The 72,089-nt window shown below is 43.4% G+C and overlaps 1 protein-coding gene across 1 annotated transcript; it reads left to right on the top strand.

Moving 5' to 3' along the window:
* Positions 1-19,318: 19,318 nt before the first annotated feature.
* On the top strand, positions 19,319-29,531 carry NKX3-2 (NK3 homeobox 2). Its single transcript, XM_069745813.1, has 2 exons — positions 19,319-20,706; positions 28,423-29,531. Exons 1-2 carry the CDS (start codon positions 20,271-20,273, stop codon positions 28,881-28,883), a joined length of 897 nt encoding a protein of 298 aa, XP_069601914.1. The 5' UTR covers positions 19,319-20,270; the 3' UTR covers positions 28,884-29,531.
* Positions 29,532-72,089: the final 42,558 nt, after the last annotated feature.

The following is a 72,089-nucleotide window of genomic DNA, read 5'->3' as shown; positions in this document are numbered from 1 at the left end:
TAACCTAGAGTCACCAACTCATATACAATCAAATAAATAAGGCAACACTCTGTAGCGCCAAAACTTGCAAACATGAAATATGAAAATTGAATTTCATTATTGCACTAGAAATATGAAAAATTGAGAAAGTTTAGCACGTAAATAGGCCAATTCATGTGTACCTGGTAGCCACGATAAGGCATTTCTCGTTGACCAGGACCTAAAAATGCTAATCCTCGCTTAAAATGGGCTAGTGACAGTTTCTCTGCCACTGTGACATCCTCAACCTTGGCTTCAGGATGGGCCCCTAGACACGGTGCTTCTACAGGATCCCTGTCTTGTCACAGTTTCAGCAAGTTAATGTGGTACACTTGGTACGGCTTCCTTCTTCCTTGTTGGTGGACCTTATAGTTGACATCAGTCAACTTCTCGACCACCTCGAATGGCCCTTGCCACTTGGCCAGGAATTTGTTTTCCATTGTGGGGATCAACACTTTGATTATGGGTAATGGACCTAGGGGACTGTGGAAGTGGGCTACAGGGGCAGATAGCTGACAGGTAGGGCAGGAGTGACAGAAATTAACAATGTCCTTGTGACACCCAGGCCAGTAAAACCTCTGAAGGACTCATTCTTGGGTCTTATGTATACGTAGATGCCACCTACATTTATAGTGTCCCGGTACTAATAGCTGCTCTAATACTTCCCCATCTCATTTACTAACCTGATATAGCAACCCCCCATTGACCGCAAAGAACGGGAACTTGGTGTCGTCCCCCGGCTCTTGGGCAACCCCATTTATCACAGTCATATTTTCAAGTACATTTTTCAAAGTCAAGTACTACATTTGGGCAGTCCAAAAATTACCACCAGAAACTTCCAGATCAGGAATTTCAGTCTCACTGGTAACCATCTTGCCCTCGTCATCAGCCAGGACACACAAGTGGATCTCATCCATCTCCGACTGTGATGGGGTTTCAACAGAGTTGGGCTGGCAACTGTCTGTGTCCTTTTATATCTCCGCCTCTCCCCACAAGTCCCAGAAAAGGCTGAAGTCCCCCCCAATTATCACAGGGTGCAGCAAACCTTCGAACACCCCAACCTCAAGGGGCTCCATACCCCGGCTTGTTTTAACCGGCAGTCTGGCAACAGTTTAGTTTTTGGCTTCCCCGTGGATAATAATAATACTCATTATTTTTATATAGCGCTAACATATTCCGTAGCGCTTTACAGTTTGCACACATTATCATCGCTGTCCCCGATGGGGCTCACAATCTAAATTCTCTATCAGTATGTCTTTGGAATGTGGGAGGGAACCCACACAAACACAGGGAGAACATACAAACTCCTTGCAGATGTTTTCCTTGGTGGGATTTGAACCCAGGACTCCAGCGCTGCAAGGCCACAGTGCCAACCACTGAGCCACCGTGCTGCTCCTCAGCGTACACTCATGTGTTTCCCCGGGATTAACTGATAGGGTAGTGTGGCTCTTACCAGAGTCACCAATCTCCATGAGTCTAAGAGTCCTGTCACCAGCACCCCATTTATTGACACGGGACATGCCTGTGGCCCCTTACCAGGCTGATAGTCCACACTGCAGGCAGTGGGTAGGCATAGTAGGAGCAGTGCCTCCTTATTATTATTATTTTTATTATTATTATTTATTAATATAGCACCATTAATTCCATGGTGCTGTGCATGAGTAGGGGTTACATCAAAATGCAAATATCACTTATAGTAAACAAAACTAACAATGACAGACTGATACAGAGGGAATAGAACCCTGCCCTTGAGGGCTTACATTCTACAGGATTATGGGGAAGGAGACAGTAGGTTGAGGGTTGCAGTAGCTCCGATGGTGTTGAGGTGGCCGGATCTTTTGCAGGATCCAAATGTGGAGGATAACCTGACGTGTTGAGGCACAGAAGTCCAGAGGATGGGGAATATTCGGGAGAAGTCTTGGAGGCGATTGGGTGAGGAGCGAATAAGCGTGGAGGAGAGAAGGAGGTCTTGGGAGGACCGGAGATTATGTGAGGGAAGATATTGAGAGATTAGTTTGGAAATATACAGAGGAGAAAGGTTATGGATGGCTTTATAGGTCAGTGTTAGTAGTTTAAACTGGATACGCTGGGAAATTGGGAGCCAGTGAAGGGATTTGCAAAGAGGTGAAGCAGGAGTGTAGCGAGGAGAGAGATTAATTAGTCGGGCAGCAGAGTTAAGGATGGTCTGGAAGGGTAGGAGAGTGTTAGAAGGTAGGCCACAGAGGAGTGTGTTGCAGTAGTCGAGGCGGGAGATGATTAGGGCATGCACAAGCATTTTGGTAGAGTGTGGGTTGAGGAAAGGATGGATTCTGAAAATATTTTTGAGCTGGAGGCGACAGGAGGTGGCGAGAGCTTGGATGTGCGGTTTGAAGGACAGGGCAGGGTTAATCCGAGGCAGCGGATTTTGGGGACAGGGGAAAGTGTGATTTCATTTATTTTGATAGATAGATCAGGTAGGGAAGATATGCGAGATGGAGGAAAGATAATTAGTTCAGATTTGTCCACATTGAGCTTGAGGAAGCGAGAGGAGAAGAAGGAGGATATGGCTGAAAGACACTCCGGGATTCTGGAAAGCAGAGAGGTGACATCTGGGCCAGAGAGGTAGATCTGAGTGTCATCAGCATATAGATGGTACTGGAAGCCATAGGACCTTATGAGTTGTCCCAGGCCGAGTGTATAGATTGAGAAGAGTAAGGGCCCAAGGACAGAGTCTTGAGGGACACCAACAGAGAATGGGCAAGATGAAGAGGTAGTATGGGAGTAGGAAACGCTAAATGTGCGATTGGTAAGGTATGAGGAGATCCAAGATAGGGCAAGGTCTTTGACCCCAAAGGAAGAGATGATTAGGAAACTCAGAGGGGCAGTGGTGGGCAGAGGAGGGAGTTAAAAGTGTTGAACGACCTAGGCTACAGTCCATCTCTTCGGAGGTCAAGGGACAACGGGCGGCTATATGTCCAGGACTGCAATATTTCCAGCAAAGCAAGTCTTTACTTGTAGCCTTTGACAACCCCTCAGTGACCCCTTTGGGATCTAGAACTCGAACCCATTGGTGGCTTTACTACCCCTCTTTTGGGGCTCAGGATCTCGCTGGGTACCCTAATATGAGGATGCACCACCCCCTGGATTTCTTAGAGACCTCTCAAACACCTGGAACCGTTCCACTAGGCCCACCAGTTTGTCTGCATTTTGGGGATCTCACTGGACAGCCCAGGTCTGAACCTGCCTAGGAAGGGAGTGTACGAACCTGTCCATGAAAACGCGCTCAACCATCAGGGCTGGAGTGGAGGATTCGGGCTGCAGCCATTTTTGCACCAGATGCAGTAGGTCAAACATTTGGCACCGAGGCGGATTATCCCCATAATACAGCCAGTGGTGAACCCTTTGGGGTTCTTTGGAGGCTACACACATCATAAATCAGCCCCATTATATTCTATGGGGGCTACACACATGATAAATCAGCCCCATTATACTCTATGGGGGCTACACACATGATAAATCAGACACATATTATTCTATGGGGGCTACACTCATGATAAATCAGCCCATTATATTCTATGGGGGGCTACACACATGATAAATCAGCCCCATTATATTCTATGGGGGCTACACACATCATAAATCAGCCCCATTATACTCTATGGGGGCTACACACATGATAAATCAGCCCCATTATACTCTATGGGGGCTACACACATGATAAATCAGCCCCATTATACTCTATGGGGGCTACACACATGATAAATCAGACACATATTATTCTATGGGGGCTACACTCATGGTACATCAGCCCATTATATTCTACGGGGGCTACACACATGATAAATCAGCCCAATATATTCTATGGAGGCTACACACATGATAAATCAGCCCATTATATTCTACGGGGGCTACACGCATGATAAATCAGCCCATTATATTCTATGGGGGCTACACACATGATAAATCAGCCCATTATATTCTACGGGGGCTACACACATGATAAATCAGCCCAATATATTCTATGGGGGGCTACACACATGATAAATCAGCCCCGTTATATTCTATGGGGGCTACACACATGATAAATCAGCCCATTATATTCTATGGGGGCTACACACATGATAAATCAGCCCCATATTATTCTATGGAGGCTACACACATGATAAATCAGCCCATTATATAATATGGGGGCTACACACATGATACATCAGCCCCATTATATTCTATGGGGGCTACACACATGATAAATCAGCCCCATTATATTCTATGGGGGCTACACACATGATAAATCAGCCCATTATATAATATGGGGGCTACACACATGATACATCAGGCCCATTATATTCTATGGGGGCTACACACATGATAAATCAGCCCCATTATATTCTATGGGGGCTACACACATGATAAATCAGCCCCATTATATTCTATGGGGGCTACACACATGATAAATCAGCCCTATTATATTCTATGGGGGCTACACACATGATAAATCAGCCCCATTATATTCTATGGGGGGCTACACACATGATAAATCAGCCCCATTATACTCTATGGGGGCTACACACATGATAAATCAGCCCATTATATTATATGGGGGGCTACACACACGATATATCAGCCCCATTATATTCTATGGGGGCTACACACATGATAAATCAGCCCCATTATATTCTATGGGGGGCTACACACACGATAAATTAGCCCACTATATTCTATGGGGGCTACACACATGATAAATCAGCCCCATTATATTCTATGGGGGCTACACACATGATAAATCAGCCCATTATATTCTATGGGGGGCTACACACACGATAAATTAGCCCATTATATTCTATGGGGGCTACACACACGATATATCAGCCCCATTATATTCTATGGGGGCTACACACATGATAAATCAGCCCCATTATATTCTATGGGGGGCTACACACACGATAAATTAGCCCACTATATTCTATGGGGGCTACACACATGATAAATCAGCTCCATTATATTCTATGGGGGGCTACACACATGATAAATCAGCCCCATTATATTCTATGGGGGGCTACACACATGATAAATCAGCCCATTATATTCTATGGGGGCTACACACATGATAAATCAGCCCCATTATACTCTATGGGGGCTACACACATGATAAATCAGCCCATTATATTATATGGGGGGCTACACACACGATATATCAGCCCCATTATATTCTATGGGGGGCTACACACACGATAAATTAGCCCATTATATTCTATGGGGGCTACACACATGATAAATCAGCCCCATTATATTCTATGGGGGGCTACACACATGATAAATCAGCCCATTATATTCTATGGGGGCTACACACATGATAAACCAGCTCATTATATTCTATGGGGGCTACACACATGATAAATCAGCCCCATTATATTCTATGGGGGCTACACACATGATAAATCAGCCCCATTATATTCTATGGGGGGCTACACACATGATAAATCAGCCCATTATATTCTGTGGGGGCTACACACATGATAAATCAGCCCATTATATTCTATGGGGGCTCACACATGATAAATCAGCCCATTATATTCTATGGGGGCTACACACATGATAAATCAGCCCCATTATATTCTATGGGGGCTACACACATGATAAATCAGCCCATTATATTCTATGGGGGCTACACACATGATAAATCAGCCCCATTATATTCTATGGGGGGCTACACACATGATAAATCAGCCCATTATATTCTGTGGGGGCTACACACATGATAAATCAGCCCATTATATTCTATGGGGGCTACACACATGATAAATCAGCCCATTATATTCTATGGGGGCTACACACATGATAAATCAGCCCCATTATATTCTATGGGGGCTACACACATGATAAATCAGCTCATTATATTCTATGGGGGCTACACACATGATAAATCAGCCCTATTATATTCTATGGGGGCTACACACACGATAAATCAGCCCCATTATATTCTATGGGGGCTACACACATGATAAATCAGCTCATTATATTCTATGGGGGCTACACACATGATAAATCAGCCCTATTATATTCTATGGGGGCTACACACATGATAAATCAGCCCCATTATATTCTATGGGGGCTACACACATGATAAATCAGCTCATTATATTCTATGGGGGCTACACACATGATAAATCAGCCCCATTATATTCTGTGGGGGGCTACACACATGATAAATCAGCCCCATTATATTCTATGGGGGCTACACACATGATAAATCAGCCCCATTATATTCTATGGGGGCTACACACATGATAAATCAGCCCATTATATTCTATGGGGGCTACACACATGATAAATCAGCCCCATTACATTCTATGGGGGCTACACACATGATAAATCAGATCCATTATATTCTATGGGGGCTACACACATGGTAAATCAGCCCCATTATATTCTGTGGGGGGCTACACACATGATAAATCAGCCCCATTATATTCTATGGGGGCTACACACATGATAAATCAGATCCATTATATTCTATGGGGGCTACACACATGATAAATCAGCCCCATTATATTCTATGGGGGCTACACACATGATAAATCAGCCCCATTATATTCTGTGGGGGGCTACACACATGATAAATCAGCCCCATTATATTCTGTGGGGGGCTACACACATGATAAATCAGCCCCATTATATTCTATGGGGGCTACACACATGATAAATCAGATCCATTATATTCTATGGGGGCTACACACATGATAAATCAGCCCCATTATATTCTGTGGGGGGCTACACACATGATAAATCAGCCCCATTATATTCTATGGGGGCTACACACATGATAAATCAGCCCATTATATTCTATGGGGGCTACACACATGATAAATCAGCCCATTATATTCTATGGGGGGCTACACACATGATAAATCAGCCCCATTATATTCTATGGGGGCTACACACATGATAAATCAGATCCATTATATTCTATTGGGGCTACACACATGATAAATCAGCCCATTATATTCTATGGGGGCTACACACATGATAAATCAGCCCCATTATATTCTATGGGGGCTACACACATGATAAATCAGTCCCATTATATTCTATGGGGGCTACACACATGATAAATCAGCCCCATTATATTCTATGGGGGCTACACACATGATAAATCAGTCCCATTATATTCTATGGGGGCTACACACATGATAAATCAGCCCATTATATTCTACTATCTGAAGAGCCCGGCGCTGCCTGGGCATAGTAAATATCTGTGGTTAGTTATAGCACCTCAATTCTCTTATTTTCCCCTCACATCTCTCATTTTCCCAATCACATCTTTCATTTTCCCCCTCACTCCTCTCATTCCCCCCTAACACTTGTCATTTCAACCTCACATCTGTCATTTTCTGATCACTCCACTATTTTTCCTCACTCCTCTCATTTTGCACTCACACCTTTTCATTTTCACCTCACACCTCTCATTTTCACCTCATCACCTCAGTATATACATGTTTATCATCTCCCTTATATATAGTATACATCTGTATGTCATCTCCTGTATATAGTATATATCTGTATGTCATCTCCCCTGTATATATTATATACCTGCTGTGTGTCATCTCCCCTATATATAGTATATACCTGAATGTCATCTCCTTCTATATATAGTATATTCCTGTATGTCATCTCCTCCTGTATATAGTATATACCTGTGTGTCATCTCCCCTGTATATAGTATATATCTGTGTGTCATCTCCTCCTGTATATAGTATATACCTGCATGTCATCTTCTATATATAGCATATACCTGTATGTCATCTCCTCCTGTATATAGTATATACCTGTAGGTCATCTGCTCCTGTATATAGTATATACCTGTGTGTCATCTCCTCCTGTATATAGTATATACCTGTATGTCATCTCCTCCTGTATATATATGTACCTGTATGTCATCTCCTCCTCTATATAGTATATACCTGTGTGTCATCTCTCCTGTATATAGTATATATCTGTGTGTCATCTCCCCTGTATATAGTATATACCTGTGTGTCATCTCCTCCTGTATTAGACCTCGTTCACACGTTATTTGCTCAGTATTTTTACCTCAGTATTTGTAAGCTAAATTGGCAGCCTGATAAATCCCCAGCCAACAGGAAGCCCTCACCCTGGCAGTATATATTAGCTCACACATACACATAATAGACAGGTCATGTGACTGACAGCTGGCGTATTTCCTATATGGTACATTTGTTGTAGATTTTCTCTCATTTTCCCAATCACATCTTTCATTTTCCCCCTCACATCTCTCATTTTCTCCCTCACACCTCTCATTTTCTCCCTCACTCCTCTCCTTCCCCCCTAACACTTGTCATTTCGACCTCACATCTGTCATTTTCCGATCACTCCACTATTTTCCCTCGCTCCTCTCATTTTGCACTCACACCTTTTCATTTTCACCTCACGCCCCTCATTTTCACCTCAGTATATACATGTTTGCATCTCCCTTATATATAGTATACACCTGTATGTCATCTCCTGTATATAGTATATACCTGTATGTCATCTCCCCTGTATATAGTATATACCTGCTGTGTCATCTCCCCTGTATATAGTATATACCTGTATGTCATCTTCTATATATAGTATATACCTGTATGTCATCTCCTTCTATATATAGTATATACCTGTATGTCATCTCCTCCTGTATATAGTATATATCTGTGTCATCTCCTCCTGTATATAGTATATACCTGTATGTCATCTTCTATATATGGCATATACCTGTATGTCATCTCCTCCTGTATATAGTACATACTTGTAGGTCATCTGCTCCTGTATATAGTATATACCTGTGTGTCATCTCCTCCTGTATATAGTTTATACCTGTATGTCATCTCCTCCTGTATATAGTATGTACCTGTATGTCATCTCCTCCTCTATATAATATATACCTGTGTGTCATCTCTCCTGTATATAGTATATATCTGTGTGTCATCTCCTCCTGTATATAGTATATACCTGTGTGTCATCTCCTCCTGTATTAGACCTCGTTCACACGTTATTTGCTCAGTATTTTTACCTCAGTATTTGTAAGCTAAATTGGCAGCCTGATAAATCCCCAGCCAACAGGAAGCCCTCCCCCTGGCAGTATATATTAGCTCACACATACACATAATAGACAGGTCATGTGACTGACAGCTGCCATATTTCCTATATGGTACATTTGTTGATCTTGTAGTTTGTCTGCTTATTAATCAGATTTTTATTTTTGAAGGATAATACCAGACTTGTGTGTGTTTTAGGGCGAGTTTCATGTGTCAAGTTGTGTGTGTTGAGTTGCGTATGGCGACATGCATGTAGCGACTTTTGTGAGATGAGTTTTGTGTGGCAACATGCGTGTAGCAACTTTTTGTGTGTTGAGTTGCATGTGACAGGTTAGTGTAGCAAGTTGTGTGCAGCAAGTTTTGTACATGGCGAGTTTTGCGCATGGCGAGTTTTATGTGTGGTGCCTTTTGAGTATATGCAAGTTTTGTGTGAGGCAACTTTTGCATGTGTTGCAACTTTTGTGCATGTGGCAATTTTTCCGCGTGTGCAAGTTTTGCGTGTGGCGAGTTTTCCATGAGGTGAGTTTTGCACTTGTGGCGAGTTTTGCGTGAGCCTAGTTTTTGCATGTGGCAAGTTTTGCGCGTGGCTAGTTTTGAGTGGCGACTTTTGTGTTTCGACTTTTATGTGGCGAGGTTGGTGTATGTGTGGTGAAATGTGTGCTGAGGGTGGTATATGTGTTCAAGCACGTGGAAGTGTATGGCCCATTTTGTGTGTGTGTTCATATCCCCGTGTGTGGTGAGTATCCCATGTTGGGGCCCCACCTTAGCAACTATACGGTATATACTCTTTGGCGCCATCGCTCTTGTTCACATCTGGCAGCTGTCAATTTGCCACCAACACTTTTCCTTTCACTTTTCCCCATTATGTAGATAGGGGCAAAATTGTTTGGTGAATTGGAAAGCGCGGGGTTAAAATTTCACCTCACAACATAGCCTATGACGCTCTCAGGGTCCAGACGTGTGACTGTGCAAAATTTTGTGGCTGTAGCTGCGACGCCTCCAACACTTTTCCTTTCACTTTTTCCCCATTATGTAGATAGGGGCAAAATTGTTTGGTGAATTGGGGGGCTACACACATGATAAATCAGCCCCATTATATTCTATGGGGGCTACACACATGATAAATCAGCCCCATTATATTCTATGGGGGCTACACACATGATAAATCAGCCCCATTATATTCTATGGGGGGCTACACACATGATAAATCAGCCCCATTATATTCTGTGGGGGGCTACACACATGATAAATCAGCCCCATTATATTCTATGGGGGGCTACACACATGATAAATCAGCCCCATTATATTCTATGGGGGCTACACACATGATAAATCAGCCCATTATATTCTATTGGGGCTACACACATGATAAATCAGCCCCATTATATTCTATGGGGGCTACACACATGATAAATCAGCCCCATTATATTCTATGGGGGCTACACACATGATAAATCAGCCCCATTATATTCTATGGGGGCTACACACATGATAAATCAGCCCCATTATATTCTATGGGGGGCTACACACATGATAAATCAGCCCATTATATTCTATGGGGGGCTACACACATGATAAATCAGCCCATTATATTCTATGGGGGGCTACACACATGATAAATCAGCCCCATTATATTCTATGGGGGCTACACACATGATAAATCAGCCCCATTATATTCTGTGGGGGGCTACACACATGATAAATCAGCCCCATTATATTCTATGGGGGGCTACACACATGATAAATCAGCCCATTATATTCTATGGGGGCTACACACATGATAAATCAGCCCCATTATATTCTATGGGGGCTACACTCATGATAAATCAGCCCATTATATTCTATGGGGGCTACACACATGATAAATCAGCCCATTATATTCTATGGGGGCTACACACATGATAAATCAGCCCCATTATATTCTATGGGGGGCTACACACATGATAAATCAGCCCCATTATATTCTATGGGGGCTACACACATGATAAATCAGATCCATTATATTCTATGGGGGCTACACACATGATAAATCAGCCCCATTATATTCTATGGGGGCTACACACATGATAAATCAGCCCCATTATATTCTATGGGGGCTACACACATGATAAATCAGCCCCATTATATTCTATGGGGGCTACACACATGATAAATCAGCCCCATTATATTCTATGGGGGCTACACACATGATAAATGAGCCCCATTATATTCTATGGGGGCTACACACATGATAAATGAGCCCCATTATATTCTATGGGGGCTACACACATGATAAATCAGCCCCATTACATTCTATGGGGGCTACACACATGATAAATGAGCCCCATTATATTCTATGGGGGCTACACACACGATAAATCAGCCCCATTATATTCTATGGGGGCTACACACACGATTAATCAGCCCCATTATATTCTATGGGGGGCTACACACATGATAAATCAGCCCATTATATTCTATGGGGGCTACACACACGATAAATCAGCCCCATTATATTCTATGGGGGCTACACACATGATAAATCAGCCCCATTATATTCTATGGGGGCTACACACATGATAAATCAGCCCCATTATATTCTATGGGGGCTACACACATGATAAATCAGCCCCATTATATTCTATGGGGGCTACACACATGATAAATCAGCCCCATTATATTCTATGGGGGCTACACACATGATAAATCAGCCCCATTATATTCTATGGGGGCTACACACATGATAAATCAGCCCCATTATATTCTATGGGGGCTACACACATGATAAATCAGCCCCATTATATTCTATGGGGGCTACACACATGATAAATCAGCCTCATTACATTCTATGGGGGGCTACACACATGATAAATGAGCCTCATTATATTCTATGAGGGCTACACACATGATAAATCAGCCCCATTATATTCTATGGGGGGCTACACACATGATAAATCAGCCCATTATATTCTATGGGGGCTACACACATGATAAATCAGCCCATTATATTCTATGGGGGCTACACACATGATAAATCAGCCCCATTATATTCTATGGGGGCTACACACATGATAAATCAGCCCCATTATATTCTATGGGGGCTACACACATGATAAATCAGCCCATTATATTCTATGGGGGCTACACACATGATAAATCAGCCCCATTATATTCTATGGGGGCTACACACATGATAAATCAGCCCCATTATATTCTATGGGGGCTACACACATGATAAATCAGCCCCATTATATTCTATGGGGGCTACACACATTATAAATTAGCCCATTATATTCTACGGGGGGCTACACACATGATAAATCAGCCCCATTATATTCTATGGGGGTCTACACACATGATAAATCAGCCCATTATATTCTATGCGCCGATTCTTTGGAATTCACTACCTAGGATAATACGATTAATCCCCAATCCCCACAGTTTTAAGCGTGCCCTAAAAACTCATTTGTTCAGACTGGCCTACCGTCTCAATGCATTAACCTAACGATCCCTGTGTGGCCTATATTAAAAAAAAAAAAAAAAAATTAATTAACTGGTTCATGCAGCTTTACATGAACACCCGAGCCTTACACTATAGCTGGTCCGAATAACTATAGCAATTGTTACCATCCACCTCTCGTGTCTCCCCTTTTCCCCATAGTTTGTAAGCTTGCGAGCAGGGCCCTCACTCCTCCTGGTATCTGTTTTGAACTGTATTTTTGTTATGCTGTAATGTCTATTGTATGTACAAGTCCCCTCTATAATTTGTAAAGCGCTGCGGAATATGTTGGCGCTATATAAATAAAAATTATTATTATTAATTATTATTATTATGGGGGGCTACACACATGATAAATCAGCTCATTATATTCTATGGGGGCTACACACATGATAAATCAGCCCCATTATATTCTATGGGGGGCTACACACATGATAAATCTGCCCATTATATTCTATGGGGCTACACACATGATAAATCAGCCCATTATATTCTATGGGGGCTACACACATGATAAATCAGCCCATTATATTCTATGGGGGGCTACACACATGATAAATCAGACCCATTATATTCTATGGGGGGCTACACACATGATAAATCAGCCCATTATATTCTATGGGGGGCTACACTCATGATAAATCAGCCCATTATATTCTATGGGGGCTACACACATGTTCTTCTTTTGCAGACTAATTGTCCACATCAGAACAAGTTGCAATCTTCTAAATCTTGGTGATCTGACTTTCTGCTTCTATTTTTTCCTGTTGTCTGAATGTCTCCTGGTGTCACACCTATCAACCAAAAAGTTTGAAGGGGGTTCTCCAGCCATATCACAGTGATTACCTTTCTCTAAAGGGGTTCTCCAGCCATATCACAGTGATTACCTTTCTCTAAAGGGGTTGTCCAGGCTTCAGGGTTCAAGTCTGCTTTCTATGTGTTTACAGATTTGTGAATCGTCTCAGCGCGCACTGTGCGAGCTGTCAGGATTCTACGGTACCAGCATTATGAGCTGTTGGGTTTTTCTTACATGCGGTCACATGCCGACTAGGCGTGCATAGTCTCCTCGATACAAATGAAGTCGGGTACTTCTAGTTGGAATGTGGCCAGAAATATGAACATTGCATACTTGTAGTCATGCGCCCACCAGCTGCAGGAATGCTGTGAGGATGCTGAAGTCTGCAGTCACATTGAGGCCCAAGCCTGGACAAGGCCTTTTAGGAGGGTTTGGACAGCTTTAGTCTAATGGGTAAGGAGGCTCAATATCAGATCGGTGGGGGTCCGACCTCTAGTACCCCAAATGATCAGGATGTAAACATCTAATGGAGCTTCACTACACAGCAGAAACTCACACTCATAATGGCTGATCAGTGGGGCCTCTGTGTGTCGGACCCTTACCTGCCCTAAGGATAGGTCATCAATTTGCCCCTTTAAGGCTTTGTGCACATACTCTAGAAATTGTCCAACTATCTCGTTTTTCTGAAGGAAATTTCCAAAAATCCATGCGCACGCATCAGAAAAAGAGAGTGTTTCAGGGGTAAAACCTTCACATATGAACATGCTCCAATAGACCAGTTGGGCCAGCTGGAGCTTGAAAGCCTTGCGTCCATCGATGGACCCAAATCATGGCCGCTAGGTTGGGTTTCGATATTTTCCGTGGTTTTTTTTCCCCCCCTCCGGTGTGGCACTGAAATGCCAATAGGAAACTGGTGAGAGGACAGATTCCATAGTTTGGTATGGCATCGTTCACACTCATTCTTCAGACCAGTTGTTGCGTTGGACCCTTCAAAGACCAGAAGACGCGCCATATTGTGTTCTCTGATCCGGTTCGTCACTTTTGCAGTAAAACTGATGAAGAATCTGGATGACAGATGATGTTATTTGACATCAGTCATCGTCAGCTGAGGAACATGAAACCTGAGACTGATGGCTCGGATACATGGACCCTTGACCTTAGTGTCAGTAGACATGTTGAGGGTCTTCCGGATTAGGTCCGCCGCAGTTTCTACATTGATTAATCCCCTATTCTGCATATAAATCCTAGGAGGAAGAACCATGGAGTATAAGGATTCTGTGGGGCTTCTTCCTTGGCGGGGAGGCTGGAAAACTACCTGGCTGCTCCTTGTTCACAAATTCAGAGCAGTATTGATCTTGGCCTATACATTAACTTCTTGGTGGGGTGAAAAATAAACACGGCTCCCTGACTATGTGGAGATTTCCTTCTCCTGGGGGATGAGAGGGAGCTGTGAGAAGAGGATCTCAGCAGGACAGGCTGCTCTCCGCACTTGCACAGGGAGGTGAGGAAGGGGTCCAGTGAAGGCTGTTGAAATAAACATAGACCACCCAACTTGTGTGCCAGATCTCAGGAAGCCTCGGAGCCCCCTCATGTGTCATTCTCTGCTCTTATTCATGGACAGCTCGCTTCTGCTGGTGTTAACACAATGCCACTTGGTGGGACTGTGCCCCCATTATAGGAGAGTTTATCTTATTGTCAGACTGTATTTTTACAGAGCGATTATGGATGGGGCTGTTAAACCAGGCATATCCTCATAACCCTGCAGCCTGGACAAGAGGGCTGGTGTCCACACAGAAGCCGCCATTGTCCCGCTACCTGCACCTGGGGCCATTATCCCACCCTACATATACTGGGCCCAGTGTCTGCGCCAGATACAGGAGGATGTAGAGATATGTCACTATATCACCAGGGGCATGGACATATTACATTATACAGAGATTAGAGATGCTGTACATGAATGGGTAGAAAGATTATAGATAATAGATAGGAAATAGATAGTCTGTAAATAAATGGGATGATAGATAGATAGATAGATAGATAGATAGATAGATAGATAGATAGATAGATAGATAGATAGATAGATAGATAGATGATAGATAGATAGATAGATAATAGATAGATAATAGATAGATGGATAGATGATAGATAAAAGATAGATTATAGATAGATAGATAGATAGATAGATAGATAGATAATAGCTAGATAATAGATAGATAGGTAATTAATAATAATAATCTTTATTTTTATATAGCGCTAACATATTCCGCAGCGCTTTACAGTTTTGCACACATTATCATCACTGTCCCCGATGGGGCTCACAATCTAGATTCCCTATCAGTATGTCTTTCCAAAGTCATAGATAGATGAGAGATAAATAATAGATAGATACATACTGTAGATAGCTAATAGATACATAGATAGATACAGAGAGAGAGAGATAGACAATAGATGGATACATAGATGATACATAAATAATAGATAGATAATAGATTATAGATAGATAGATAATATATAGATGATAAATAGATAATAGATACAGTATAGATACATAGATAGATAGATAGATACATAGATAATAGATAGATAGATAATAGATACATAGATAGATAGATAGATAGATAGATAATAGATAGATACATAATAGATAGATAGATAGATAAATAGAGAGATGATAGGATGATAGATAGATAGATGATAGATAGATAGATAGATAGATAGATAGATAGATAGATAGATAGATAGATAGATAGATAGATAGATAGATAATAGATAGATACATAATAGATAGATAGATAGATAGATAGATAATAGAGAGATGATAAGATGATAGATAGATAATAGATAACAGATAATAGATAGATAGATAGATAGATAGATAGATAGATAGATAGATAGATAGATAGATAGACAATAGAGAGATGATGGGATGATAGATAGATAGATAGATAGATAGATAGATAGATAGATAGATAGATAGATAGATAGATGATAATAGATAGATAGATAGATAGATAGATAGATAGATAGATAGATAATAGATAGATAGATAGATAAGAGGCTTCAAATTAGAAGCTGAGACATCACATGTATCTGGCAGAATGAACCTTTTTCCCATATTTTACTGGAGTGCTGCTTCCATTTTATTTTTTCTAGACATATTGATAGTTACTGCAGATACAGAACTGCTGCATATTCTGTCTGTGCCCTGAATAAGGTTTCTAGGTCCTACACATGGTATAGGATGACAATTACAGGGATCAGTAATAGTACTTTGCATGGTGATGTATTTTGGAAATAGTTATATCTTTTTAGCTATCCACATTTCCGTTCTCTGTCTCTTTCTCTCTTTCTCTCTCTCTCTCTCTATCTATCTATCTTGCTGTCTATCCTCTTATCTATTTATCCTCTTTGGTCATCTCTTTATCGCATTTTTGTAAATCATAATACATGGTGTGTGTGTGTTATTAGATAGATACAGATATAAGATATATATATATATGTATGCATGTGTACATATACATGTCAGCATATTTTTAACGAGATACACGGATATACAAATTTAGATGATCATACATTATACATAAATTGTATTCATTCTGTATATACAAATGCCTCATATCTTTGCTGTAGTAACAATAATAATATAATACATGTATATAAATATGTGTGTATATATTATATATAAATATATATAGAATTTGTATTATTATAGCAATGATAAGAGGCATATATATATATATATATATATATATATATATATATATATATATATATCTGTGTGTCAGTGTTAGATTACATTATGTTGGTAGTTTTCACACTTGTATGACGCAGATCCATAGGATTCCGTGTATTTCGGCGACATGATGCAGTGATTCCCTGATATAACTGGAGCCGGAGGACAAAATGCAATGGCTAATCAGAGTAACTGTGCGATGTACTGGAGGCAGAGAGCAGGTCCCGGGTCCCTCTCCGGCCGTATATATATATATATATATGTACTGTATATCCAGTTCCCCGCAGTGTGCAGACAGGAATGCTCGGGATTACAGCCATTGCTCGGGTATATCTGTGTATATGTGGAGCTCAGCTCCAGGATCTGCCCCGCAATTATGTTACTGTGTATAAATGCAATGCACTTTATATAGAAGTTAATGTTGAAAATGGGAAATAAAATATTGTAAATTACAGATACTACTTTTTAATCTAGTTGGCAATTTTGCATATAGGAAAAAGATAATAGTAACTTGGATAATACATATATGCTGATATAGCATTGATAGTGGTGAGTGGATAGATAGATAGATAGATAGATAGATAGATAGATAGATAGATAGATAGATAGATAGATAGATAGATAAAAAAAAAAAGAGGCAGCACTCCAGTATTTTCAAAAATACAAAAGTCCCTTATACTGGAGTGCTGCCTCTTTTTTGTGAATTTATATCTTTTTGCACTGAGGGGACACCTTGCTGAGAGGCCCTGCACCCATAGTACTTTGATATGTGTGCTGCTCCAATTTTTTTGCGATAGATAATAGATAGATGATAGAAGGATAAATAAATGGAATAATAAATAGATATGTAGATAGAAGAATTGATAGATAATAGATAAATAAATAGATAATAGATGGGTAGATAGATAGATAGATAGATAGATAGATAGATAGATAGAAGGATAAATAAATAAATAGAATAATAGATAGATATGTAGATAGAAGAATAATCTGCTTGAGAAAGGCAGATAAATCTGCCAAAACGTTGCTGCTAATGGATCAGTAAAGCTAAGGTGTTTCATTTTTATTTTTGGAGTGCTGCCAGTTTGTTTTTTTTTTTCTAGATAGATAACAGACAAATGATAGATAATAATTAGATAGATAATGGATAAATAAAAGATAGATATATACTAGATAGAGAGAGATAGATAATAGATGATAGAGAATAGATAGATAATAAATAGACAGATAATGGATAAATAATAGCTGTCTATTATTATACCCATCTATCTATATAGATATAATAGATAGATGATAAATAGATGGATAATGGATAATTAATAGATAGATAATAGATGATAGATAAATAATAGATGATAGATAGATAGATAGATAGATAATAGATAGATAGATAGATAATAGATAGATAGATAATAGATAGATAGATAGATAGATAGATAATAGATAGATAATAGATGATAGATAAATAATAGATGATAGATAGATAGATAATAGATAATAGATGATAGATAATAGATAAATAATAGATAGATAGATAATAGATATTATTACTTATCACTCACAGAGGGGATGGGGTTTTATTTCTCAGTTCTTGGTGCATATTCAGATACAACTAGACACACTCCGTGAGTTCTGCTCACACCACAGGGCTGATGCCTTTTCTGTCCTCTTCTTCTTCTCTGTCCTCTCCATCCATCTCCCCCGTCGCAGGTTATCCCGGGAGGTCTAAGGGTTAACACTGATTCCCAGCACAAGGTCAACATTCCCAGCACTGTTCTCAGCCAATCAGATCGGCTGCTGTCGCCCGAGCCATCCTATCAGATCGTCCTATTTCCAGCTGTCACTCACAGGTGAGGAATGGGAGAGAAAGAAAGAGAGAAGGAGAGAGGAAGAGTAAAGGGAGAAGGACAGAGCAGCACCACACAGCCGGAGAGGAGCAGAGAGCCGGCAGCAGCACACAGCCGGGAGAGGAGCAGAGAGCCGGCAGCAGCACACAGCCGGGAGAGGAGCAGAGAGCCGGCAGCAGCACACAGCCGGGAGAGGAGCAGCGAGCCGGCAGCAGCACACAGCCGGGAGAGGAGCAGAGAGCCGGCAGCAGCACACAGCCGGGAGAGGAGCAGCGAGCCGGCAGCAGCACACAGCCGGGAGAAGAGCAGAGAGCCGGCAGCAGCACACAGCCGGAGAGGAGCAGAGAGCCGGCAGCAGCACACAGCCGGGAGAGGAGCAGAGAGCCGGCAGCAGCACACAGCCGGGAGAGGAGCAGAGAGCCGGCAGCAGCACACAGCCGGAGAGGAGCAGAGAGCCGGCAGCAGCACACAGCCGGGAGAGAAGCAGCGAGCCGGCAGCACCACACAGCCGGGAGAGGAGCAGAGAGCCGGCAGCAGCACACAGCCGGGAGAGGAGCAGAGAGCCGGCAGCAGCACACAGCCGGGAGAGGAGCAGAGAGCCGGCAGCAGCACACAGCCGGGAGAGGAGCAGAGAGCCGGCAGCACCACACAGCCGGGAGAGAAGCAGCGAGCCGGCAGCACCACACAGCCGGGAGAGGAGCAGAGAGCCGGCAGCAGCACACAGCCGGGAGAGGAGCAGAGAGCCGGCAGCACCACACAGCCGGGAGAGGAGCAGAGAGCCGGCAGCAGCACACAGCCGGGAGAGGAGCAGAGAGCCGGCAGCAGCACACAGCCGGGAGAGGAGCAGAGAGCCGGCAGCAGCACACAGCCGGGAGAGGAGCAGAGAGCCGGCAGCAGCACACAGCCGGGAGAGGAGCAGAGAGCCGGCAGCAGCACACAGCCGGGAGAGGAGCAGAGAGCCGGCAGCAGCACACAGCCGGGAGAGGAGCAGAGAGGAGACCCCACAACAGCTGACCCTCCAACAGCTGGCAGAATGGGGAGCACATAGAGCAGGGGCTGCAGAGAGAAGACCTGCAGACGCCCTCAGCCCTCCCAGGACAGGGGTCCATCAGAGCCATCATCCTGCCTGGAGACACAAGGTCCAGCCTGGGGTCTCCTCACCTCTCGGAGCAGGGGCTGCCGGAGCAGGAGACTTGAGGTGATGCCATCCTGTAGACCGGAGGAGGCCGCCACCTGAGGAGACACCTGGTGATGATCCGAGGGCGCAGGGAGCAGTGATCCCCAGTGATCCGGTGATCCCCTCTGCTCTCCGGGAGATCCAGCGTCGCCCCCTATGGCTGTGCGCAGCTCCAGCTCCCTGACCCCATTCTCCATCCAGGCCATCCTGAACAAGAAGGAGGACCGCGGGGGGTCGCTCCCCGGGCTGGGCCGCCTGCTCCCCGCCACCAGCCGCCCCTCCGCCGCCCCCCACCCCTCCTGCTGCTGGAGGCTGTTTGGGGAGGTGGGTGCAGAAGGACTGACGTCCCCGGGGGCTCGGGGGGTCCTCACCGGACGGGAGCCGGCGGGCTGGGACTCCGACTCGGCTCTCAGCGACGAGGGCGACGTGGGGAGGACGGGAGACATGATGGAGGGGGACATGATGGAGGGGGACATGATGGAGGGGTCCGGGAGGAGGAAGAGCCAGAGACCGCTGCAGGGCCGACCGAAGGAGGAGGACGAGGAAGGGACCCCGGGCTGCAGCGACTGCGAGATGGCGGCCAGCGGATCAGGTATGGGGGGCACAGGAGGAGCGAGGGGTCGTGTGGGGACACAGCTCCACTACTGGGGGCTGCTCAGCAGGTCAACCCACTGATTAATACACTCAGAGCAGCTCCCTGGTAGAGAAACAGTCCACACAACAGATAGAGACAACATAGATCCTATATATATATACAAATATAAAAATAAAGATTATTATTACACAATACACAACAGATATAGACAATGTATTATATATATATATATATATATATATATATATATTCACAATACACAATATATACAGACAATATATTATACACACTATATATATACACACAACAGATATAGACAATGTATTATACATTTATATATACACAATACACATAATATACAAACAATGTATATTACATATACATATATATACACACATAATACAACAATACACAACAGATATAGAACAAGTAGTGTAATATTCCATGTGCGTATACAGTCAGTGTGTGCATTGTGTACCTATAGAACACAGCACCATGTAAATATATACAGACTCGATAGTACAACACAATATTGTTCTATGTGTAAATATATATACACAACAATGCAACAAAATGTAATTATATATATATACATATATAATAATACAACATGATGTAATTATATATATATATATATATATATATATATATATATATATATATATGCACAATGGTGCAACACAATGTAATTGTGTGCATGTGTGTGTATATATATATTTATATATACATACATGCATATATCTATATGTATAACGCTCTCTGTATATGATATATACTGTATGTATATGGGATAATACAACACAATGTATGTATACATGGCATTTATTACAAACATGCATTTTATATATTTATTATTAGATGAAATTATCATCTTATTATGATTTGACATGTATATTTATATACACATGGTCATGTGCCTTGTGTTATTCATACTATACAGTAATCGTAGATAGCTTTGTAATAAAATGTTGTGGGATTTACATGTTGCATTTATATTTACATTTTGATGGACATATAAATATATTGTGGGGTCGTTTTGTATAATGATTGACAGATATATCAAATAGATTATAGATGGACAGTAAGAGGAATTGTAATCAGCAACAGCAAATGGTGCAATTAATCTCCATGTGTTATTGATTATACAGCTTAAAATGAAGGTTGTACTGTGGAGGAAGAGTTGGAAAATAATGGCATCAATAGTAATATACGTGTGTCCATATATACAGTGATTCGTGTCTGTGTGTTATATAGCTATATAGATTGTGTGTGTAATATATATAGACATATAATTATATATATATACACACACATTTTAGGTAACACACAGGAGCGCACCTGCAGCAGTTGACACGATCTAATTGTAGTAAATGACTATATAACAATACGATCAGTGTCATTTCCTTTATTTTAATTAGATATTATTTTCTTAATGATGTTTTGCTTTGTCTGCGGTACAACCAATCTCCATGTGACAGGCGTGTGCTGTGGTGAGGGTCCTCCCGGGACCCCCGTGTCCTGTCACTGTGCAGTGTGGGGGGGAGCCGGGGGGAAACACATCGTGCACAATCACATCGCACGACGCAGATCGCCACCGACATCTGCTCCATGCGACCCGCGAGATGGGATAATAACACGTGATTAACCCTTCTATGTCTGCAGTAACATCCCCCCATCACTGCTGTCCGGCACCAGCACAATGCAGCTGCATTATACACGGACTGCGGCCATCCATCCGCCTGCCTGTAATATAGGAATAACTGAAGATAAATATCAATTATTCCACTCTGTGATTATGTTTATCACGACAGTAAGGATTCTATGCATATAGGATATGTAAAGTGTGCTAAATAGTGTGTGTCTATGTATGTGTGTGTATATATATCTACACACACTGTTAAGCATACTTTATATGTGCATATGATAATTATTATTTAATATACATATATATAATATATAATATACCACCCGGCATCACACAAATTTATAGCTCATTTGGAGAAAATTTCTACATGAATTGGCAAAGCAGAGTCCATGTATTCCAAGGCCCAATTTTTTCACAAATTACCGCTTTACAATCATATTTCCGTCTGTGATATGGAGGAAGAGACAGATATATAGATAGATACATAATAGATAGATAATAGATAGATAGATAATAGATAGATAATAGATAGATAGATAGATAGATAGATAATAGATAGATAGATAATAGATAGATACATAATAGATAGATAATAGATAGATAGATAATAGATAGATAGATAATAAATAGATGGATAATAAATATATATAGATAATAGATAAATAGATTGATAGATAGATAATAGATAGATGATAGATAAATAGATAGATAGATGATAGATAGGATAATATATAATGGATAGATATATGTTTTCTACATTTTACATTACAAAATATAAGATTGGTAGATGATTGCATTTACTTATACTAAAGCTCTTATGTATCTGTTTGGGGGAGTGTAGCTGTGTGTGATTTGTTTGGACTGATTTTAGCTACATACATCAACATTAAATAGATACTAGATAAATAGATATAAATCAGATAAATATGAGTTAGCAAAATAGATAATAGATCGTTATCTATCTATCTATCTGTCTATCTATCTATCTATCTATCTATCTATCTATCTATCTATCTATCTATCTATCTATCTATCTATCTATCATCTCTATATTATTTATCTATCTATCTATCTCTATTATTTATCTGTCTATCTATCTCTATTATTTATCTATCTATCATCTATCTATTATCTATCTATCTATCTATCTATCTATGATCTCTCTATTATCTATCTATCTATTAGCTATCTATTATCTATCTATCTATCTATCTATCTATCTATCTATCTATCTATCTATCTATCTATCTATGATCTCTCTATTATCTATCTATCTATCTATTATCTATCTATCTATCTATGATCTCTCTATTATCTATCTATCTATCTATCTATCTATCTATCTATCTATGATCTCTCTATTATCTATCTATCTATCTATCATTTATCTATCTATCTATCTATTGATCTATCTACCTATTATCTATCTATCTATCTATCTATCTATCTATCTATCTATCTATCTATCTCTCTAATTATCTCTCTCTCTCTCTCTCTCTGTCTCTCTCTCTCTCTACAGTCATCTGGAGATATTTGGTGACTGATCACCTCTCGCTTCTTCTCCCTTCTGAAAAAAATGAACTTCTGAGACCAGAATTAACTTGTGACCTCTCTGCTGGGGGAGACGCGGTAATGATCCTACAGGGGTCTCCCCCCCCCCCCCCCCACTGCCTCCCAGGATTAGGGGGCATTTGCTCACACTCTCCTTTATCACACTCTCCTTCATGCAGATACAGTGGCATTATTTATAACGTTCTATCCCAGCATGATAACGTTCTATCCCAGCATTATAACGTTCTATCCCAGCATGATAACGTTCTATCCCAGCATTATAACGTTCTATCCCAGCATGATAACGTTCTATCCCAGCATTATAACGTTCTATCCCAGCATTATAACGTTCTATCCCAGCATTATAACGTTCTATCCCAGCATTATAACGTTCTATCACAGCATCATAACGTTCTATCCCAGCATCATAACGTTCTATCCCAGCATTATAACGTTCTATCCCAGCATCATAACGTTCTATCCCAGCATCATAACGTTCTATCCCAGCATTATAACGTTCTATCACAGCATTATAACGTTCTATCCCAGCATCATAACGTTCTATCCCAGCATTATAACGTTCTATCCCAGCATTATAACGTTCTATCACAGCATTATAACGTTCTATCCCAGCATTATAACGTTCTATCCCAGCATTATAACGTTCTATCCCAGCATTATAACGTTCTATCCCAGCATCATAACGTTCTATCCCAGCATTATAACGTTCTATCACAGCATTATAACGTTCTATCCCAGCATTATAACGTTCTATCCCAGCATTATAACGTTCTATCCCAGCATTATAACGTTCTATCCCAGCATTATAACGTTCTATCCCAGCATTATAACGTTCTATCCCAGCATTATAACGTTCTTTCACACCGTTTTGCTTTATTTCCGTCCAGTCCTCTATGACATCGATACATACATTCTACACTTCATTACACACATTCTGGCACATACACATCATATACATTTAATATAGAACATATTACATCCTATCATTATTACTATGAATCCCATTACATACATTACATAATAGTATTATTATTACCAGCACAGAATAATTGCCCCAATATGACTGTATTATCATGGCTGGCATGTGAAAGGCATTCCTCACAGTGGTATTATGTCCATCATGCTGTAATTATTGATGGCATCACTTTTATTACGGCCAGTGTATAATTTAGCACGATATAATGCCATTTTGCTACCATTATAAAGTGATATTTCTTTTTTTTTAATAGCTAATTATTTCTGGCTTATGTAGCATAGAGTAAGCAGCATTTTCATAGTTAACAATAACATATAATGTGCTTGTATTGTTATAAGCAACTTATAATATGTAGGGCTTATAGTGGAGGTGTAGTCCTGATAATAAATGTATTATTAGAGCCAACATGGAATAATGGTAACACACAGGGGTATAAATTCAGCCCTAAATAATATTGTATTTACCATATTATTCTAGCACATAATGGCAAGAAGAAATGGTATTATTAGAGTCCTCATGTAATAATACTAGTATATAGTGCTATGATTAGAGATAGTTTAATATCAATTGTTATAATTAAGTAATAATTATTAATTATAACATTAATTTAAATAATAAATAAGTACATTGCGTCATTATTATAAATAGCATTTACTAAGCACAGCATATAGTGGAGTTATAGCATATAATAATAATAATAATAATATGAAGTGATTTTATTGTAGCCTTATGCAATGATGGTGTGTCCAGACATTATTAGGCTATGATCCCACATTGTTATTTTTTTGCAGCATTTTCTTACACAAATTTTGCGCAGTGTTTCACAGCCCCAGAAAAAGTCTATGAGATTTCAAAAATCTGATGCACACACCTTTTTTTTTTTTTTACTGACTGTTTTGTCCAAGAGCTTGGTTTTTGCAAAATGCAGCCTGTCACTTCTTTCAGTGTTTTTTTTGCAGGGTTTTTCACTCAGCAAAAGCAATGGGTAGTTCAAAATACGCTATAAAAAAAACGCAGGTATCAGGATTTGTTGCGTTTTTTTTTTTTTTTGCCAAAACCTGATGAAGTTGATTCAGATTTTTTTTTATGCGCTAAACTTTATCAGCATGCACGAGATACAGAAAAAAACCTAAGTAAAACCTGCTTTTTGTAAGCAGCTTAACCTTGGCAATAAAAAAAGCTGCAAAAACGCAACGTGTGAACATAGCCTAAGAGCTGCTGTTTACAAATATTACCAAATATTATATTAAGCCATTGTATGCAGAAGTGGTAAATAGCGGTGGTATTTTTTTTACTAAGATATGGTAATAATAGTAAAATATTAAAATCAAAGAATAATAGTATTTATTGCTCTGATCTGGCTAAGAAAGAGCTCTAGTAATATGTATTATTATTGCTAACTTATGGGAATGGTGATTTATTGTTTGCTTGCAGAAATATTAGTATAACGACTAGCATCAATTAATAATTCAAGTATGTATTAATACCAGAACATATTAGTAGAATTTAGGTTAGAATAAAATTCAGAAAATATGCAGCAGTATTATTAAAATATTTATTATTTATTTTACTCACCATTAATTCCACAACGCTCTATAGACATCGTCATCACTATCCCCAATCCCTATCGTTATGTATTTGGTATAATAACAGTTAAAGTATGTGAAGATAATATGTTTGGGGATATCTATAACACAATAGGGTTTTTTAAAAAAATAGAAATAAAAAAATAAAATAAGTATATTATATAATAGAGACAAACGAAAAAGCTCTGGCTATATAGAGTGAAAGAAAGAATCCCGAAATATATATATATATATATATATATATATATATATATATATATATATATTTTAGCAATAATTAAAAATCAAGTAAAAGAAGCCAAAAACATATATATATATATATATATATATATATATATATAAATATATATTTTTAATTAACAAAAATTATATATACTGTATATATATATATATATATATATATATATATATATACACACACATATATTTATAAAACCCATAATAAATAATAAAAGTAAATTAAGAAGAAAGAGAGATGGATGACAATAAAGAAAAAAGTAGTCCAATAGCATATCTATATTTAACAGCCTATAAGTAATGGGTAATGCAGAAATAGAGTAGCTATAAAGATTATTATTATTATTTATTATGCTAATTTAGTGCCCTAAATTCCGCAGCGCTTTACAGACATGATAATCTCTGCCCCCATTGGGGCTCACTATCTAGATTCCCTATCAGAAAGTCTTTGGAGTTTGGGAGGAAAGCAGCACAAACACAGGAAAACATACAAACTCCTTGCAGATGTTGTCCTTGGCAGGATTTGAACCCAGGACCCCAGAGCTACAAAGAAACAGTGCTAACCACCGAGCCACCATACAGTGCTTACCACTGAGCCATCATACCGCATAAGCACATGTACGCATCATTCTAAAGGTATATAGTACAGCATGGTAATATGCAGCGTTGAAGAGACATATACGTCCAAACATATAATATATACCAAATAAAATAAGTATGCATGCGATATATTATTTGATATGATAGCCAAGGCTAAATAGATACATGTATAGAGAAAGAGGCATGTGCACGTATAGGTGAAACCATATATAGAAAGGTGCCCAAAGATGAGGAAAAAATACCTCCTAAAAACTATAACGCCAAAAACATCCACTAGTGATATCAAGTGATGGAGTCATCACCCCCATGCCTAAATGTGCGTTTCGCCCTGCTTCCTCAGGGGGTGAAATCATACAATAGAAGGAGATGAGTGCATTTCACTAAATGCTTGACAATTCACCATTTGAATTTTGTTTTTTGGCAGGTTTAGGAAAATAATTGGAGAATTTTTTTTTTTTTAATCATTTGAGTTGAATGGTGTGTGATTTGTGAATCGATTTTACTTGGCGAATAAATCTCTCATCTTTATTAATGGCTAAAGAGGCATATCACGACATATATTTGTGATAATATTTCTACCATCTGTACATCAACATCTGCTTATGTTTTCCTTGCGTTTGTGTGGGTTTTCAGTGGATTTTTCACTTTCCTCAAATACCCCAAAACATATTCATAGTTTAATTAATTCCTCTAAAATGAGCCCCAGTGTGGGTTTCTGAGATGGGAACATTTGATTTTTGATGTCCAGACCAGTGAGAACTTTGTGCAAGGCTTTGTAGTAACTAGTTGGTGTCACTTGAAGCTTGAGGACCACAATGCAAAATTCCCAACAGGGCCCCAAAATATCACCGGTCTTTAATAGTAATAGTTTTTTCCTATGGGACAAAAGGACCTTCGGGGCCTCTCTAGTTCCCAGGGCCTGGGCCCGATCATAGTTACACCCCTGCTACTAATATATGGAAAGATATGTAATAGCATAATCACAGAACATGGAGGTATTATTATAAGTAGGCTATCATAGTTGTAGGATGGTGGACTTGTGTTCGTGCTCTTCATTGTTTAATGATCTATTCCTTCTTTTATTTGTCTGTCACTAGATCCCAGTCCTCCAGATGAAGACCCCAAATGTGATCAGCTCCTCCTAGAGGCTCCAAAACAGAGGAAAAAGCGTTCTAGAGCGGCCTTCTCCCACGCCCAGGTCTTTGAGCTGGAGAGACGTTTTAACCACCAACGTTACCTGTCTGGCCCAGAACGTGCTGACTTGGCCGCCTCTCTGAAGCTCACAGAGACCCAAGTCAAGATCTGGTTCCAGAACCGGCGCTATAAGACCAAACGAAGACAGATGGCAGCAGATTTATTGGCTGCAGCTCCAGCTGCCAAGAAGGTGGCAGTAAAAGTTCTGGTCAGGGACGATCAGAGGCAGTACCAGCCTGGAGAAGTACTGAGACCCTCCTTACTGCCTCTACAACCTCCTTACTACTACCCCTACTACTGTGCCCTGCCAGGCTGGACCATTTCCGCAGCCGCAGTTGCCGCCTGCACCGGGGGGACCCCCTAACGAGGTTCCTGCAAATATTTATTTCTCCTTACCGTCCCCCACAAAAGGACAAGGGAGCCAAATATTACCCCCTGTCACCCTGCTGACCTCATAACAAGTCTTTAAGGGAGGGACATGACTTTCCGAGGATCAGCATGTGCAGGCCTTCTCCATGGTATCCATGCTGTCCATACTATGTATAGGTTTTATATATAGATATAAATTTTTAGATACAAATATTTTTTATGGACTGGTGTTACGCTGGTTGGAAACCAGTAAAAAGGGTGCTGGTGGAAAAAAAGTATGGACAACCAGTCCTTAAATGATCGCCTGGGGCAACCTCTTGGACCCCACTGGGTTTATACGATACTTTGAGTATTTTCCACTAATTCTTCTACTCGCCTCATCATGGAGGAATCATTGACTTTCCTGGCACTTTTCTAGTATAAATATGCATATTTTCATATCTAATGTGAAGGTGTTTTTACATGGACATTGTATTTTTTTTTTGTTTTTAAACCATGGGTCGTTATCTTTTAAGAAAATCTGAACTGTTTCTTCCATGAGAAGGGTGTATTCTTCAGCGCCCAGGCCTGATAGGCAGCTTACAGACATTGTGCACTCAGCCAGATCATTTACCCAAAATGCTTTGTGAATATTTTTTTTTTAAGATGCTATACTTTTTTTTTTCTAATTTATAAACTACAATTTAAAACAAAACGGTCTTGTGTTTTCTTCTTCCCTGGTGTGTAGCAGTGCGAAAGTCTGCTTTATTGATGGTAGCAGCGTGGTTTTGAGTTCGCGCTAGTTGGGTCATTTATTTTTTACCATTTTGATTTATGCTCAAAATTAATTTTTGGATTTGATTGTGTTTTCAATACGTGAGAATATTTTTTATTTCATTTTAAACTGATGCAATATAATGTGATGAGCGAACATGCTAAAGTATTATCCGAGAATGCTCTGGTGATATCCGAGTGTCCACGGCGTGATTGAAAAATATGTTCGAGTCCCCGCGGCTTCATGTCTCACGGCTGTTGGACAGACGCAACACATGGAGGGATTGCCTAACAAACAGCCGCGAGACATGCAGCGGCGGGGACTCGGACTTATTTTTCAAGCACCCCGGAGGCACTCGGTTAGCACCCTGGAGGCACTCGGTTAGCACCCCGGAGGCAATCGGTTAGCGTCCTGGAGGCACTCCGTTAGCACCCTGGAGGCACTCGGTTAGCATCCTGGAGGCACTCGGTTAGCATCCTGGAGGCACTCGGTTAGCATCCTGGAGGCACTCGGTTAGCACCCTGGAGGCACTCGGTTAGCATCCTGGAGGCACTCGGTTAGCACCCTGGAGGCACTCAGTTAGCATCCTGGAGGCACTTGGTTAGCACCCTGGAGGCACTCGGTTAGCATCCTGGAGGCACTCGGTTAGCACCCTGGAGGCACTCAGTTAGCATCCTGGAGGCACTCGGTTAGCATCCTGGAGGCACTCGGTTAGCATCCTGGAGGCACTCGGTTAGCATCCTGGAGGCACTCGGTTAGCACCCTGGAGGCACTCGGTTAGCATCCTGGAGGCACTCGGTTAGCACCCTGGAGGCACTCAGTTAGCATCCTGGAGGCACTCGGTTAGCATCCTGGAGGCACTCGGTTAGCATCCTGGAGGCACTCGGTTAGCATCCTGGAGGCACTCGGTTAGCACCCTGGAGGCACTCGGTTAGCACCCTGGAGGCACTCGGTTAGCACCCTGGAGGCACTCGGTTAGCATCCTGGAGGCACTCGGTTAGCATCCTGGAGGCACTCGGTTAGCATCCTGGAGGCACTCGGTTAGCATCCTGGAGGCACTCGGTTAGCACCCAAGCTTGGCGGATAACACCCAATCCGAGCATGCTCGCTCTTCACTAAGTGATAATTTTTGTGCAGTCCTATAGGGAGAGTTGGTATTTTGAATATTTTTTGTGTAGGGACCTTTGACGTCATTCAGATGTTGTTTTTCCCCATGTGTGTTCCATTCAAATTTTTTTTCACACATAGAACAGCTAACAATTACATTCTATTGGACTGCCCACAAATTTGTGTATTTTTGCCGACTGAGTGTCCATAAAGGAAAAGAAAATAACACAAGTCCATTTTCAGTCCTACGAGAAAAAAAAATGGATGGTAGAAACGGTTACAAGGGCCAAAGATGGATTAAAATAGGATGATAAAAAATGGTAATTTTTTTTTCTCATACGCAAAGAAAAAAAAAAAGAACGTCTGTGGCCTTCCAAAGAGTCACTACCTATTACTTGATTCATTATAGATTGACATATCAATGATGAGGATAATTTATCAATTAGTGTAAATTGGAAGGAGAAAAATCGGCACGCTGTCCTATTAAGGCTAAAGTCACATTAGGAGTTTATACAGTTTTTTTTAATGCTTTTTTAAGCTAATTTTCAGCTGCGTTTTACACTACCAGCAAAGCCTATGAGATTTCAGAAATCTCATGCACACACGTAGATTTTTTTCATCAGGATTTTGTGCTTTGCATTATTTTTTGGACATAGAGCATGTCACTTCTTTCAGTGATTTTTCAGCTTTTTTTTAACGCTGCCGTCACACTAGCAGTATTTGGTCAGTATTTTACATCAGTATTTGTAAGCCAAAACCAGGAGTGGAACAATTAGAGGAAAAGTATAATAGAAACATATGCCCCACTTCTGCATTTATCACCCACTCCTGGTTTTGGCGGTCTTTGTCAAGGACATCTGGGTGAAGTAGGACCTGCGGCTTATACCCTGCACATCTGCTTTTTGGGCGCATAGACCATGGACATGTGATTTATTTAGTATTAGTATAGGCAAAGAATAAAAAACACATGTGGTCCAACGTTTCAACCGAGAGCGGTCTTTGTCAAGGACATCTGGGTGGAGTAGGACCTGCGGCTTATACCCTGCACATCTGCCCTTTGGGTGCATAGACCATGGACATGTGATTTATTTAGTATTAGTATAGGCAAAGAATAAAAAACACATGTGGTCCAACGTTTCAACCGAGAGTGGTCTTTGTCAAGGACATCTGGGTGGAGTAGGACCTGCGGCTTATACCCTGCACATCTGCCCTTTGGGTGCATAGACCATGGACATGTGATTTATTTAGTATTAGTATAGGCAAAGAATAAAAAACACATGTGGTCCAACGTTTCGACCGGGAGCGGTCTTTGTCAAGGACATCTGGGTGGAGTAGGACCTGTGGCTTATACCCTGCACATCTGCCCTTTGGGCGCATAGACCATCGGCATGTGATTTATTTAGTATTAGTATCGGTAAAGAATAAAAAACACATGTGGTCCAACGTTTCGATCGGGAGCGGTCTTTGTCAAGGACATCTGGGTGGAGTAGGACCTGCGGCTTATACCCTGCACATCTGCCCTTTTGACGCATAGACCATGGGCATGTGATTTATTTAGTATTAGTAGCTAAAATATTACAGAAATCATAAAATACTACAAATCAGCACCACCGATAATACAAATAATAGGAATTATTTAGTGCCCTGTAGCGCTAGAATGGCGAAATACGGCAGTGTATACATGTCGCACCTCTCTATGTGTGATACGTAATCTTGTGTGCCGGTTTGGCTCTGCTGAGGGGGATACATTTCGGTGCAGCACACAATAATTGGGCAGTCAGTCTGTTCTGTTCATATGTTTATACAACCCTAAACTGAAAGTCACACTTTTTATTTGGAAAGTGCAAAGACTAATACTTGAGATTTCTTCTGAGGCATAAAAATAATAATGTAATAGGAAACAAGACTCACTCTTAAGTGCGGAGGAATGTGCGTGGGCTGCGCTAGTGCCGGCGCTCCACATAGCGTGGAGTATAAATAGCTTGTATGTAACACCCCTGTATGCCCCAGATCCCCACCACACCAACACTTTTTTTCTTCCCCTATTTATCGTTTCACACCTTATGCCTCTTTCATGCACATTTTGTTTCTAAACGCATGTAAAATATATTTTAAAAATTTTAATTTTCGGTAACTATTTTTTTTTTCTCGACATTTTTGAAGATCTTTCAATAAGTCTATGAAGAATATGGCAAAAACAAAATTCAAATGCTAGTGCATGCTGCATCTCGATAAAAAAAAAAAAAAAACAGACAGGCCCCCAACTCCTAAAAAGTTGAAAAATGCCACATAGAAATTTTCGGCATCATCCGGAAGTAGTCAATCTTATACAAATAATGCGGAGAACTGAGGGGTTAATCCCCTGGTGATGAGGTCTACCTTCAGTGCATGGGCTAGTCCCGACAAATAAGAGGGGGGAGGCTCCTGCTGCAGCCAGCTGTCTCAGATTACCTTCCAACGATGAGTTTTTTGGCAAATTTTTCATGTTGTACATTTTCTGCACCTATTAGGGAAATTAGGTCCCTTGTGTTTTTTTTCTGATTGTGTTTATGCGTTCGTTTTTTTTTGTGTGGGTTTGATGCTGCATTTTTTATTTCTTTTGTTTTAAACAAAACTGCTTTGTTTCTGATACTTCCTTATATTTGGGTTTGATGAAAACTTTATTTATATAGTCATGTGCAGGTCGTATGCATTTTTTTACTGCAAATTTTCCGCCTCTAATGTAAGACTATGGGGAAAATCTGCACAGAAAACTCAGCGGACCTGCAAGAGGGATTGACGTGTTGCGGATTTGAAACACGCACCGCTGGTCGGTTTACACAGCGGAAAAAGTAAAAACAGTGGACAGGAGATTACTACAAATCCCATCCACTTTGCTGGAACTGTAAGACACTGCGTTTTTTGAGTAGTGAAAATATTCCCCATCAAAAACTCATGGTGGGAGCTTAGCCTTAGGTCGGGATCACACATGCGAGAAATACGGCCGAGTTTCGCGTGGTAATCCCCGGCCCTGCCGCCTGCACACCGGAGCGGAGCGTGCGGCCGCATAGCAATACATGGAGCCGAACGCTCCGCTCCTGAGTGTCGGGAGCAGGGTCGGGGATTACCACGCGAAACTCGGCCGTATTTCTCGCATGTGTGATCCCGACCTTAGAGTTGTCTTTACTAATTTTTTGTACCTAGAACTTGGCAAAAAATGTGCCAACGTTTGCTGTATTTTGGTTCATAATGTCATGAATTTTAGACAATGTTTGTGACCCGGTCAACAAGGGGGGGTGTGACTTTGTGGAAATGGTTATGGCTTAGAGCAGTGTTTCGCAAACCCCGTCCTCTCGGCCCCACGACACATCATGTTGTTAGGATTTCCCTAGTATTGCACGGGTGAGAGATGGCAGTTTCTGATGCCTTGATAATAATTCCATGACCTGTGGTGCATTACTAAGGAGATCGTGAAGACATGCTTTGTTGGGGGCCGTGAGGACTGGAGTTTGGGAAACACTGGCTTAATGGAACAGGATTTGGCTTAAGTGTAAAAATATGCAAATTTTGGCACACAAACAGGCACAAGGCAAGATAAAGTTAGAGAATTATTTAAGGATGCACCAAATATATTGATCATTATGAGCTTTTTTGATATATTTGGTGCATTTTCAGACTCTCTTACTATTGGACTGGTGGATGAAATGGCCCTAATATTTTCTCCTGGACTGATCAGGTGGCAGTTTCAGGGTTCTAGGAAATATAGAAAGAAGGAATATTTATTATTATTATTATTATTATACATTTTTATAGCGTCATTTATTCCATGGCGCTTTACATGTGAATACGGGGCAAATATAGACAATTACATTAAACATGAGCAGATAACAGGCACACGAGTACATAAGGAGGGAGGACCCTGCCCGCGAGGGCTCACAGTCTGCAGGGGGTGGGTGAGGATACACTAGGAGAGGGAAGAATATTTCAAGGAATATAAACCAGCTCACCCGTGATTCATAAACCAATCTTCGGGACCACGGACCCGCTGTGTCCAAGCATATAAAGTCCAAAAAAGAAGAGTATGTCCAGCTTCACCGAATCCGTAAAAAAGAGTTTTCTTTATTCACAAACTTTAAACATGGAGGATACAGACTTCAGCACAAACCATATGGGTAAGAATCTCAACGCGTTTCTGTAGAGTAAGCTCCCTTAATCATGACATAGATTTACGGATTCGGTGAAGCTAGACATTCTCTTCTTTTTTTGTTCTTGGAAATATGCCCAAAAATATATCGATAAAATTTACTGCCTTCTTAAAATAAATTTGGGGAAGCAATCCATATTATATTTTAAACTCCACCTCCAACATTTATAGACAAGTTTTTGTGCGAATATGCATAACCTGACCTCTTTGTGGTCACCTTGTGGTGGCCATGTTGGCACGTTCCAGTTACAAAGCAGGACTGTTGCTAGGAACGTGATAATTATGTATATTCCTAATTAGGAATTGTATCCGGCTGGAAAAATTGAGGATTTTTGGAAGTGGAAGAGTGTGGGCTCTTTACGAAAAAAAATGTAACACTTAGTATGTGTTATATCCTTCAAAGCTTTACATTGACCAGAAGAGAAATCCTCCCTGTTACCGAGATCCTAAAAACACAAACAGAAGTGTTTTCAGACAGACTTGCCAGAATTTCAAAGTGGTCATCCTTCAACGGGGGCGAAGATTTGAGTCACATGTAGAAAAGTAACCTCATCCAGCTCGAGACAAGGGAAATATTTTTCTTTAATAAAGCTGGCGGAGTTTTCAAGATATTTTCTATGATATCATGGGCTTTTTAGATTTGACATTGATGGGGTCCAACAGTCTTCTGTAATAAATGATTTTTGCTTCTACCGAGCCCCGACGGCGCAAAATGCTCTCCGCCACCTAGTGTGATCACTCAGTGCACACATAGCAGAGACGCGACACTACTCTCTAGATGGGGATCAGATCATTATATCATAATTTATTCTATGGAATGTAATCAGCTAATGTTTAATTTCATCCAATATATAAAAATATGAAATGATAAATTATATTTTTACAACGCAAAACAGAATTTATGGAGAAAATGTGAAACATTTTCGTCACGCAGAATACAGTTTTCTGACTATTGGTCTTAATCTGACCCAATATAAAAATAGGATATCATTATTATTATAATTAATAATCATAATATTATTATTTATATTAACACTTACGTATTTAAGAGCCGGTCCTGGAGACAGGGATCAGCTAGTTGATTTTTTTTTTGGCAGCGACTTTTTACCCTTGAACTCTTGGTGAGTGTGCAGGTATATGGGGGAGAGATAAATTTCGAGCAAGTAAGCATTGGACTGAGGTGTATCTATCTATGTATCTACTATCTATGTAATTACATGCGACCTATATTGCAATTTGAAATGTTGTGGTGAGTGACAAAGTTTCCATTTACTTTACTATCCATGTATATGTATAGAAAAATTGTAAAAATTTCAGAGTCCTCAGTCGTTGATACCTTTTAAAGACTAAATAAATATGTATATATATATATATATATATATATATACATATATATATAAATTGTTCCGGACAATGAAGTATTTCTACCAGAAAATTATTGTAAGCACGCACGCTTTGTTATACACCTGTTTATTTCATTTGTGTATATTGGAACAACACACAAAAAAAAACAAAGACAAAAAGGCATAATTTCACACAAAGCCCCAAAAATGGGCCACTTAAAATTGTTGGCACCCCCAACTTGCACACCCTTAGGCCAGTCTCACACGTCCAGATTTTTCCGTTACTTGAAGAAACGGTCCCGGAGTTATCCGTGGCCGTGTGTGAACGTAGGCCGTGTGTCATCTGTGTGCAGTCCGTGTTTCTCGTCCGTGTGCTGTCGGTGTGTCCATGTCCGTGTTTTGAAACAATTTGTTTAAATTTTAACCTTATGACTTTAAAAACGCGCACGGACCGCATCCGTGTGCGGCACGTGTTTTACACGGACCCATTGACTTTAATGGGTCCGTGTGATCTGTGTGCTCCCGCGAACACTGACATGTTTCCGTGATTTGCACACGGACACACGGTCCGTGAAAACACGCTGACATCTGCAGAGACACATTTATTTTAATGGGTCTACGTGTGCCAGTGTCTCCGGTACGTGAGGAAACTATCACCACACGTACCGGAGCCACTGACGTGTGAAACCGGCCTAATAAATAATAATAAATCCCTGCAATCAATCGCTTCCTATAACCATCAACAAGCTACTTACACCTCTCAACTAGAATTTTGGGCCACGCTTCTTTTGGAAACTGCTCCAGGTCTCTCATATGTGAAGGCTCCTTCTCCCAACAGCAATTTTAAGATCTCTCCACAGGTGTTCAATGGGATTTAGATCCAGACTCATTGCTGGCCACTTCATAACTCTCCAGAGGTTTGTTTCCATCCATGCTTGGGTGCTTCTTGAAGCATGTTTGGGGTCATTGTTCTGCTGGTAGACCCATGACCTAGGACGCAAACCTAGTGATTTTTCTCATACACCCAAAAACAGTCCGAAGTGACATCAGCATTTTTTTGCCCGATTTTCATCAGTGTTAGGCCAGTGAGTCAGCCTTTACCATCGGTGTTTCATCAGTAATTTTAACTAATGGAAAAATAAATAAATAAACTGCAAAGTTTCTACCCATTGTAATTTAAAAAAAAACAGGTTGCACACAGAAGTCTATTTGTACCGTCAATGATTTTCACCCACCCATAGATTTGTGTGGGTAATTTTACTCCAAATCTGTTATTTTTCGCTGACCACTGGGTCCATAAAAACTATGAAAAACGGTCCGTGAAAACATTGAGGCTGCCGTCACACTATCAGTATTTGGTCAGTATTTGATCAGTATTTGTAAGCCAAAACCAGGAGTGGGTGATAAATACAGAAGTGGTGCATATGTTTCTATTACCGTATACTTTTCCTCTGATTGTTCCACTCCTGGTTTTGGCTCACAAATACTGAGGTAAAATACTGACCAAATACTGCTAGTGTGACGGCAGCCTTATAGAACACGTACGTGAGTCACTTTTCTAGAGATGAACCAGGGCTTGATTTATGGCCACCACGTTATTCCTGACACTTTTTCCGACTGACACACTTCCTGATCTTTGTGCATCGCAAACAAAAGTGTCCGGACTAAAGCACCTGTGAGCGGGCAGCGTGCCAAGGGCAAGCGACCTGCGACTCAGCCCCCCAGTGACAAGCTGCTGAGGGAGGCTCATGGGTCCCCTCAACACCAAAAGTGCAAGACGAATAACACCTTATAAATGGAAGCTCAGCACAAACGAAACTCAGCGTCTAAGACAAAGAATGCACAGTCAGGGCAATCCATCGCAGAGAAACAGACGGAATGGCAGTGAAAATACACAACCCTGAGTGCCTGTCACTGACATACTTGTCCAATAACTGCTAATCTATGAATACCACAGATATACAAGCAGGAAACCAAGCCAATTTTGGCTGTACGGGGAGGAGAGGCACACAATAGAGAGACTAAACAAAGCGTGAAAATGAGTCCGAGACACAACGGTAGACGGAGCAACTAATGTGGACAGAATACACTGTGCCCACGATGAAGATTAGAATTATGTTTCTTGTGTATGTTTTATTACGTTTTGAGTGCTTTTTAAAGTGCATTTTTATTGTGTTTTTGTCTCTTGTTGGTGTGTCACGTTTTAAATAAAGCTGCTTTGTTTTTGATACTTCCTGGTATTTGGCTTTGACAAAACTTTATTGTACAGTCATGTGCGGATTACATGCGTTTTTAGTGCATTTCAGCAGCAGATTCCTTATTTACCTGTGGATTTTCCACATCAATTGCAATTCAATGTGGAAAATTCACACATAAAGCTCAGGGTACCCGCAAGAAAAATTAACATGTTGAGAATTTCAAAAACTTTTATTCAATGTAGGAAAAAAAAAAGTGGACATGAGATTATTATAAATCCCATCCAGTCTGCTGCTACTGTAAGATGCTGCACCAAAAACTCATCATGAGAACCTAAATAGAATATGTCAATAGGATCAAACCTCCTAAAGTTACGTTCACATGTTGCTTTTTTGCTGCGTTTTTTCCTGCAGGCAAAACCCGCACTCTTGGCAGTCAATAAGCTGCGTTTTTATTGTCTCTTGTGCATCTTGATAAAGTTTAGTGCCCCCTCCTCAAAAAAGCACGATTCAATTTCCTCAGGTTTTTACACCAAAAAGCAACAAAACCTGATTGATACCTGCGTTTTTGCTGTGTTTTTGCAGTTACCCATTACTTTCTATGGGTGAAAAAATGTTGCAAAAACGCTGAAAGAAGTGACATGCTGCTACTTTAAAAAACCCAATAATTTTAGAAATCAGTCAGGAGAAAAAAGAAGGGGGTGCAAGAGATTTCTGAAATCTCATAGCCTTTGCTGGTACTGTAAAATCCAGCTTAAAATGTGCATTAAAAAAAGCAGCAAAAATTCAACATGTGAACATAGTCTTAGCCGTCTACATGGGTTTGCAGGTCATATAAATCGGAGTACAATGATACCTTGATATCTGTGATGCGATGTCTTATTTCAGAGAAATCCATGTTTATCTTAATATGTATATGAGCTGTTAAGATCTATGGGCCGGACATAGATCTTCCTGAGAATCTGCCTCCAGAGCTTATTATATGCGAAATTATCGGTGTGAAACATGCAATGACTGACAGTCTGCTCTCCTGATCTACAAATCTCACACTGGTAATGCCCCTTATCATTTAATATAAGCTCTGGAGGTAGATTCTCAGGGAGATCTAAGTCCCGCCCATAGATCTTAACAGCTCATTTACATATTTTTTTAAAAATGTGGATTTCTTTGGAATAAGACATCGTATCTCAGATATCAGGGGTACCCTTGTATCGAACTTTCTATGACCAGCATGCCCATATAGATGGCTTAGCAGGGATGATTCTACTGACAGATTCCCTTCAAGGTTTAACCCCTTCGCGCCATGCGCCGTACTAGTACTGCGCTGCCGGCACTGCATTAGTGCCAGCCGCAGTACTAGTACGGCGCCGCCATTTTCCGGTCACCGCGCGGCACCGCGCTGTGATCGGGTTCCGGTGTCTGCTGTCCCTGACAGCAGACCATCCGTGCACGCAGCCCCGAGTGCCTGCACCGCCCCCCCGCATCAGCGATCGCTGTGATTGGCTGGTCAATTCTGACCAGCCAATCACAGCGATTTGACAATAAAGTTTAAAAAAAAAAAAAAAAAAGCATGTGACAGGCTGTGATTGATGCTGTGTGACGTCGCACCAATCACAGCCGTCACAGTAGGTGGGGTGATCACCACGTCACCTCACCTGATTAACCCCTATGGCGCTGATTGGCTGAACAATAGCTTCTAGCCAATCAGCGCCAAAGGGGTTAATTTAAAATACCGATCACCGCCCTGCACGCCATCATTCTCTCAGATTTGGCGTGCAGAGCGGTGGTCTGAGCCCCTCTGTCACCTTAGTCAAATAATCCATTGATGGCCAGTGCGATCGTCCCTGCGATCTCCTGCTTCCAGCTTGTGCTCCAGTGCTGTGTGCTCTCTGCTGCCATCTGCCTGCTGTGTGACTCCTGTGATCACAGCAGCAGCAGCACCTCCCCCACCCCTTTCCCATCCCCCATCCCTGTTCCAGTACCCCCTCCCTCCCCCACCCTCCAATTGAAATTTTTGCGCACTTTTTTGCGCTTTTTTTCCTGTGCGCGGCGTCCCGCGCAGAGCATTCGTGCTCTTCCTGTGTCCGCAGCGCTCTGATCAGTATCGCTGCTGATCAGAGACTGCACCACGGGACTTTTTTTTTTTTTAGTTAGTTAGTGTAGCGGACATTGCAGTCTAAGCGACGTCCGTTTTTTTTTTTTTAGAAAAAAAATTGTAGTTAGTACAGTGTAGTTTTAGACGTAACAAGGTAGCGTAGCCGGCGTCAGTGTTTGGTGACGTCCCTCCATCCCTGTTCAAGTACCCCCCTCCAATTCAATTTTTGCGCACTTTTTTGCGCTTTTTTTCCTGTGCGCGGCGTCCCGCGCAGAGCATTCGTGCTCTTCCTGTGTCCGCAGCGCTCTGATCAGTATCGCTGCTGATCAGAGACTGCGCCACAGGACTTTTATTTTTTAGCTAGTTAGTGTAACGGACTTCGCAGTCTAAGCGACGTCCGATTTTTTTTTTTTTCTTTTACAAAAATATAATAGTAGTTAGTACAGTGTAGTCTTAGACGTAGATTAGCTGGTGTCACAGCGTTCGTGACGACCGGTCTTTTTTTTTTTTTAGAGAAAAAAAAAAATTGTACAGAGTAGTTTAGTGGTAGCGTGTTAGTGTAGCCGGCGTCACAGCGTTAGTGACGACCGATCATCTTTTAGAAAAAAAAAATCGTACTGAGTTTTATAGGTAGGGAGGTAGCGTCTTGTGCATAAAAAAAATCTGCTATCGCCGGATAATCTCTAGTGCATTAGGGGAGCGTACGTCACACTGTTAGTGGCGTTCGCTTTTCTTTTGTAAAAAGAATAATTAGTTGTGTCGTCTAATTTTAGTGCGTTTGGGAAAAAAAAAATGGCCCATTCGTCAACAAGGCGCTATTCACCAGAGGAGGCTTACGCCATCCTTGCGTCCGACACAGATTCAGCCAGTGAGGAAGATCCCACGTTCCTCTATTCCTCCTCCTCCTCCTCCTCATCCTCCTCCTCATCTGGTGAGGAAAGACCCCTAATAAGGCGCCGTAGGACCCAGGCAACTCCTGCAGCAATCGATCCCGTATGGATTGCACCCCCGGAAAATTTTCAGCCCGTCATTCCGGATTTCAGCAGCAGCTCAGGAATCCAGTTTGACACGACTGGCCTCACTGAAATTGATTTCTTCAAATTCTTTTTCAGTGATGAAATAATAAATATTATGGTGGCCCAGACGAACCTGTATGCCCAACAATTTTTCACCCAAAATCCCACGTCATTTTATGCCAGATGGACCCCCGTAAATGCAGCAGAGATGATGACATTTTGGGGAATTGTGCTGCATATGGGCCTAATCAAAAAGCCAAAGCTTCGGCAATACTGGAGTACTGACATTCTCTACAGTACACCGGTATTCCGCATGGCCATGAAAAGGACACGATTTGAAGCGATCCAAAAATTTTTGCATTTCAGTGATAATGCGCAGTGTCCTCCCCGAGACGATCCAAACTTTGATCGTCTATATAAAATTCGTCCAGTGGTTGAACACTTCAGCAGAAAATTTGCTGAGGCGTACACACCCCAGAGGGACATCGCTATTGATGAATCTCTCGTTCATTTCAAAGGGAGGCTAAAATTCCGACAGTACCTGCCCAGTAAGAGGTCCAGGTACGGAATAAAGTTGTACAAACTGTGCGAGAGTACCTCAGGGTACACCCACAGATTTAGGGTCTACGAGGGTAAGGACACCCAGATTAACCCCCCTGAATGCCCCCCCATCCTGGGGGTGAGTGGGAAAATTGTGTGGGAATTGCTGCACCCACTGCTGGATAAGGGTTATCACCTCTACATTGACAACTTTTACACCAGCATCCCACTCTTCAAGGCCCTCTCTGCCAGAGGTACAGCTGCATGTGGCACCGTGCGAAAAAATCAGCGAGGCCTCCCTAAGCCGCTAATTGGGCAAACGCTAAGAAAAGGGGAAAGCAGAGCCAAATGCAGCGACAACATGCTGGTGGTCAAGTATAAGGACAAAAGGGATGTCCTTATCCTGACCACCATACACCGTGACAACAGCACCCTTGTCACTGTTCGTGGGACCACAACACAAGTCCCAAAGCCAGATTGTATCCTGGATTACAATCGGTACATGGGTGGTGTGGATCTCTCAGATCAGGTTCTCCAACCATACAGTGCCATGCGAAAAGCTTACGTATGGTACAAAAAATTGGCCGTGCACATTGTACAGATGGCACTGTACAATGCTTTTGTGCTGTCCCGATCTGCAGGCAATACGGGGACCTTCCTTCAGTTTCAGGAGGTAGTCATCAAGGCCCTAATGTTTGGCACTCAGGGAGGTGAGGGTCCCAGTACTTCTGAATCTGATAGTGCCCGTATTGTCCAAGGTCAACATTTCCCAGGACAGGTTCCCCAAACAGCGAGGACAGGACGATCACAAAAACGGTGCAGAGTATGTTCCAAGAGGGGAATCCGAAAGGACACAATTTACCATTGTGAAACCTGCCCTGAGAAACCTGGCCTTTGCATTAAGGATTGCTTCAAAGCATACCACACGTCCACAAATTAATAAAAATTAGTTTATACCCTGTTGACACAACACACTGTGTAGTTTCCAACATGGGGTCACTTGTGGAGTGAGGCACTTGCAGGTTTACGGTGCTCACCACATATCTAAATAAATTCCTTGGGAGGTCCAGTTTTAAAAATAGGGTCACTTGTGGAGTGAGGCACTTGGAGGTTTACGGGGCTCACCACATATCTAAATAAATTCCTTGGGAGGTCCAGTTTTAAAAATAGGGTCACTTGTGGAGTGAGGCACTTGGAGGTTTACGGTGCTCACCACATATCTAAATAAATTCCTTGGGAGGTCCAGTTTTAAAAATAGGGTCACTTGTGGAGTGAGGCACTTGGAGGTTTACGGTGCTCACCACATATGTAAATAAATTCCTTGGGAGGTCCAGTTTTAAAAATAGGGTCACTTGTGGAGTGAGGCACTTGGAGGTTTACGGTGCTCACCACATATCTAAATAAATTCCTTGGGAGGTCCAGTTTTAAAAATAGGGTCACTTGTGGAGTGAGGCACTTGGAGGTTTACGGTGCTCACCACATATCTAAATAAATTCCTTGGGAGGTCCAGTTTTCAAAATGGTGTCACTTGTGGAGTGAGGCACTTGGAGGTTTACGGTGCTCACCACATATCTAAATAAATTCCTTGGGAGGTCCAGTTTTCAAAATGGGGTCACTTGTGGAGTGAGGCACTTGGAGGTTTACGGTGCTCACCACATATCTAAATAAATTCCTTGGGAGGTCCAGTTTTCAAAATGGGGTCACTTGTGGAGTGAGGCACTTGGAGGTTTACGGTGCTCACCACATATCTAAATAAATTCCTTGGGAGGTCCAGTTTTCAAAATGGGGTCACTTGTGGCGGTTTTCCACTGTTTAGGCACATCAGGGGCTCTGCAAATGCAACGTGACGCCTGCAGACCAATCCATCTAAGTCTGCATTCCAAATGGTGCTCCTTCCCTTCCGAGCCCTGCCATGCGCACAAACAGTGGTTTTTCCCCACATATGGGGTATCAGTGTATTCAGGATAAATTGGTCAACAACTTTAGTGGTCCATTTTCTCCTTTTACACTTGTGAAGATAAAAAAATTGTTGTTAAAAGATCATTTTTGGGAAAAAAATGTGAATTTTTATTTTTACGCCTCTACGTTCTAAACTTTTGTGAAGCACCTGGGGGTTCAATGTGCTCACCACATAGCTAGATAAGTTCCTTGAAGGGTCTAGTTTCCAAAATGGGGTCACTTGTGGCGGTTTTCCACTGTTTAGGCACATCAGGGGCTCTCCAAACGGGACATGGTGTCCGATCTCAATTCCAGCCAATTTTGGTTTGTAAAAGTCAAATGGCGCTCCTTCCCTTCCGAGCCCTGCCGTGTGCCCAAGCAGTGGTTTTCCCCCACATATGGGGTGTCAGTGTATTCAGGATAAATTGGTCAACAACTTTAGTGGTCCATTTTCTCCTTTTACACTTGTGAAGATAAAAAAATTGTTGTTAAAAGATCATTTTTGGGAAAAAAATGTGAATTTTTATTTTTACGCCTCTACGTTCTAAACTTTTGTGAAGCACCTGGGGGTTCAATGTGCTCCCCACATAGCTAGATAAGTTCCTTGAAGGGTCTAGTTTCCAAAATGGGGTCACTTGTGGCGGTTTTCCACTGTTTAGGCACATCAGGGGCTCTCCAAACGGGACATGGTGTCCGATCTCAATTCCAGCCAATTTTGGTTTGTAAAAGTCAAATGGCGCTCCTTCCCTTCCGAGCCCTGCCGTGTGCCCAAGCAGTGGTTTTCCCCCACATATGGGGTATCAGTGTATTCAGGATAAATTGGTCAACAACTTTAGTGGTCCATTTTCTCCTTTTACACTTGTGAAGATAAAAAAATTGTTGTTAAAAGATCATTTTTGGGGGAAAAATTTGAATTTTTATTTTTACGCCTCCACGTTCTAAACTTTTGTGAAGCATCTGGGGGTTCAATGTGCTCACCACATAGCTAGATAAGTTCCTTGAAGGGTCTAGTTTCCAAAATGGGGTCACTTGTGGCGGTTTTCCACTGTTTAGGCACATCAGTGGCTCTCCAAACGGGACATGGTGTCCAATCTCAATTCCAGCCAATTTTGGTTTGTAAAAGTCAAATGGCGCTCCTTCCCTTCCGAGCCCTGCCGTGTGCCCAAACAGTGGTTTTCCCCCACATATGGGGCATCAGTGTATTCAGGATAAATTGGTCAACAACTTTAGTGGTCCATTTTCTCCTTTTACACTTGTGAAGATAAAAAAATTGTTGTTAAAAGATCATTTTTGGGGGAAAAATGTGAATTTTTATTTTTACGCCTCCACGTTCTAAACTTTTGTGAAGCACCTGGGGGTTCAATGTGCTCACCACATAGCTAGATAAGTTCCTTGAAGGGTCTAGTTTCCAAAATGGGGTCACTTGTGGCGGTTTTCCACTGTTTAGGTACATCAGGGGCTCTCCAAACGGGACATGGTGTCCGATCTCAATTCCAGCCAATTTTGGTTTGAAATAGTCAAAAGGCGCTCCTTCCCTTCCGAGCCCTGCCGTGCACCCAGACAGTGGTTTTCTCCCACATATGGGGTATCAGTGTATTCAGAAGGAATTGCACAACAACTTTCGTGGTCCATTTTCTTCTTTTACCCTTGTGAAAATAAAAAAAATGTTGCTAAAAGATCATTATGTGGAAAAAAAAGTTAAATGTTATTTTTTTCCTTCCACATTCCGTTAATTCCTGTGAAGCACCTGAAGGGTTAATAAACTTCTTGAATGTGGTTTTGAGTACCTCGGGGGGTGTAGTTTTTAGAATGGTGTCACTTTTGGGTATTTTAAATCCTATAAGCCTCTCAAAGTGACTTCAAATATGATGTGGTCCCTACAAAAAATGGTTTTATAAAAGTTGATGAAAAAATGAGAAATCGCTGTTTAACTTTTAACCCTTATAACTCCCTAACGAAAAAAAAATTGGTTCCAAAATGTTGCTGATGTAAAGTAGACATGTGGGAAATGTTATTTATTAACTAATTTGTGCGATATGAGTCTCTAATGCAAGGGTATAAAAATTCAAAGTTTAAAAATTGCAAAATTTTCAAAATTTTTGCCAAATTTCCATTTTTTTCACAAATAAACAAAGGTAATATCAAATAAATTTTACCACTATCATGAAGTACAATATGTCACGAGAAAACAATGTCAGAATCGCCAGGATCCATTGAAGCGTTTCAGAGTTATAACCTCATAAAGGGACAGTGGTCAGAATTGTTAAAATTGGCCCTGTCACTTAGGTGAAAACAGGCTTCGGGGTGAAGGGGTTAAACAAAAACAAAAGAGTTATTAACCCCTTAGTGACAGAGCCAATTTGGTACTTAATGACCAGGCCAATTTTTGCAATTCTGACCACTGTCACTTTATGAGGTTATAACTCTGGAACGCTTCAACGGATCCCGCTGATTCTGAGATTGTTTTTTCGTGACATATTGTACTTCATGTTAGTGGTAACATTTCTTTGATATTACTTGCGATTATTTATGAAAAAAACGGAAATATGGCGAAAATTTTTAAAATTTTGCAATTTTCAAAATTTGTATTTTTATGCCCTTAAATCAGAGAGATATGTCACGAAAAATAGTTAATAAATAACATTTCCCTCATGTCTTCTTTACATCAGCACAATTTTGGAAACAAAATTTATTTTTGTTAGGGAGTTATAAGGGTTAAAAGTTGACCACCAATTTCTCATTTTTACAACACCATTTTTTTTTAGAGACCACATCACATTTGAAGTCATTTTGAGGGGTCTATATGATAGAAAATAATGAAGTGTGACACCATTCTAAAAACTACACCCCTCAAGGTTCTCAAAACCACATTCAAGAAGTTTATTAACCCTTTACGTGCTTCACAGGAACTGAAACAATGTGGAAGGAAAAAATGAACATTTAACTTTTTTTTGCAAACATCTTAATTCAGAACCATTTTTTTTATTTTCACAAGTGTAAAAACAGAAATGTAACCATAAATTTTGTTATGCAATTTCTCCTGAATACGCCAATACCCCATATGTGGGGGTAAACCACTTTTTGGGCGCACCGCAGAACTTAGAAGTGAAGGAGCGCCGTTTGACATTTTCAATGCAGAATTGGCTGGAATTGAGATCGGACGCCATGTCATGTTTAGAGAGCCCCTGATGTGCCTAAACAGTGGAAACCCCCCACAAGTGACACCATTTTGGAAACTAGACCCCTTAAGGAACTTATCTAGATGTGTGGTGAGCACTTTGAACCCCCAAGTGCTTCACAGAAGTTTATAACGTAGAGCCGTGAAAATAAAAAATCGCTTTTGTTTACACAAAAATGATCTTTTCGCCCACAAATTCTTATTTTCACAAGGGTAACAGGAGAAATTAGACCACAAAAGTTGTTGTGCGATTTCTCCTGAATACGTCGATACCCCATATGTGAGGGTAAACCACTGTTTGGGCGCATGGCAGAGCTTGGAAGAGAAGGAGTGCCGTTTTACTTTTTCAATGTAGAATTGGCTGGAATTCAGATTGGACGCCATGTCGCGTTTGGAGAGCCTCTGATGTGCCTAAACAGTGGAAACCCCCCACAAGTGACCCCATTTTGGAAACTAGACCCCTTAAGGAACATATCTAGATGTGTGGTGAGCACTTTGAACCCCCATGTGCTTCACAGAAGTTTATAATGTAGATCCGTGAAAAAAAAAATCGCATTTTTTCTACAAAAATGATCTTTTTGCCCACAAATTTTTATTTTCACAAGGGTAACAGGAGAAATTAGACCACAAAAGTTGTTGTGCAATTTCTCCTGAGTATGCTGATACCCAATATGTGGGGGTAAACCACTGTTAGGGCGCACCGCAGAGCTTGGAAGAGAAGGAGTGCCGTTTTACTTTTTCAATGTAGAATTGGCTGGAATTGAGATTGGACGCCATGTCGCGTTTGGAGAGCCCCTGATGTGCCTAAACAGTGGAAACCCCCCACAAGTGACCCCATTTTGGAAACTAGACCCCTTAAGGAACTTATCTAGATGTGTGGCAAGCACTTTGAACCCCCAGATGCTTCACAGAAGTTTATAACGTAGAGCCGTGAAAAAAAAAATTGCATTTTTTCTACAAAAATTATATTTTTGCCCACAAATTTTTATTTTCACAAGGGTAACAGGAGAAATTAGACCACTAAAGTTGTTGTGCAATTTCTCCTGAGTACGTCGATACCCAATATGTGGGGGTAAACCACTGTTTGGGCGCACCGCAGAGCTTGGAAGAGAAAGAGTGCCGTTTTACTTTTTCAATGTAGAATTGGCTGGAATTGAGATCGGACGCCATGTCGCGTTTGGAGAGCCCCTGATGTGCCTAAACAGTAGAAATCCCCCAAAAGTGACCCCATTTTGGAAACTAGACCCCCCATGGAACTTATCTAGATGTGTGGTGAGAACCTTGAATGCCCAAGTGCTTCACAGAAGTATATAATGCAGAGCCGTGAAAATAAAAAATATTTTTTTTTCCACAAAAAAGATTTTTTAGCCCCCAAGTTTTTATTTTCACAAGGGTAACAAGAGAAATTGGACCCCAAAAGTTGTTGTCCAATTTGTCCTAAGTATGCTGGTACCCCATATGTGGCGGTAAACCACTGTTTGGGCGCACGGCAGAGCTCGGAAGGAAGGAGCGCCGTTTTGGAATGCAGACTTTGATAGAATGGTCTGCGGGTATTATGTTGCGTTTGCAGAGCCCCTGATGTACCTAACCAGTAGAAACCCTCCACAAGTGACCCCATTTTGGAAACTAGACCCCCCAAGGAACTTATCTAGATGTGTGGTGAGAACTTTGAATGCCCAAGTGCTTCACAGAAGTTTAGAATGCAGAGTCGTGAAAATAAAAAATATTTTTTTTTTCCACAAAAAAGATATTGTAGCCCCCAAGTTTTTATTTTCACAAGGGTAACAGGAGAAATTGGACTGCAATAGTTGTTGTCCAATTTATCCCGAGTACACGGATGTGCCATATGTGGGGGTAAACCACTGTTTGGGCGCACGGCAGAGCTCGGAAGGGAAGGAGCGCCTTTTTGGAATGCAGACTTTGATAGAATGGTCTGTGGGCATTATGTTGCGATTGCAGAGCCCCTGATGTACCTAAACTGTAGTAACCCCCCACAAGTGACCCCATTTTGGAAACTAGACCCCCCCAAGGAACTTATCTAGATGTGTGGTGAGAACTTTGAATGCCCAAGTGCTTCACAGAAGTTTAGAATGCAGAGTCGTGAAAATAAAAAATATTTTTTTTTTCACAAAAAAGATATTGTAGCCCCCAAGTTTTTATTTTCACAAGGGTAACAAGAGAAATTGGACCCCAGAAGTTGTTGTCCAATTTATCCCGAGTACGCTGATGCCCCATATGTGGGGGTAAACCACTGTTTGGGCGCACGGCAGAGCTCAGAAGGGAGGGAGCACCATTTGACTTTTTGAGCGCAAAATTGGCTTTCGTGTTTGGAGACCCCCTGATGTACCTAAACAGTGGAAACCCCCCAATTCTAGCTCCAACCCTAACCCCAACACACCCCTAACCCTAATCCCAACCTGATCCATAATCCTAATCACTAACCCTAACCATAATCACAACCCTTACCCCAAAACAACCCTAATGTCAACCCTAACCATAACCCTAATCAAAACCCTAAATCCAACACACCCCTAATCCTAATCTCAACCCTAACCTCAAACCTAACCCTAATCCCAATACACCCCTAATCACAACCCTAACCCTAATCCCAAACCTAACCCTAATCCCAAGCGTAACCCTAATGCCAACCCTAACCCTAATACCAACCCTAATCCAAACCCTAACCCTAATCCCAGCTCTAACCCTAACTTTAGCCCCAACCCTAGCCCTAACTTTAGCCCCAACCCTAACCCTAGCCCTAAGGCTACTTTTACACTTGCGTCGTTTGGCATTCCGTCGCAATCCGTCGTTTTGGAAAAGAAACGGATCCTGCAAATGTGCCCACAGGATGCGTTTTTTGCCCATAGACTTGTATTGCCGACGGATCGTGACGGATGGCCACACGTCGCGTCCGTCGTGCACTGGATCAGTTGTGTTTTGGCGGACCGTCGGCACAAAAAAAGTTCAATGAAACGTTTTTTTGTACGTCGCATCCGCCATTTCTGACCGCGCAAGCGTGGCGGTAACTCCGCCCCCTCCTCCCCAGGACATAGATTGGGCAGCGGATGCGTTGAAAAACTACAGCTGCTGCCCACGTTGTGCACAATTTTCACAACGTGCGTCGGTATGTCGTGCCGACGCATTGCGACGGCCCCGTACCGACGTAAGTGTGAAAGAAGCCTAACCCTAAATTTAGCCCCAACCCTAACCCTAAATTTAGCCCCAAACGTAACCCTAAATTTAGCCCCAACCCTAACCCTAAATTTAGCCCCAACCCTAGCCCTAACCCTAACCCTAGCCCTAACCCTAGCCCTAACCCTACCCCTACCCCTAACCCTACCCCTACCCCTAACCCTACCCTTACCCCTACCCCTAACCCTAACCCTACCCCTAACCCTAACCCTACCCCTAACCCTACCCCTAACCCTACCCCTAACCCTAACCCTAGCCCTAACCCTACCCCTACCCCTAACCCTAACCCTAACCCTACCCCTAACCCTACCCCTAACCCTAACCCTACCCCTAACCCTAATTTTAGCCCCAACTGCTGTTCTCCTGCCAGCCGGCAGATGGAGACAGATGGCGGGCGCACTGCGCATGCGCCCGCCATTTTCTTCTGCCGGCGGCCAGGAGGAGCAGCAAGAGGATCCAGGGACACAGGTGAGTATTGTAGGGTCCCCGAATCCCCCTATTTCTCTGTCCTCTGATGTGCGATCACATCAGAGGACAGAGAATTACACTTTACTTTTTCTTTTTTTTTTTTTCTTTTTTTTGCGCTCGCCGGTAAACAGTTAATTACCGGCGATCGCAAAACAGGGGTCGCTAAAACCGACCCCCGATCATGCTCTTTGGGGTCTCGGCTACCCCCGGCAGCCGAGACCCCAAAGATTCTCCCGGTGCGATCACATCGGAGGACAGAGAAATTAAAAAGAGATCGCTTTTTTTTTTTTTTTTTTGCGATCGCCGGTAAACGGTTATAAACCCCCCGAATCATGTTCTCTGGGGTCTCGGCTACCCCCGGCAGCCGAGACCCCGGAGAAAATCGGCCTCTGGGGGGCACTATTCACTTCTTCCACAGCGCCGTTAATTAACGGCGCTGTGGTTTAAGTACCCTTAGCGGCCGCCTTTAAAAGGCGTATCGACGGTCGCTAAGGGGTTAAAGTAATAAAAAATACACACGTGAAAAAATACAAAATGATAAATTTGTTCTTTATATGAATTAAACCCTTCTGGTCATATGATTTTTCATTTTTGCCCTTTGATTTTACCTCTTCTCTAAGCACCATAACTTTTTTATATTTCCGTTGGCATAACCGTCTAAGGCTCTTTTTTTGTGGTTTGAGTGGCAGTACCATGTAATATACTGAACAATGGGAAAAAAGTGAAAAATAACTCCATCATTCTTTTCTGGGTTTTATTTTTCTGGTGTCCATTGTGTCGTACGAATGACCAACAACATGATTCTTCAGGTCAATGCAATTACAGAGATGCCAAACTTGTATATTTTGTATAGTTTTATGAAAACAATCTGAACGTTGTATAAAAAAATGTAATAATTCTCTTTTATAATTCTATGCTGATGGACCTCTTTGATGGCTTGCTTTTTTTTTGTATCTCGAGCTGATGTTTCTATTATATCCTTGTGGAGGCATATACAATATTTGAATAGCTTTTTACTGCATGTGTTGAGGAAGGTGCGCAGGAACTAAAAAATGGTAGTTCGGGAGTTTCAATTTTTTTTTCTTTGCGGCATTTACCATATGGGTTAATTATTTTACATTTTCATAAAGGAAACTTTTCCTGTAAACGTTTACGAACATGGTAATTAGAAATGAGCGAACCCAAGCTGTAAAGTTTTGGGTTTGTACTGGACACCTAGTGTCTGGTGCTGAACTCCGAGCACAGACTTTTTCTGGAAGTCCATTGTACCGTACTGTATACTCTGCAAACAGGCTCTGTGTGTGTACTCTGCACCAGTCTCTGTGGAAGTACTCTGCAGAAAAACCTCTGTGGGTGTACTCTGCACCCGTCTCTGTGGGAGTACTCTGAAAAAAAGTCTCTGTGTGTACTCTGCACCTGTCTTTGTGGGAGCACTCAGGGATACTATAGTAGGACATTTGTTCAGGGGGTGGGAGGTGTGATGCCACCTAAAGATAAGCCAAGGAAATCAAATTAGGCATTTTCTTACAAATAGAGAGGCAGTGGGAATAATGTTCTTAGTTATCTGGAGTCCATCTGGTGGAGGTGTGAATTGCATCCATGTAGTGACTCATAAATCCAGGTGTTAGGCCGGAGTCACACACAACATATAAAAATATGGTCCGTTTTTGATGGCCGAGATACGCAGAAAATTTCCTGAACAGTGATCCATATTCAATGCGAGGATGCGATTTTTTTCTCTAAAAATTATCCGTGTGTCATCTGTATGGCATCCATATGGCATCTGTACGGCGAGATTTTCTCGCTGGCTTGCAAAATGGACATAGAATGGATCCATGGCCTCAAATATTCGTAAAAACATTGTAGCGTGGCTAAAGGATGTCTAATCGATGGGAGATATGTGTCTTATAGATGGCTTGCTGCTGTGATGTAACCATAGCTACCTATATGTGTTTCAGGACCTGTGGTGATGTCACAACCACATGTCTGGTCATGTGATGGGTTCTGGGTGTGGTTAGACATATAAAAGAAAGCCTAATGCTTAACACAGATAGATATGTGAGGAGGTGAAACCCTCCTGTGTGTGTCAAGGCTCCAGGACTGAGCCGGAAGGACTGGACATTTGTTTTTCTTTTCCTGAGCCAAAGGCTATTTGTTTTCTGTTATTTCGCCACGTGGTTTATGATGCAATAAACCCTATGAACTTTTCAAGAAACGTGCCTCCTGAGTCTCAGACGTCGCACCCGAGTGAGTGAAATCCCTACAATTGGCGGTAGACGTGCGGGCAGCGTTCCCAGCGGAGACGAAGAGTCTGTTATTGGATGTCCTGGGTCAAGTCTGTGGTAAGCCAGCAAGCTTTGCCGGAGAAAATGGAGGACCTGCTGAAACACTTGCTCCAGTCGCAGCAAGAGAGCAACAGGCTGTTGATGCAGCAGATTCAACAGAACCAGCAGCAGATACAACAGAGCCAGCAGGAGCAACGGCAGCAGATACAACAGAGCCAGCAGGAGCAATGGCAGCAGATGCAGCTTCTGGCAACCGCCATCCAGGGCAAGACGAGCGCCCCAACCCCAGGTCTGGCTGATGACACCCACGTTCGGAAGACGGTAAGACGCGCGTTGCAAAAAATGACTCCCGGGGATGATGTTGAGGCCTTCCTGATGGTGTTTGAGAGGGTCGCTGAGCGGGAAAAACTTCCGCCAGAGCAGTGGGCAGAGGTACTGGCGCCATACCTGACGGGAGAACCCCAGAAGGCGTACTATGATTTGACCTTGCAGGATGCCAAGGAGTATCACAAATTGAAAGCCGAGATTCTCGCACGTTTGGGGGTGACACTGACTGTCAGGGCAAAGCGAGTTCACTGCTGGGCCTATCACCGGGACAAACCACCTCGTTCCCAAATGTTTGATCTGTTGCACCTGGTCCAGAAATGGCTGCAGCCAGAGTCATCTACACCTGCACAGATGGTAGAACGGGTGATGATGGATCAGTTTGTCCATTCCCTCCCAAGGCCTATACAGTCTTGGGTTGCCCAGGGTGATCCCCAGAATGCCGACGAGCTGATCGGACTGGTTGAGAGATACCAAGGGTTGGAAGGCTCGTTCGGGAGGCAGCCCATGCCGTACTGGGGGTCCCAGAAGGGAGCTGAGTCCCAAAAAGGGGTAGTGCGTCCAAGGTCACAAAGGGCGGGGGAGGTGGTGCCCAAGGTCCTTACGGGTGATATTATTTGTTGGAGGTGCCACGGGCCGGGACATATAGCTGCCCGTTGTTCCCAGACCACTGAGCAGATGGACTGCAGCATGGGACGCCGTTGTTCATACTATGCGTATCCAGCCTGTAGTGTGAACTCTCCATCCAACGAGGGACCTCAAGCGTGTCCCGTAAAGGTGAACGGTCGAGCAGTAACGGCACTGTTAGACTCGGGGAGCCTAGTGACCCTGGTGAGGGCCACTTTTCCTCTCCACCTGCTCCCAGGAAAGAAGGTCGGAGTGCGATGCATACATGGTGATGCAAAGGACTACCCTATGGCCAGGGTGGACATTGAAACGGCATGTGGCACTGAGTCCCACATAGTCGGCGTTGTTCAGGACTTGTTGCACCCTATAATTATTGGCCGGGATTTCTGTTTGTTTTGGGATTTGTGGGGGAAAGGTTCTGGGCTGCCTAGCAAGAGTAGGGAACCAATGAACCCTGGAAAGGTGTCGCCACACCCAGAGTCAGACAGGTTTCCTTTTTGTGTCCTGGTTGGAGATGAGGAGGAAGTGTCCCCTGCATCTGACATTCTGGAGTTAGAGGTATCCGGTGAAAATTTTGGGACTGCCCAACATAGGGACCCCACTCTGAGGGAAGCCTTTAATAATGTCAGTTATTGACGGGGTGGTACAGGAGCCGGGGGCAGACACAAGATTTCCCCATTTTCTGATGAGTGGGGAGTTGTTGTACCGAGTCACGAAAATAAGGGAGGAGTTGGTAGAGCAGTTGGTAGTGCCGGGTCCGTATAGACGGAAGGTGTTGGACATGGCCCATTCACACATCTTGGGTGTACACCTAGGGGTGGAAAAAACGCAGGAACGGGTTGTGCAGAGGTTCTATTGGCCTGGGTGTCACCGGGAAATAGTGAACTATTGCAGGTCCTGCCCTACATGTCAGCTAACTGCTCCCACTCCTCATTTCCGGAACCCCCTTGTGCCACTGCCCATTATTGAGGTACCGTTCGAGAGAATTGCCATGGACTTGGTCGGTCCCTTAGTTAAATCAGCTCGGGGCCATCAGTATATATTAGTCATCCTGGACTATGCCACACGCTATCCTGAGGCAATTCCCTTGAGAAATTCTTCCTCAAAGAGCATAGCCCGCGAGTTGGTCCATGTCTTTTCCCGGACAGGTCTGCCGAAGGAGATCCTGACTGACCAGGGTACACCTTTCATGAGCAAGGTGATGAGGGAGTTATGCAAAGCCCTGAAAATCTCCCAGTTGAGGACCTCGGTGTACCATCCCCAGTCAGATGGCCTTGTTGAGAGATTTAACAAGACTCTGAAGAGCATGCTGAGAAAAGCTATTGAGAAATACGGTAGAGACTGGGATTGTCTCTTACCCTATCTGATGTTTTCCATTCGTGAAGTTCCACAGGCCTCCACAGGGTTCTCACCATTTGAGCTTCTATATGGCCGACATCCGCGAGGACTCCTGGATATAGCCAAGGAAACCTGGGAAGCCGAAGTCACGCCCCACAGAAGCATCATTGAGCATGTGGCCCTGATGCAGCAGAGGATTGCAAAGGTGATGCCTATCGTGAAAGAGCACCTCCTCCAGGCACAAGAAGCTCAGGCCAGGGTCTACAACCGGTCTGCAAGAGTGAGGCAGTTCAATCCGGGAGACCGAGTTCTTGTGTTGGTTCCGACGGTGGAAAGTAAGTTCTTGGCCAAATGGCAAGGGCCATATGAGGTCATCGAGAAACTTGGTGAAGTAAACTATAAAATTCACCAACCAGGAAGACGGAAACCATTCCAAGTATACCATGTCAACCTTATCAAGCCGTGGCAAGATAGAGAGCCGACAGTAACTCCATCGTTGTTAAGCAACCCAGAAGATGAGGTTGGAGCGGTTACTATAGCGGAGACGCTATCGGAGTCCCAGAAACAGCAATGCCGGGAGTTACTCCAGAAAAACAGGGACCTGTTTTCCGAGTTGCCTGGGTACACGAAGGTCATAGAGCATGAGGTCCTGACAGAGCCCCATGTGCGCGTGAACGTGAAGCCCTATAGAATTCCTGAGGCCCGTCGAGAAATAGTCTCCAAGGAAGTGGAGCGTATGTTGAAGCTTGGAGTCATTGAGGAATCCAAGAGCGGTTGGTCGAGCCCAATTGTCCTGGTCCCAAAACCTGATGGGGAGTGGAGATTTTGCAACGACTATCGGAAGTTGAATGAGGTCTCCAAGTTCGACGCATATCCCATGCCCCGCGTTGATGAGCTCATCGAAAGGCTTGGGCCCGCCAGGTACATAACCACCTTGGATTTGACGAAGGGGTATTGGCAGATCCCCATGGCACAGGAAGCCAAGGAGAAGACGGCGTTTTCTACACCAGATGGATGCTTCCAGTATGTCCGGATGCCATTTGGCCTACAGGGAGCTCCGGCCACTTTCCAAAGGGCTATGGATAGAGTCCTTGCACCCCACAAGGCATACGCTGCTGCGTACCTAGATGATATCGTCATCTTTAGCCCGGACTGGGAGAGTCATCTGGAGAAAGTCCAAGCGGTGTTTGATGCTATAAGAGAGGCCGGATTTACAATAAACCCGAAGAAGTGTGCATTGGGTAAAGAAGAAGCTAAGTACCTTGGATACATAGTGGGTCATGGAGAAATAAAACCCCAAATCAGTAAAGTGGAGGCAATTCAAACATGGCCAAAACCAGTTTCCAAGAAGCAAGTTAAAGCCTTCCTGGGAATCGTGGGATATTACAGGAGGTTCATCCCAAACTTCGCCACAATGGTGGCGCCTCTGACTGACCTGCTAAAAGGGACAAAATCAGTAATGGTTAAGTGGTCCGAAGAAACAAATGTCCAGTCCTTCCGGCTCAGTCCTGGAGCCTTGACACACACAGGAGGGTTTCACCTCCTCACATATCTATCTGTGTTAAGCATTAGGCTTTCTTTTATATGTCTAACCACACCCAGAACCCATCACATGACCAGACATGTGGTTGTGACAACACCACAGGTCCTGAAACACATATAGGTAGCTATGGTTACATCACAGCAGCAAGCCATCTATAAGACACATATCTCCCATCGATTAGACATCCTTTAGCCACGCTACATACCTCCCCCCTCTGCCTAAAGCCGTTGGTTCTTAGCCCTGCAGGACTTCTGTTTCCATGTGGAACATAGGGCCGGAAAGCTGCACGGTAATGCTGATGCCCTGTCAAGAATCCCTTGTCTAGTGGGGGAAAGTGCCAAGCCCCACGGCTTTAGGCAGAGGGGGGAGGTATGTAGCGTGGCTAAAGGATGTCTAATCGATGGGAGATATGTGTCTTATAGATGGCTTGCTGCTGTGATGTAACCATAGCTACCTATATGTGTTTCAGGACCTGTGGTGATGTCACAACCACATGTCTGGTCATGTGATGGGTTCTGGGTGTGGTTAGACATATAAAAGAAAGCCTAATGCTTAACACAGATAGATATGTGAGGAGGTGAAACCCTCCTGTGTGTGTCAAGGCTCCAGGACTGAGCCGGAAGGACTGGACATTTGTTTTTCCTTTCCTGAGCCAAAGGCTATTTGTTTTCTGTTATTTCGCCACGTGGTTTATGATGCAATAAACCCTATGAACTTTTCAAGAAACGTGCCTCCTGAGTCTCAGACGTCGCACACGAGTGAGTGAAATCCCTACAACATATATACAGTCTATATATATATATATATATATATATATTATATTTATATATATATCTATATATATATTTAGTCAGTCAGCAATAGTTCAAGTTCCACCACCTAAAAAGATGAGAGGCGTCTGTAATTTACATCATAGGTAGACCTCAACTATGGGAGACAAACTGAGAAAAAAAAATCCAGAAAATCACATTGTCTGTTTTTTTATCATTTTATTTGCATATTATGGTGGAAAATAAGTATTTGGTCAGAAACAAACAATCAAGATTTCTGGCTCTCACAGACCTGTAACTTCTTCTTTAAGAGTCTCCTCTTTCCTCCACTCATTACTCCTCACCGCCTGAGGAGGTGGTGATGGCGAACTCAGTCGAGGGGTTCAAGAGAGGCCTGGATGTCTTCCTGGAGCAGAACAATATTGTATCATACAATTATTAGGTTCTGTAGAAGGACGTAGATCTGGGGATTTATTATGATGGAATATAGGCTGAACTGGATGGACAAATGTCTTTTTTCGGCCTTACTAACTATGTTACTATGTTACTATGTTACTATTACCTGTAGTAATGGCACCTGTTTAAACTTGTTATCAGTATAAAAAGACACCTGTGCACACCCTCAAACAGTCTGACTCCAAACTCCACTATGGTGAAGACCAAAGAGCTGTCAAAGGACACCAGAAACAAAATTGTAGCCCTGCACCAGGCTGGAAAGACTGAATCTGCAATAGCCAACCAGCTTGGAGTGAAGAAATCAACAGTGGGAGCAATAATTAGAAAATGGAAGCCATACAAGACCACTGATAATCTCCCTCGATCTGGGGCTCCACGCAAAATCCCACCCCGTGGGGTCAGAATGATCACAAGAACGGTGAGCAAAAATCCCAGAACCACGCGGGGGGACCTAGTGAATGAACTGCAGAGAGCTGGGACCAATGTAACAAGGCCTACCATAAGTAACACACTACGCCACCATGGACTCAGATCCTGCAGTGCCAGACGTGTCCCACTGCTTAAGCCAGTACATGTCCGGGCCCGTCTGAAGTTTGCTAGAGAGCATTTGGATGATCCAGAGGAGTTTTGGGAGAATGTCCTATGGTCTGATGAAACCAAACTGGAACTGTTTGGTAGAAACACAACTTGTCGTGTTTGGAGGAAAAAGAATACTGAGTTGCATCCATCAAACACCATACCTACTGTAAAGCATGGTGGTGGAAACATCATGCTTTGGGGCTGTTTCTCTGCAAAGGGGCCAGGACGACTGATCCGGGTACTTGAAAGAATGAATGGGGCCATGTATCGTGAGATTTTGAGTGCAAACCTCCTTCCATCAGCAAGGGCATTGAAGATGAAACGTGGCTGGGTCTTTCAACATGACAATGATCCAAAGCACACCGCCAGGGCAACGAAGGAGTGGCTTCGTAAGAAGCATTTCAAGGTCCTGGAGTGGCCTAGCCAGTCTCCAGATCTCAACCCTATAGAAAACCTTTGGAGGGAGTTGAAAGTCCGTGTTGACAAGCGAAAAGCCAAAAACATCACTGCTCTAGAGGAGATCTGCATGGAGGAATGGGCCAACATACCAACAACAGTGTGTGGCAACCTTGTGAAGACTTACAGAAAACGTTTGACCTCTGTCATTGCCAACAGAGGATATATTACAAAGTATTGAGATGAAATTTTGTTTCTGACCAAATACTTATTTTCCACCATAATATGCAAATAAAATGTTAAAAAAACAGACAATGTGATTTTCTGGATTTTTTTTTCTCAGTTTGTCTCCCATAGTTGAGGTCTAGCTATTGATGTAAATTACAGACGCCTCTCATCTTTTTAAGTGGTGGAACTTGCACTATTGCTGACTAACTAAATACTTTTTTGCCCCACTGTATATATGTCAGTGAGACACATATATATACATATATTTATATTTCATATAGTGCTAGATAGCAGAAAGGCCGGTAATTTAATTGTTGGCTTTTGCTATCTCCTTATCAAACCCAACAGGATATGAGACATGGTTACATACAGTAAACCATTTCATATCCCATATTTTTTACATATTCCTCACTAGTAATGTTAGAAGTGAATGTGTGCAAAATTTGGGGTCTCTAGCTGTTAAAATAAAGGGTTAAATCACGGAAAAAAACTGGCGTGGGCTCCCGCGCAATTTTCTCCGCCAAAGTGGGAAAGCCTGTGACTGAGGGCAGATATTAATAGCCTGGAGAGGGTCCACGGTTATTGGCCCCCCCTGGCTAAAAACATCTGCCCCCAGTCACCACAGAAAAGGCACATCTGTAATATGCACCTATTCCGGCATTTAGCCTCACTCTTCCCACTCCCGAGTAGTGGTGGCATATGGGGTAATAAAGGGTTAATGTCACCTTGCTATTGTAAGGTGACAATAAGCCTGGTTAATAATGGAGAGATGTCAATACGACACCTATCCATTATTAATCCTATGTTCATATAGGGTTAAAAAAACATACACACATTAGGAAAAAAGTATTTTAATGAAATAAAGACACATGGTGTTGTAATAGTTTATTAAAAGCTCAATCCAATTGAAGACCCTTGTCACCTGAAACAAAGTTAAAATAAAAAACAACAATATCCCATACCTCTCCGGCGTTTCAGTCAAGTCCCACGATGTAAATCCATCAGAAGGGTTTAAATAATTTTACAAGTAGAAGCCTGCTAATGCAGCCACCCCTGCCTGTAAAAACTGGGGAATGAATGGGAAGCAGGGGAATGTAGCTACCTAGGCTTGCAGTGATGCGCCCCCTGGTGGCATAAACTCGTATGAACTCGAGCGTGGGAATTTTTCTGAATATTTTCTCATGCTCGAGTTCATATGAACGTGGTGTACATGATACAATGCACAAGGTGTCCTGGAGGCAGTGGCGTAGGAAGGGGGGGCGGGAGGGGTACGGGCCGCCCCGGGCGGCACAATGCAGGGGGCGGGCATCTAGCCCTGCTGGCACAAGCATCTTTTCAGTCAGTGCAGGGCCAGGCAGTGCAGGCACATCGGGGTTAAGAACGCAGCCAGCGTGACATTGTTTGTGGGCGGAGAGAGCACTTTCTCCTGCTCTGCTCTCCCGCCCCTCGCTGGCTTGTAAGAGGGTGAACTGTAGTCCCACTGAGAGGGCACTAGGACCCTGTGGTTTTTGCCTGTTGCAGCAGAAGACAGACAGTGCAAAACTCCCAGAGACAATGTGTGCTGGGGGGTGGGGTCCAGTGTCTCGTGTGTGAAGTGAAACTAGGAAGTGAGAGCTGAGAGAAAAAAGCAGGAAGCAAAGAAGAAGCTGCTGTGAGATCTTAAAAAAAGAAACTGTGTGTGGATTTACTGCAAGTGTTTTTGGAGGAAAAGAAGCTTTTGAGAGACTTTTTGTTGCTAACGTTCCCCTGGAGAAGAGCTAACCTTTTGTTTAACTCTGTGAGAGACTTGTGTTGCTAACGTTTCCTGGAGAAGAGCTAACCCTTTATCTAAGAAAAGACTGAGACTTTACTAAGAACCCAGTACGAATTTGGAAGTCTGTGGATTCCCTGTGCATTGAATGGAGAAACAAGTCTGGACAGACGGCTGATACAGAGACGGACGGATTGTCGTGGAAGCATTCCTAGGAGCTACAGAAGCAGAGACAACATCGTGAGACCACTAACTAAGTCCCCGGCGTTTTGGCTCGGCATCGGCCGACAAGACAAGAGGAGCTTGCTGTAACTTATTGGCGCTGAAGATATGGACTGGCTACAACCTGTGCGGATTCCTGCCTGAGAGGAAATCTATCTCAGGATACGGTACCCTAGTTATAGATACCCGGGTATCTCTGCTCAGAGTGTTAAGTTGTTACTTTAGAGGTGTATCTTATATTAGAGTTGTGTAAGTTATACTCAATGTGCCATTCCAGGGGCTCCCTTAATAACACTACATTCAATTTACACTTGTTCCTGTTTTTAGTTGCCTGTTAGGTAAATTTCTTACTAGTCTGTTGTAGTATACAGTTCTCAGGAGACCTTGGAGTGGCACAGTGATTTCAGCTGCTGCTGAGTTAGTGTATCTTTGGGGTGCATCTGCCTTAATATTCTCCATATTACCTTGATTATTTTGCCTTTGAGTAAATACCGTTGGAGATTTCTGCCTTGGTCTTGGTTTGTGACTCACTGGATCATATTCGGACCTCTGGTCATTACATTTTTGGCGTAGTCGGCAGGATCCAGTGTTTGTCATGGACGAGGGCGAGGGTGGAAATGACCCCGCTGTATCCGCATCCTCCTCGGGGGTTGGGGTTCCCCTGGCAGCCGCGGCGACCCCAGGAGGGTATGTGCCTGTAGGGGCTTTACTTCAGCACATGCCGAAATACGATGGGCGCAATATGGCGTTGCAAGATTGGGCTGAGAGAATCCGGAGTATTCTGCGCATGTGTAATTTGACCCCCGCGTTACGCGCTGAGCTGGCATTAAATGCACTGGAGGGTGATATTAGGCGTATGGTGATGGTGCGCCCAGAATCAGAGAGGGATACATTAGAAAAGATTTTGGAACTGTTAGAGGGGAGTTTGGGGGGCCGAGCGCGTGTGGCCCAGCTTCGGTCCCTATTCTTTAATCGTCCCCAGAGAGAGTGTGAGTCCCTGATGCAGTACTCTAATATTTTGCAAGAGATGTTGAATGAGATGCAGCGACTAGACCCGGGGGCCATGGGGGCGTTCCGGGAGGTAGACCGCTTGCTCCGGGACCAATTCATCACCGGTTTAGCCAATAGACTTCTCCGGGACAAACTGTTGGAAATGGCCCGGGTTGCACCAGAGTTATCTTTCTGGCAGATTTACCGAGCTGCAGTGGAAAGGGAAGAGAAATCAGCCTATGTTCCCGAGGGGTCAGTGAACAGTGCCCAGCTGGAGGAAGGCGGGTCATCAGGGTCGGTGGGAGAGGGGCTGGTAAGCGTGGTACAAGCTTTGCGTGCTGAGGTGAAGGAGTTGAAGCTGAAATTGTCTCAACTGACAGTTGATCCCGCCTCTACCCCCTCACGGGAACCTCCTGCCCAACCCCCTGGAACGGTGACCCCGCAAATGGCCAGGTCGTCCTATCAGAATGAGTCAAGCCCTCGCCCACGAGGAAAAATCACCTGCTGGAAGTGTGGCCGCCAGGGACACATCTCGCGTTACTGCCGGGCGCTTACAGCCCCAGAAACCACGTCGCCGGCTTTAAACTTCCGGCCGCTGCCATGAGAGGGCAAGCAGCAGCGGCCCCACCCACACAAAGCCCTCGACGGAATGAACAAGATTTGTTTGCATGTAGTCCAGTGATAGAAGCAGAGTTTGAAGGGCGGAAGATGAGGTGCTTGGTTGACACGGGATCCGAATGTACTATAATGCCTCTAGAAGTATATGAGAGATACTTCAGTCGACTAGTGATTCCAGAGGATGGCCGAGTGATACGACTGACCGCCGCAAATAATGGTCAATTGTCAGTCAAAGGGATCGTGTGGATGCAACTAAAAATGTTTGGTCAAGAGCTGGGGCAGAAAGGGGTAGTACTGGTGGATCACCCCCCTAGAAGAGGGATGGAAGTGACGCTCGGAATGAACGTGCTGCGAGATTTGAATCACCAGATGTATGCCAGTGAAGGACCCCGATACTGGGCCCGTGCGACAAGACACCGACCCACACAGAGAATTCTACACCGTCTAGTGCTGAGTTGCGACTTGCTGAAAAGTGCGGTCCCAGGTGGCCGGGTGGGCCGGGTCCGAGTGACTTCGAGGGCCCCGATCCTGCTGGGACCCAGACAAGAGGAACTCTTAATGCTGCCTGTAGGAGCTGCACAGAGATTGAATGGGCTTGAAGTGCTACTTGAGCCCGCCCGAGAGGGTTCCTCATTTGCCAAGGTACATGTGGCCCGGTCTTTGGCGATTGTGAAGAATGGACGAGTGCCGGTCCGATGCATCAATGTTTTAGATGAAGCTGTTGCAATTCCCGCTGGGACCATACTGGCTGAACTGTTCGTGCCGGCAGAGAAGGTGCCGGAAAATGCAGGGTTCGAATTGCGACCAGACCAACAGTCATCCTGGACATTCGCGGTCGAGGTAGGCCGGACTGAACCTCCTACGGAGAAATGGAATGTTCATGTGATCATGGAGCAGATGGGAGTGGATCGGGAGAAGCTGGCCCCCGTGCAGTTGGAGCAGTTGGAGAGAGTTTTGTGGGAACATCAAGAGACCTTTTCCCGACATGGAGAGGACTTCGGGTGTACCCAGACGATTGAGCATGAGATTCCAACGGGGGATACTCCACCCATTAGAGAAAGATATCGTCAAATTCCTCCGGCGCTCTATCAAGAGGTGAAGAGCATGGTGGCCAGTATGCTGGACAACCAAGTGATCCGAGAGAGCCGGAGTCCCTGGGCGGCCCCTGTAGTTTTGGTCCGCAAGAAGGATGGGACACTCCGATTTTGTGTGGACTATCGGAAATTGAATGCCCACACCGTACGGGGCGCATATCCTTTACCCTGTATTGAAGAATCCCTGTCGGCCCTGGGTCGGGCCAAGTATTTCTCAACGTTGGATTTGGCAAGCGGGTACTGGCAGGTCCCAATGGCTGAAAAAGATCGGGCCAAGACGGCGTTTGTCTTGCCAATGGGGCTCTTTGAGTTCAACCGGATGCCCTTTGGCCTCGCTACCGCCCCGGGAACCTTCCAACGCCTGATGGAACATTGCTTGGGCGATCTAAATTTTGAATCAGTCCTGATATATCTAGACGACATTGTGGTGTTCGGAACCTCATTTGAAGATCATCTGGAGAAGCTGCGTCAAGTTCTCCGGCGGCTCAAGAGCTACGGCCTGAAAATAAAGCCAAAAAAGTCAACTGTTACGAAACCAGATTGAATATTTGGAGCATCTGGTGACCCCGGATGGGGTACTACCTTTAGCCAGTAAGATTAAGGCGGTACAAGAGTGGCCACCTCCTTGTGACCTGCGAGAAGTGCGGGCCTTCCTGGGCCTAGCAGGATACTATCGGCGGTTTGTGCCTAAATTCTCACAAGTGGTGAGTCCCTTGAATGAACTTTTGAGAGGGACAGCGCTGGGTCCTCGAAATCGCCCCATTCCATGGGGGCCCCTACAGAAAAAGGCATTTGATGGAGTGAAAACCGCCCTAACGAGTGCCCCATTGCTGGCCTACGCCCAGTTTCACACCCCTTTTTTGTTGTATACCGAAGGTAGTCTTCATGGGTTGGGGGCAGTACTAGCACAGGTGCAGGACGGCCGAGAACGAGTGATTTCTTATGGCAGCAGATCTTTAAGAGACTCCGAGCGAAATCCGGCTAACTACAGCTCATTCCGGCTGGAATTGCTGGCCCTGGTGTGGGCAATGACAGAACGCTTCGCCGAGTATCTAACAGGAGCTGAGGTGCTAGTCATGACAGATAACAACCCGCTAGCTCACTTAGAGAATGCAAAACTGGGGGCGTTGGAGCAGCAGTGGGTCGCCAGACTGGCCAAGTTCAATTACCGCATTAAATTTCGCTCTGGTCGAGAGAACGGCAATGCAGATGCATTGTCAAGAGTGCCCCTTGGGTCATCCGGGGAAGATGTTGACGAACAACTTGAGGATACTGAAACTCCAGCTTTGGGGCAAATACCTATCTTCCAAAGTGTGGTACACTCAAGTGGGGTGGCCACCGGGATGCCCTGTGTCCTGGGTAAAACACCCTCAGATTGGACAAGAGTCCAGGATGAGTGTCCGGACGTTGCACTTGTGCGCCGTTGGGTACAAAACAAGGCCTGGCCCAGTGCAGAGGACAAGGCTCAGTTGTCCATGGAAGGAATGAAACTCCTTCGACAATGGGATAAATTGTGTGTGGAACAAGGTCTTTTGTATCGTAAGGTGTACCTGCCATCGGAGCTGCAGCATCGGTACCAACTGATAATTCCTGTGGGGATGGGGCCAGCGGTCGCTCGTGAGGCGCATGAGAAGGGGGCCCATTTTGGAAGTGAAAAGACACTTCAGTGGTTGCAGCGAGTCCTCTACTGCCCTGAGTTGGAAGGGATGGTGGCCGACGCGTGTCGGCAGTGCCAAATTTGTGGGCTCAACAAAAGCCCTGAGCAGCGGGCTCCCACACAGTCTATTAAGACTTCAGCTCCACTGGAACTACTCATGATTGACTACGTGTTGATAGGGTACTCTACGTCAGGGTACTCCTATTGCCTGGTGATGACAGATCACTTTACCAAGTATGCTGTAGCGGTGCCGACAAGAGATCAGACGGCCAAGTCGGCGGCTGAGGCAGTGTGCCGACATTTCTTCCAAGTGTTCGGGTGTCCGCAGAGAATACATTCAGATCAAGGGGCCTGCTTTCAGGGGACGCTGATGAAAGAGTTGCACCAGCTCTATGGTATCGAGCAGTCGAGAACAACGCCTTACCACCCTCAGGGTAACGGGGCGTGTGAGCGTTTTAATCGGACCCTGTTGCAAATGTTGAGGTCCTTAGAGAGTCAGCAACAGACATGCTGGCCTGAGTATCTCCCCGAATTGATGTGGGCTTACAATAACAGGGTGCACAGTACTACTGGTTACTCACCACACATGTTGATGTTTGGTAGACCTGGCCGAGACATTGAGGATTTGAACATGCCAGATCCCTCCTCCGCCCCCCTTCGGACTGCATCCGAGTGGGTACGAGAGCATCGGCGGCGGTTGAGGGTGGTGCATCAGGTGGTGGGCGACCGCCTTCGCCAGGTGGTCCATAAGGACACGTGACCTGTACAAACAGAGCTGTTCTCTCCGGGAGACAGAGTGTTGGTGAGGACAAAACGACGGTCAGGAAAGCTGAGTGACCGATGGGAGGCGATACCGTATCTGATAAAAAAACAGGTGAATCCTGAGATTCCAGTGTACGAGGTCGAACCGGTGGGAACAGGGGGGCCAACCCGTAATTTGCATCGTAACATGTTACAGCGGTGCTGGTTTGAAGATTCGGCGCCTACCCCCCTAGAGCCAGAGGCCATGTTTCAAGCTCTGAATGATCTTGAGTTTGATGGTGTGCTTACTCCTGCGCCTGCTTATTTGCCCCCTGTGACCGATCTGGCCTCGGGTGATGAGAATGTTGGGGATATGGAGGATGTTGTTGAGGAGAGTGCATCAGGTCAACTGCTTGGTCCTGACGCTGTATCACAGGACATCGAGCCGCAGGAGGAGACAACCCCACTAACACGACCACGGAAGAGACTCTAGCTCCCTCTAAGGTCGCACCTGTTGATGTAGGACTCAGGAGAACTACACGATCTACGGCAGGAATACCGCCTCAGCGATATGCTCAAGATGAATTTGAGTGGGGAGGTATGTCGAGGACGCCAACCTCTAGTGGGGTGGCATGTAAGAGGGTGAACTGTAGTCACACTGAGAGGGCACTAGGACCCTGTGGTTTTTGCCTGTTGCAGCAGAAGACAGACAGTGCAAAACTCCCAGAGACAATGTGTGCTGGGGGGTGGGGTCCAGTGTCTCGTGTGTGAAGTGAAACTAGGAAGTGAGAGCTGAGAGAAAAAAGGCGGGAAGCAAAGAAGAAGCTGCTGTGAGATCTTAAAAAAAGAGACTGTGTGTGGATTTACTGCAAGTGTTTTTGGAGGAAAAGAAGCTTTTGAGAGACTTTTTGTTGCTAACGTTCCCCTGGAGAAGAGCTAACCTTTTGTTTAACTCTGTGAGAGACTTGTGTTGCTAACGTTTCCTGGAGAAGAGCTAACCCTTTATCTAAGAAAAGACTGAGACTTTACTAAGAACCCAGTACAAATTTGGAAGTCTGTGGATTCCCTGTGCATTGAGTGGAGAAACAAGTCTGGACAGACGGCTGATACAGAGACGGACGGATTGTCGTGGAAGCATTCCTAGGAGCTACAGAAGCAGAGACAACATCGTGAGACCACTAACTAAGTCCCCGGCGTTTGGGCTTGGCATCGGCCGACAAGACAAGAGGAGCTTGCTGTAACTTATTGGCGCTGAAGATATGGACTGGCTACAGCCTGTGCGGATTCCTGCCTGAGAGGAAATCTATCTCAGGATACGGTACCATAGTTATAGATACCCGGGTATCTCTGCTCAGAGTGTTAAGTTGTTACTTTAGAGGTGTATCTTATATTAGAGTTGTGTAAGTTATACTCAATGTGCCATTCCAGGGGCTCCCTTAATAACACTACATTCAATTTACACTTGTTCCTGTTTTTAGTTGCCTGTTAGGTAAATTTCTTACTAGTCTGTTGTAGTATACAGTTCTCAGGAGACCTTGGAGTGGCACAGTGATTTCAGCTGCTGCTGAGTTAGTGTATCTTTGGGGTGCATCTGCCTTAATATTCTCCATATTACCTTGATTATTTTGCCTTTGAGTAAATACTGTTGGAGATTTCTGCCTTGGTCTTGGTTTGTGACTCACTGGATCATATTCGGACCTCTGGTCATTACAGGCTGCTGAACTTATCAGGAGGACAGGCAGATTCCGGAGGAGCTCCTTGCCGCCCTGAGTGAGTGCGATGTATCTTTGTATTCTGACAGTCTGGGTGACCTGGGGCGGCCACAGCTGATATACTGTATATTATATGCTTCAGCAGCCGCCCAGGCCCCCAGCACCTGTCCTGTATATGTATACACTGTATATGTACAGCCTGCATGACAGTATATATAATATATATACAGGACAGGTGCTGGGGGCCTGGGCTGGGCGGCTGTTGAAATATATACACTGCACAGTACCACTGCCCTGTATATATACACTGCACAGTACCACTGCCCTGTATATATACACTGCACAGTACCACTGCCCTGTATATATACACTGCACAGTACCACTGTCCTGTATATATACACTGCACAGTACCACTGCCCTGTATATATACACTCCACAGTACCACTGCCCTGTATATATACACTGCACAGCACCTCTCCTCCTGTCCTGTATATATACAATGCACAGTACCACTCCTCCTATCCTGTATATATACACTGCCCAGTACCACTCCTCCTCTCCTGTGTATATATACACTGCACAGTACTGCTCCTCCTGTCCTGTATATATACACTGCACAGCACCGCTCCTCCTGTCCTGTATATATACACTGCACAGCACCACTCCTCCTGTCCTGTATATATACACTGCACAGTACTGCTCCTCCTGTCCTGTATATATACACTGCACAGTACTGCTCCTCCTGTCCTGTATATACACACTGCACAGTACCATCACTCCCCTGTATATATACACTGTACAGTACCACTCCTCCTGTCCTGTATATATACACTGCACAGCACCGCTCCTCCTGTCCTGTATATATACACTGCACAGTACCACTCCTCCTGTCCTGTATATATACACTGCACAGTACTGCTCCTCCTGTCCTGTATATATACACTGCACAGTACTGCTCCTCCTGTCCTGTATATACACACTGCACAGTACCATCACTCCCCTGTATATATACACTGTACAGTACCACTCCTCCTGTCCTGTATATATACACTGCACAGTACTGCTCCTCCTGTCCTGTATATATACACTGCACAGTACCATCACTCCCCTGTATATATATACACTGCACAGTACCATAACTCCCCTGTATATATACACTGCACAGTACCGCACCTCCTGTCCTGTATATATACACGGCACAGTACTGCTCCTCCTGTCCTGTATATATACACTGCACAGTACCGCTCCTCCTGTCCTGTATATATACACTGCACAGTACCATCACTCCCCTGTATATATATACACTGCACAGTACCATCACTCCCCTGTATATATACACTGCACAGTACCGCACCTCCTGTCCTGTATATATACACTGCACAGTACTGCTCCTCCTGTCCTGTATATATACACTGCACAGTACCATCACTCCCCTGTATATATATACACTGCACAGTACCATAACTCCCCTGTATATATACACTGCACAGTACCGCACCTCCTGTCCTGTATATATACACGGCACAGTACTGCCCCTCCTGTCCTGTATATATACACTGCACAGTACCGCTCCTCCTGTCCTGTATATATACACTGTACAGTACCACTCCTCCTGTCCTGTATATATACACTGTACAGCACCACTCCTCCTGTCCTGTATATATACACTGCACAGTACTGCTCCTCCTGTCCTGTATATATACACTGCACAGTACCATCACTCCCCTGTATATATATACACTGCACAGTACTGCTCCTCCTGTCCTGTATATATACACTGCACAGTACCATCACTCCCCTGTATATATACACTGCACAGTACCGCTCCTCCTGTCCTGTATATATACACTGCACGGTACTGCTCCTCCTGTCCTGTGTATATACACTGCACAGTACTGCTCCTCCTGTCCTGTATATATACACTGCACAGTACCATCACTCCCCTGTATATATACACTGCACAGTACCACTCCTCCTATCCTGTATATATACACTGCACAGTACCATCACTCCCCTGTATATATACACTGCACAGTACCGCTCCTCCTGTCCTGTATATATACACTGCACGGTACTGCTCCTCCTGTCCTGTGTATATACACTTCACAGTACTGCTCCTCCTGTCCTGTATATATACACTGCACAGTACCATCACTCCCCTGTATATATACACTGCACAGTACCATCACTCCCCTGTATATATACACTGCACAGTACCATCACTCCCCTGTATATATACACTGCACAGTACCACTCCTCCTATCCTGTATATATACACTGCACAGTACCATCACTCCCCTGTATATATACACTGCACAGTATCACTCCTCCTATCCTGTATATATACACTGCACAGTACTGCTCCTCCTGTCCTGTATATATACACTGCACAGTACCATCACTCCCCTGTATATATACACTGCACAGTACCGCTCCTCCTGTCCTGTATATATACACTGCACAGTACCATCACTCCCCTGTATATATACAATGCACAGTACCACTCCTCCTATCCTGTATATATACACTGCACAGCACCACTCCTCCTATCCTGTATATATACACTGCACAGCACCACTCCTCCTGTCCTGTATACAGTGGGGCAAAAAAGTATTTAGTCAGTCAGCAATAGTGCAAGTTCCACCACTTAAAAAGATGAGAGGCGTCTGTAATTTACATCATAGGTAGACCTCAACTATGGGAGACAAACTGAGAAAAAAAATCCAGAAAATCATATTGTCTGTTTTTTTAACATTTTATTTGCATATTATGGTGGAAAATAAGTATTTGGTCAGAAACAAAATTTCATCTCAATACTTGGAGTACTGTGTCCAGTTTTGGGCACCGGTGCTCAGGAAGGATATAATGGAACTAGAGAGAGTACAAAGGAGGGCAACAAAATTAATAAAGGGGATGGGAGAACTACAATACCCAGATAGATTAGCGAAATTAGGATTATTTAGTCTAGAAAAAAGACGACTGAGGGGCGATCTAATAACCATGTATAAGTATATAAGGGGACAATACAAATATCTCGCTGAGGATCTGTTTATACCAAGGAAGGTGACGGGCACAAGGGGGCATTCTTTGCGTCTGGAGGAGAGAAGGTTTTTCCACCAACATAGAAGAGGATTCTTTACTGTTAGGGCAGTGAGAATCTGGAATTGCTTGCCTGAGGAGGTGGTGATGGCGAACTCAGTCGAGGGGTTCAAGAGAGGCCTGGATGTCTTCCTGGAGCAGAACAATATTGTATCATACAATTATTAGGTTCTGTAGAAGGACGTAGATCTGGGTATTTATTATGATGGAATATAGGCTGAACTGGATGGACAAATGTCTTTTTTCGGCCTTACTAACTATGTTACTATGTTACTTTGTAATATATCCTTTGTTGGCAATGACAGAGGTCAAACGTTTTCTGTAAGTCTTCACAAGGTTGCCACACACTGTTGTTGGTATGTTGGCCCATTCCTCCATGCAGATCTCCTCTAGAGCAGTGATGTTTTTGGCTTTTCGCTTGGCAACACGGACTTTCAACTCCCTCCAAAGGTTTTCTATAGGGTTGAGATCTGGAGACTGGCTAGGCCACTCCAGGACCTTGAAATGCTTCTTACGAAGCCACTCCTTCGTTGCCCTGGCGGTGTGCTTTGGATCATTGTCATGTTGAAAGACCCAGCCACGTTTCATCTTCAATGCCCTTGCTGATGGAAGGAGGTTTGCACTCAAAATCTCACGATACATGGCCCCATTCATTCTTTCATGTACCCGGATCAGTCGTCCTGGCCCCTTTGCAGAGAAACAGCCCCAAAGCATGATGTTTCCACCACCATGCTTTACAGTAGGTATGGTGTTTGATGGATGC

Source organism: Ranitomeya imitator, chromosome 1 (assembly GCF_032444005.1).
Source record: "Ranitomeya imitator isolate aRanImi1 chromosome 1, aRanImi1.pri, whole genome shotgun sequence".
Lineage (NCBI taxonomy): Eukaryota > Metazoa > Chordata > Amphibia > Anura > Dendrobatidae > Ranitomeya > Ranitomeya imitator.
Note: the sequence above shows the minus strand (reverse complement) of the source record. Positions and strands in the feature narration are given on the sequence as shown.

Bases quoted from the DNA above. Each gene is read 5' to 3' on its own strand.
- NKX3-2 (XM_069745813.1), top strand. From the start codon at position 20,271: ATGGCTGTGCGCAGCTCCAGCTCCCTGACCCCATTCTCCATCCAGGCC. The intron at 20,707-28,422 runs GTATGGGGGGCA...GTCTGTCACTAG, and splicing joins GATGGCGGCCAGCGGATCAG to ATCCCAGTCCTCCAGATGAA.